This window comes from Sus scrofa, chromosome 6 (assembly GCF_000003025.6).
Source record: "Sus scrofa isolate TJ Tabasco breed Duroc chromosome 6, Sscrofa11.1, whole genome shotgun sequence".
Lineage (NCBI taxonomy): Eukaryota > Metazoa > Chordata > Mammalia > Artiodactyla > Suidae > Sus > Sus scrofa.
Genome location: NC_010448.4, coordinates 37770477 through 37826829, shown reverse-complemented (window position 1 = coordinate 37826829; position 56353 = coordinate 37770477). Strand labels below are relative to the sequence as shown.

The 56353-nt window shown below is 38.5% G+C and overlaps 1 protein-coding gene across 2 annotated transcripts; it reads right to left on the bottom strand.

Annotated features, from left to right (window-relative positions):
- On the bottom strand, window positions 8923–42331 carry LOC100626752 (UPF0547 protein C16orf87 homolog). Of its 2 annotated transcripts, XM_003355829.4 has the most exons (4): window positions 41933–42331; window positions 35215–35311; window positions 16924–17106; window positions 8923–10643 (listed from the first exon to the last, which is right to left on the bottom strand). In XM_003355829.4, exons 1-4 carry the CDS (start codon window positions 41996–41998, stop codon window positions 10525–10527), a joined length of 465 nt encoding a protein of 154 aa, XP_003355877.4. In that variant the 5' UTR covers window positions 41999–42331; the 3' UTR covers window positions 8923–10524. The 2 variants fall into 2 exon arrangements, with proteins under 2 accessions (XP_003355877.4, XP_020949900.1); XM_021094241.1 differs by lacking the exon at window positions 16924–17106 and having other exon boundaries at window positions 41933–42306.

The following is a 56353-nucleotide window of genomic DNA, read 5'->3' as shown; positions in this document are numbered from 1 at the left end:
CCACTTAGCCATTAATGGAAATTTGAGGGTTTTTTTTTTTTATCTTAGCTATTCTGAGTAATGCTGCAATGAAATGGAAATGCAGACACATCTACAAAATTCTGATTTCAATTTCTTTGGATACATATTCAGAATTAGGATTCCTGGATTATATGATAGTTTTGTTTTTAATTTTTTGAGCAATCTCCACAGTTTTCCATAGTAGCTATACCAATTTGCATTCCCAGCAAAAGTGCATCAGGATAGCCTTTTATCCACACCATTGCCACAATTTTTTTGATAACAGCCATTCTTTTTGATGTGAGGTAGTATCTAATTATGGTTTTGATTTACATTTCCCTGATGTTTAGCACATTCTTAGGTATCTGTTGGCGATCTGTATGTCTTCTTTGGCAAACTTTCTATTCAGTTCCTCTGATTATTACTATTATTATTCTTTGGCCAAGCCTGTAGCATGTAGAAGTTCCCAGGTCAGGGACTGAACCTACACCACAGCAGCAACCCAAACAAATGATGGATCCTTAACCCACTGTGCTACAAAGGAACTCTCCTCTGCTCGTTTTTAAATGAATTTATTAGGGTTTTTTTTGCTATTGAGTTGTATGAGTTCTTCACATGTTTTTGATATTAGCACCTTATAAAATAGATGATATGCAAATGTTTGCTCCTGTTCAATAAATTGTCCTTTAATTTTGTTGATGGTTTCCTTTGCTATTCAGAAACTCCTAAATTGTTTGTTGTAGTCATTTTTGCTTTTGTTGCCTTTGATTTTGGTGTCAAATCCAACATCACCAAGACTGATGTCAAGGACCTTACAGCCTATGCTTTGTTCTAGGAGATTTGTGAGTGATATAAAGGGTCCAACTTCATACTTCTGCATGGGGAACACTGGGGCAAACACTATTTTTGATTACTATAGCACTGTAATATAGTTTGAAGTCAGCAAATATGGTGACTTTGTTCTCAGCATTGCTTTGGCAGTTCAAGGTCTTTTGCAACTCCACGCAAATTTTATATTTTTTCTATTTCCATAAAAATGCCATTGGGGAGTTCCCATCGTGCTGCAGGGGAAACCATGAGGTTGCAGGTTCAATCCCTGGCCTTGCTCAGTGGGTTTAGGATCTGGCCTTGCCATGAGCTGTGGTGTAGGTTGCAGACATGGCTTGGACCTGGCACTGCTGTGGCTGTGGCAGAGGCTGGCAGCTGTAGCTCTAATTAGACCCCTAGCTTGAGAATCTCCATATGCTGCAGGTGTGGCCTTAAAAAGCAATAAATAAATCAATTAATTAAAATAATTTTTTAAATGCCATTGGAATTTTGAAATTCCATTGGTTGCATGGAATCAATAGATGGCCTTGGGTATTATATACACTTTAAAAATATGAATTCTTCCAATACATGAACACAGATATCTTTCCATTTTTTTGTGCCTTCCTCAACTTATTTCCTCAAAGTCTCTTAGCTTTCAGTGTACAGATCTTTCACCTCTTTGAATTTATTCCTAAGTGTATTTTTTATTGTTTTTGATGTTACTGTGAATGAGATTTTCTTTTTCAGGTACTCTATTGTTAAGGTATAGAAACACTGTTTTCTGTATATCAATTTCATATCCTGAACCTTTACAGGACTCAATGATTAGTTCTAGTAGGGTTTTTTGTGGCACCCTTCGGATTTTCTATATGTAAGATCATATCATCTGGAAACAAAGACAATTTTACTTCTTCCTTTCTTGTTTGGATGCCTTTTTTCTCCTTCCTTGATTACTTTGACAAGGACTTTCAGCAATATATTCAATAGGAATGGTGAGAGTTGGCAACCTTCCCTTGTTCCTATGTTTAAAAGAAAAGCTTTCACATCTTTCACCAGAGTATAATGTTGGTTGTGGGTTTGCCATGTATGGCCTTTACTATTTTGAGCTCTGTTCCTTCTATACCCAATTTGTTGAACATTTTTATCACAAAAGAATATTGTACTTTGTCAAAAGGACAGATATTGTATTTTTTTACTCATATGAAATACCTAGAATAAAAAATCATAGAGACAAAGTAGATTAAGACTTACCATGGGCTAGGGAAAGGGAGAATGGGAAGTTATTGCCTAATAGTTACATAGTTTCTATTTGGAGTGATAAAAAAATTTCAAAAATAGATAGTGATAAAGATTGTCACTGTGAATATAATTAATGCCACTGAATTATACACTTAAAAATGGTTAAATAGCAAATTTAGTTCTGCATATTTCATCATATTTTCTTAGTATACCAAAAACAACTGAAAGATGTACTCTAATTCATTATGTTGTATGGTCTGTATAGTATGTGTTTAAAAAATTATATCAGTACCTATGTATTGTCCTAGAAAGCCTTTTCATTTCCCAGATTGAAGACCACTGCCATAGGGAACACCCCCACCAAATGGATGCACTAAGCACTCAGGTTAGAAACGAAGCATCACAGAAGTACTATTTTGTAAAGCATATTGGAAAGCAGTAATTTTGTCCATTGCTCAAAGATCACAACTACAATAATGAGTATCTTAACATACAAAACACTCTAGAATGAAAAGGTTTGAGTTACATAATAGAGATTCTAGGCTGAGGCAGAATAAGTATTTCTACAAGAGTGAAAAATTACCATTAATTCCTTGTTGAGGAAGAATTGGAAATTGGTTCATAAATCGGCTGTTATCCTTTGGCTATACTTATCCATGCAGATGAGTCTGGTTAACTTCACAAAACCTTTCATTACCTTCATATAGTTCCAAAATAAAGACCTTTTTTCTTTTTCCCTTAGGTCTGTACTTGCAGCATATGGAAGTTCCCAGGCTAGGGGTCAAATTGGAGCTACAGCTGCTGGCCTACACCACAGCCACAGCAATGCAGGATCTGAGCCACATCTGTGACCTACACCACAGCTCATGGCAACACTGGACTTTTAACCCACTGAGTGAGGCCCTAGCACAGGTTCATTACCACTGAGCCATGACGGTTCTTCCTCAAAGAACTTTTGAGGAAGTTCCCTGTGGTACAGCAGTGTTGTCACCCAGCTGTGGCACTGCATTCCAGGATTAGTCTCTGGCCCAGGATCCACATCTCATAGGTGCAGCCAAAAGAAAAAAAAAAGAGAGAGAGAGCGTTTGAGACATGGGAAGAACTCTAAGACACACTGTGTGACAGAATGCTCTTCCTTAAATTAAAAGGCCGTGGGTTCCAATTCCAAAGAATAAGTACAGAAAGGAGATGGAATAGAAAATACAGTTGCATAGTTGAAAACTTTACACTTGGTGAAAAATATGTACTGACATATTCAAACTCAACAAATCCCAATTTGGATAAATTCAAAGAAGTCCACACTCACATCACAATCGAATTGATAAATAAAAGGACAAAACTCCTGAAAGCAGCCAGAGAAAAGTAACATTTCATATAAATGAAAAATTATGAAATTCTCATCAGAAACCATGGAGGCCAGAAGGAAGTGATGTGGTTTTTAATGTGCTGAAAGAACTACCAACCTAGAATTTTATATCCTGTGAAAATATCTTTCATGAATTAAAACAACATTCTCAGATGAAGGTAAACTATAAGAATTGCCAACAAATTGACTCTTTTATCCTAGTAAATATACTGTTCTCCTCTTTAGTTCTTAAATATATGTACCATAATGAGCAAAATATACAACATTATCTTGCAAGTTTTACAATTTATAAGACATCTACAACAGAAAGAGGTAAGGGTAAAGGGATAAAAATGGACCCAGCACACTTCTGCTGTGCTACTCTCAGGGATATAAATGGTGATACGTTTTCTACATTCCACTTGAACTAGCAAAATGTTGATTTTAAGTAAACTGAAAAAGGTTATTAAGTATATTTTAGGGTAGTCTCTATATCAACTACTAAAAAATGCAATAAATAAACATAATACTAAAAACCTTCAAGAAATCCAAAAAAGAACAGGAAAAGGGATACAGAAGAAAGAACTCATAACAAAAACAATAAAATGGTAGATCTAAATCCAAACATATAAATAAAAAATGGTCTAAATAAACCAATTAAAACAGAGACTGTCAGAATAATTAAAACATAAACCACTATATGCCCTCTATTAGAAATTCATTTCAAATATAACTGCAGAGGTAAATTAAAAGTAAAAGGTGTACCATGGAAACACTAAATAAAAGAAGTCAATTATACCCCAATAAAAGTTACTAAAAAAAAAAAAAGCAAAGCAGATGGGTTATAAGGTATTAATATCAAACCAAGTACTACAGAGTAAAGAAAATTACCAAAAATAAAGACAGGCATTATTTAATGATAAAAGAGTCAATTCACCAAGACAATATAACAACAGAGCTTCAAAATACACGAAGCAAAAACTGACAGAACTAAAAGGAGAAATAGACAGATCCATAATTATAGCGGGAGATTTCAACACTCTCTCAGTAATAGATAACAGTAATAGAAAATCAGCAAGGATACAAAACTGTGGATATTAACAGAATCCACATTATTTTCAAGTGTACATGGAACATTTAGCAAAGACTGATCATATTTAGGTTCTAATAAATTAACAATTTTCAAAGACCTGAAATCATACAAAATATGTTTTCCAATAATGAAATAAACTAAAAATCAGTAACAAAAAAATAACTGGAAAAGCCTCCAAACATTTAAAAATTAAAGAAGAAATACCAAAGAAAATTAGAAATAGCTCTGAACTGAACAAAAGTGAAAATACAACACAATAAAGTTTGGAGGATAAAGCAAATATGAAGATTAAAGGCATATTTATAGCATTATATGTTTCTGCTAGAAAAGTCTTAAATCAACAATAAGAAAACAAAAAAGAGAAGTACATAAACTGAAATCAAGCAGAAATAAATAACAAAAAGCAGGAGTTCCCGTCATGGAGCAGTGGTTAACGAATCCAACTAGGAACCATGAGGTTGTGGGTTCAATCCCTGCCCTTGCTCAGTGGGTTAAGGATCCAGCGTTGCCATGAGCTGTGGTGTAGGTCGCAGATGCAGCTCAGATCCTGCGTTGCTGTGGCTCTGGTGTAGGCCGGCAGCTATAGCTCTGATTAGACCCCTAGCCTAGGAACCTCCATATGCCACGGGAGCAGCCCAAGAAATGGCAAAAAGACCAAAAAAATAAAAAATGAAAACAAAAATAACAAAAAGCAGAAATTAATAAAACTTAAAACAGAAAACAGAAAATACCAATAAACCACAAGCTGATTCTTTACAAAAGCAATACAATTAATAAACTTCTAATAAGATTGACACATGAGAGAAAGAAGACACAAATTACTAACATGAAAACAATGGAGGGAATACCACTGACCACAAAACATTAAAAAAAAAAAGGAGTTTCTATGTGGCGTAGTGGAAACAAATCCTACTAGCATGTATGAGAATACAGGTTCGATCCCCGGCCTTGCTCAGTGGGTTGGGGATCCGGTATTGCTGTGAGCTGTGGTGTAGGTTGCAGACATGGCTTGGACCCCTATGGCTTTGGCATGGGCCAGTAGCTGTAGCTCTGATTCAACCCCTAGCCTGAGACTTCCATATGCTGCCTGTGCGGCCCTAAAAAGCAAAAACAAAACAAAACAAAAACAAAAAAAGAAACGGAATACTATAAACAATTCTATACACATAAATTCAACAACTTAGATAAAATGGACTCACTCCTTAAAAATCACAAACTACCAAAACTCCCCCAAACAGAAATAGATAATTGGAATTGTTCAAGAACTACTAAAGAAACTGAATTGATAGTAAAAATCCTTTTGAAATAGAAATCTCTAGGCCCTGAGGGTTTCAATGGCAAATTCTAACAAGCATTTAAAGAGTAACTTTAATTCTACACAATCTCTTCCATGAAACAGAAAACAATGGAATACTAACTCGTTATGTAAAACCAGTATCCCGATTCCAAAGCCAGATAAAGACAATACAAAAATACTACTGTTCAATATCCTTCATGAAACGAACACAGAAATAAAAATCCTCAAGAAAATATCAGCAAGTGAAACCCATCAATACATAAAAATAATAAAAAAACATAACCAAGTAAGGCTTATGTCAGAAATGCAGGGCTCAACAATCAAAAGATCAATCAATGTGATCCACCATATTAACAGTCTAAAGGGGAAAAAATATCAATTTATGTGGAAAACTCATCTGACAAAATTCAGATGAGTTCAACAAAATTCATTCTGTTCATTAAAAACTCTCAGCAAACAGCAATAGATGAGAATTTACTTAATTTGATAAAGAGTATTCTACAACAAAAACCAACAGTTAACATCATACTTAATGGTATAAGACTGAATATCCCCCACCCCCCCGCCCTGCCCCCACTGCCACCCCACGGGCAGATTGGAATCAAGGCAAGCATCTTCTTCAGCATTCTTCTTCAACATGGTACTAAGTCCTTGCACATGCAATAAGGCAAGGAAAAGAAATAAAGGGCACAGATTGTAAACTAATAAAATATTATAGAGTGGCAGGGGAGGACCCCTCAACAATGAGGATAAAATAGATTCCTTAATAGCACAAAAAGGAGTTCCCGCTGCTGTGCAACAGGAACCATAATAGTGTCTTGGGAGCACACAGGTTCAGTCCCTGGCCCAGCACAGTGGGTTAAGGGCCAAGCATTGCCGCAGCCGCTGCTTAGGTTGCAACTGTGGCTTGGATCTGATCCCTGGCCTGGAAACTCCATATGCCCTGGGGCAGCCAAAAAAGAAAAAAAAAAAAAAAATACAAAAGGAAAATATTTTACCATGGTAAAAAGAATTATTTCAGTTCAGTCCAGAGCTTCTATTATGTGCCTCATACTTTTCATTCAGAGAGTTTGCTTTGAATGTTAGGATAGTCATTATTATAATTGTAATCTTGGAGCAATAAATACTGCTAATTAGCTAAAGTAAGTGGTTTGAATAGCACAAAAGAATAACTTTAAAAAGTAAAATATATAAACATGTACATGCATATATACAAAATATACTATAGATATATATATCCAAAGATGAAAACAAGGCATATTAGTAAAAGAAAAACAAAGCCACCAGCTACACACAAAATTTTTTAAATTGAAATGAGATTCATTATTAAAAAAATGTATTTTAAAATGCTAAAAAGATAGAAAATGCTAGTAAAATTTCAAGGAAGTAAGGCATCACACTAAAACCAAAAGGTAATATGGAAATAATTTTAAAAGTATTTCAAAGAATGATAGACATAATTTTTAGGGAAGAATACATTAAATTTGGCAGTGTGAGTGAGTATTCTTAAGCATATTTTCACATATAGAATCAAATCTGATTAATACTTTTGTATGAAGTATGTAAAGAACTTAATTTCTCCCAATCTAAAGGACAAACATGCAGGTTGAGAGGAAAGTAAAAATTAAATACATTGCTAAGACATTTCTACAGTCAGAATTGGAAAATCAAAACCAGAGTTTAGAAAGTCAAGTATTTTTCCAGTGGAATTCTTATCTCAGAAAAAAGACTTCTTCTTTTTTTTTTCCCTATGGAGAAAGTTGTAAGCTTTACTGAAAGATAAGTAAACAGAAACATTCATTGTATTCACTTTGGAAGGGTCACTATCAGAAAAAGTGCTGATTCTCCTCCTATTTGGTTTGTAGATTCAGTGCAGTTTCTTCTTCTTTTTTTTTTTTTTTTTTTTTCAAAAAAAGACTTCTAATAGTACTTTCAGGAAGAAAACACAGATGTCATGCCATAACAACCAATCCTACATCAAGCAAGGGTATCAGTGCTTTTTTTTTTTGGTCTTTTGCCTATTTAGGGCCACACCCACGACATATGGAGGTTCCCACGCTAGGGGTCGAATCTGAGCCACAGCCAAAGCAAATGGGGACCCAAGCCACGTCTGCGACCTACACCACAGTTTACAGCAACACCAGATCCTTAACCCACTGAGCGAGGCCAGGGACTGAACCTTCGTCCTTATGGATGCTAGTCAGTTTTGTTAACCACTGAGCCATGAACAGGAACGCCTATCAGTGCCATTTTTATTACAGCATTTGCTCACTTTGTACCTCTGTGTCATTTTGGTAATTCTCACAGTATCTTGTACTTATTATATTTGTTATGGTGATCTGCAATTAGTGATCTCATGGTTCCGCTGCGCCACAACAAGAACACCATTCAAGGAGTTCCTGTAGTGGCTCAGTGGTTAACAAATCTGACTAGGAACCATGAGGTTGCAGGTTTGATCCCTGGCCTCTCTCAGTGGGTTAAGGATCCATCGTTGCCATGAGCTGTAGCATAGGTCGCAGACGCGGCTTGGATCTGGCATTTCTGTGGCATAGGCTGGTGGCTACAGCTCCAATTAGACCCTTAGCTTGGGAACCTCCGTATGCTGCAGGTGCAGCCTCAAAAGGACAAAAAAAAAAAAAAACAAAACTCCATTCAAAGAAGTTCTGAGTAAATGGTATCAAATAGCATTGCACGCTGAGAAATCACTCATGAAAGGAAGCATCAAGACTTCATTGTTGTTTTATCTTAAGAATTTGCCAGTCAGAGTTGGCATAACAGGCTGGAGATCCAGTATTGTCACTGCAGCGGCTTGGTTCATTGCTACAGCACAGGTCTGATCTCTGGCCCAGGAACTTCCATATGTCACAGACACAGACGAAAGAAAAAAAAAAAAAAATTGCCACAGTCAACCCAAATTCAGCAACCACCACCCTGCTCAGTCAGCATCCATCAACATTAAGGTAAGACCCTTCACCAGCAAAGATTATGACTTGCTGAAGGCTCAGATAATGGTTAGCACTTTTTAGCAATTAAGCATTTTTAAATTAAGGTATGTACATTTTTTAGACATAATGCTATTATCCATTTAATAAATTATAATATAAACATAACATTTATATACACTGGGAAACCAAAAAATTCTTGTGACTTGCTTTATTTTGACACTTGCCTTATTGCAGGGATCTAGATCTGAACCCACAATATCTCCAGGTATGCCTGTGTAAGCTCATGAGCATTTTTAGGTAATACTTTTCCCTCAAAATGAAAAGTTTTCTTATATTTCATAGATATGATCACATTGACATTCCTGGGAATAAACTTTTATTACTAGGGCTTTAAAATACATACAAGGTAATTTTAGTAGTACCTGGAGGTAAGTATGATTGAGGGAAAAGGGAATTTTTAGGAAAACCCTACATCCTACCTAGATGGAGTACCTCTTAAGCTCCCTCTGCTGGCTACCATTTAAATAAAGTAGAAAAAATGTAAATGTCTTCTGGGAGAGGTTATGCAAGAGAAGCAGACTGAAGCTGATAATGAAGTTGTTGAAATTGAAAGGAAAACTTTCTTAAGAAAGGGCTAAGTCTAACTGATGCCTACCTTCACTAATAAGGCTTTAGAACTTCCAACAGATTGGGGTGAGGTGGGAGGGAGGCACAGAGCAGGGGCACAAATGCCACTGTTGACTCAAAATAATAAAAGTCCTTATCAAACTTGGATATGGTAAGCATTAAATTGACATGCAAAAATGAAAAGGCATTTAGTATAAAACAAATTAACACTAGAAAATTAATAATTTAAAATATATTTCACAAATTTCAGTAGAACAAAAAGCTTATGCCACACTACTGAATCTATTAGTTTCAATATTAAGGTTTATTTTTTTTTCCTCCAGAGTGAGGTTAAGTAACAATTTAAATAATTTTCAAGACGTATAAATGAACATCCATTCAGAAAGAACATTACTGCTTAAAAGTGGCTATCTAAGAAATATTTTGTATGTAATAAATATATTTTATGTTAAGGTTAACAGGCACCATCTTGAGAGCAAAAAAGTTTTTAACCAATAAATAAATTACATTCAAGAAAACAAGGTGTTTACATCTGAAGGATGATATATCCTTAAATGTTTTTCTTCATATAGCACCCAAACTTCCAAACTATCTAGAAAGTTTCTAAAAAATAACTCATACCTTAAGTCATAAAAATAAAGACCAAGAAAAAAATCAATTTAAGACAAAATTTACAGTTTACATTCCTAATTCCTCATTCAATAAAATATCAATTGCCAATTTATTAAATGAACTGTAAATATGCAATCAGTTAGTGCTGAAAACCTGAAATATATATATTTAAAAATCACTCTTTCTCAAAGTATTTAAAATATTGCATCTCTGGTGGCAAACCTGCGAACTATCACTTTATTTCTCTAGTTTTCATACTTCCACTCCCAACCCCACCCCTTTATCCTTTATCCAGCACTTTTTTGGGGCGTGGGGTGGTAAATGCACAACATCCCAAACACAAAACACTGACAATACTCCTTGGTAAACAAGGAAGTCCCAGAACAGTCCAAGCCTACAGCTTTGCTCAAAAAAGTGTGGCACAGGCTACGATAAGGAAAGAAACAATCAATGGCCCTTATTGATGCAGTCAGAATGCTCCTGAGAGTCCATTACTGTTTGAGAATTTGCTGATGTAATCCTGAAGAAAGTTTCAACACACACCTTGTGACAAATATCAGAGAATAAGTCTTTGATTAATAATTTTTCTATTTATTTCTGCCAAGGCGACTGAAAACACGAAAGCCTTTTCATCAGAGAGGTTAGCATAGATGTCAATTTCCTTTTCCTGTTTCTCTGTTAAAAGAAAAAGGGAAAGCTTTTAATATAAAGGCAGTAGATGCAGTAAAAATATTTTTAAAGTTTTCAAGTATTTCTTTAAATGACAATACTAATATGTACTACAATGTATGCTAAATGTTATAAAGTGTCATGCTACTGAACTGAATTTTTTTTTTTTGGCCACTGTGAATATTTGAGGGGAAGGGATCAAACCCATACCACAGGAGTGCCCTGGGCTGCTGCACTAACACTGCTGGATCCTTAACCCCACTGCACCACAAGAGAACTCCATGAACAGAAATTTTTAAATTACACAAAGGAGTTACTGAAATGCCATGAACTAAATTCTAAGACTAAATGGAGACTATATATACTTCTATACACAAAGTCTAATATCTACATCACTTCTTAAGAATCTCACCAGCAGAAACTCACTGTCTCAGTCAAAATGATTTCCTCACCCTAAAGATGAATATCAATGGTGAATATATTTACAAATCAATTAAGTTCTTCACCCTGCTATACAGAAAATAAGAATAACCAATATTTATTTCTACTTTTCCCCTCCTGATTACAAATGTAAGAGAAGTTCGAGGTAGAAATTTTGAAAAACAAAGAAAAAAGGAAAATCACCTAGTATCTCATAAGCCAGTTAAAATCATAATTAAAATCTTTGTATATTCTCACAAATTATCTTTTCAGGCTCTACTATTGATTCTATTTTTATCTGTTTTTGTTTTGTTTTGACTTTTTACTCAAAGTTAAACATGAGGATTTCCCATCATGGCTCACTGGTAACAAACCCAACTAATATCCATGAGGGTGTAGGTTCCATCCTTGGCCGCGCTCAGTGCTCAGTGGGTAAAGGATCCGCCGTTGCCGTGAGCTGTGGTGCAGGTCCTTGGCTCAGGCCTGTGTTGCTGTGGCTCTGACAGAGGCCTGCAGGTGCAGCTCCAGCTCCAACTCCACCCCTAGCCTGGGAACTTCCATATGCCTAAGGTTGGCCTTAAAAAGACCAGAAAAAAAAAAAAAAGTTAAACATGATAGAGTCTAACTCTTTTTACAAAAGTTGTTACAAAAAACCACAAGTCCTCTTGCTCTAATGCACATTTTCCACTCTCCAAATGCTACTACTTTTTCAGGTGTTCCTTTTGGTTTCTACCTAAGTGACTTATTTCTCTAATGCACCATCATGGATTTTTAGTTTTAGGCATTATTAACTGATTTTCCACCATGAAAAAACAGGATTTCCTTTTCTGTCTCTTGCCCCCACCAACTCTTTTTATTCCATCTTTCCAATATAGGTTTTATATTACCCCAATTCTGATTTTTTAATCCCAATTCTAATGAGATCAACACTGTGTTTACATTATTCATTTTTCCTGTACGTTGTTTTTTTCTGAAGAGATTTTTTTTCATTTGCTTAATTTCATTACTAATTGAATCCAAACTCTCTCATAGTTGGATAAATCTTTCGGAATGTTTACACACATAAATTTTATCTTCTTAAAGAAATTCTTGAGGAAAGCCTTCTGCTCCAATCTGAAATGGTTGCTCTCTAGGCCTACTGCACAATTATCATCTTGAGATCTCTCTTCAACATCATGTTGGAGATTCTCATCTCTCTCAAATTGGACCCTGTGTCCTAGGTCCAGGATACTTTCTTGGTTTATTTCTTCACTTTGATGGCATATAATACTTGCAGTAGCTTCCTGAGAAAGGGAGTGCAGGAAGCAAATTTTTGAGACCCTGAATATCAGAAAGTGTCTTTAGTCTTTCTTCACACTACTTCACAGTATGACTGAGTAAAGACTCGAAGAGGGAGTTCCCATTGTGGCGCAGTGGAAACGAACCTGACTAGAATCCATGAGGATGCAGGTTCGATCCTTGGCCTCGCTCAGTGGGTCAGAGATCTGTCCCTGCCATGAGCTGTCCATCCACAGACATAGCTTGGATCTTATATTGCTGTGGTTGTGGCGTAAGCTGGCAGCTATAGCTCCAATTTAACCCCTAGCCTGGGAACTTCCATATGCCATGGGTGCAGCCCTAAAAGAAAAAAAAACACAAAAGAAAAAAAGAGATTTTGGGGAGTTCCCGCTGTGGCGCAGCAGTTAACAAATCCGACTAGGAACCATGAGGTTGCGGGTTCGATCCCTGGCCTTGCTCAGTGGGTTAAGGATCCAGCATTGCCCTGAGCTGTGGTGTAGGTTGCAGACGAGGCTCGGATCCCGCATTTCTATGGCTCTGGCGTAGGCCGGCGGCTATTAAAAACACTTTCAAATAATCTTGTTTTCAGCCTCAACTTCACCTCTACCCTTTCAGACATAACTGATACATAAATCCCTGACCTTAAGGCAGTTGTGTAACAAAAATCAGTTTCTTTTTTAGGTTTTCTCAAAGGACATTACAATTTAGGTTTCTTGGGTCTGCTAAAGAAGTTATCACTTTCCAGAATTTTGCTGCTTCTCACACCTGTGTGACTTGGCACTTTAAAAAAAAAATCCCTTTCGGAGTTCCCATCGTGGCTCAGTGGTTAACGAATCCGACTAGGAACCATGAGGTTGCTGGTTTGATCCCTGGCCTCGCTCAGTGGGTTAAGGATCTGGCATTGCTGTGAGCTGTGGTGTAGGTTGCAGATGTGGCTCGGATCCCGCGTTGCTGTGGCTCTGGCGTAGACTGGCGGCTATAGCTCCGATTCAACCCGTAGCCTAGGAACCTCCATATACCACGGGAGCAGCCCAAGAAAAGGCAAAAAATAAATAAATAAATAATAAAAAAATTTAAAAATAAAAAAAAATCCCTTTCCAGAAGTTCCCATTGTGGTTCAGTGATAACAAACCCAAATAGTATCCATGAGGATACGGGTTTGATCCCTGGCCTTGCTCAGTGGGTTAAGAATCTGGCATTGCAGTGAGCTGTGATGTAGGTCGCAGATGCAGCTTGGATCCTGCATTGCTATGGCTGTGGTGTAGGCTGGCAGCTGTAGCTCCGATTTGACCCCTAGCCTGGGAACTTTCATATGCTGTATTTGGGTGAGGCCGTAAAAAGATTAAAAAAAAAAAAAAAAAAGACCCCTTTCCTGTCATTTTACTAGGATTATGGGAGGGCACAGAGCTAGTTCATTCCTACATTACTAATATTCAGAATAATCATACCTCCTACATATGAAAACTTAAACTAACCAAAAAATGTTAAGTTTAATGGTTCACTTTTATGATAATGTTGTTACCTAGATACCTAAAAGATTTCCTTTTCTGATTGCTCTTCTTCCCATCTTTCTCAAAATATAAAAAAAAATAGTCACTTAAAAATGTGCTTTTAGACACATTGCCAGGTTTTTCCTTATTAAAATAAAGGTAAAGCTTGCTTCAAATTCTTCATGTGCCATATGAGCAGGGAATCAATACATACTGAATTCAAGTAGCTACTTAACACTAAGAAGAATATCAAAGAAGTCTGTTCTAAAATATGTCTCAGCCATACAATGAGACATCAACATCAAATGCTCTCACTGACATGTAGAATCTGAAAAAAGAACAGAATGAACTTTGCGGAACACATAGTGACTCACTGACTGAAAAACTTATGGTCTCCAAAAGAGGCAGTATGGGAGTGGGAGTATGCGCTGGGGTTGTGGGATGGAAATTGTATAAAATTGGATTGTGATGATCATTGTACAATTATAAATGTAATAAATTCACTGAGTAAATAAAAATAAAAAAATAAATAAAAACCCAAAACTTCTTTAGCTAAAAAGAAACAAAAATATAAATAAATAAATAAATAAATATATAGACATTTCAGAGTTGCCATTGTGACTCAGCAGTAATGAACCCAACCAGTATCCATGAGGACACAGGTTCAATCCCTGGCTTCGATCAGAGGGTTATGGATCCGGTGCTGCCATGAGCTATAGTGTAGGTAGCAGACACGGCTCAGATCCAGCGTTCCTGTGGCTGTGGTGCAGGCCTGGGAACTTCCATATACCGCTAGTGCGGCCCTAAAACGACAAAATAAATAAATAAAATAAAATATATAGACATTTCAAAAGTTTCTATTTCCTACCAGCATTATATTTAGAAAACATGGTCCGCCCTAAAGCTGGGTAAAATACAGCCCAGGGGCAAAATCTGGCCTGCCATTTGTTTTTATAAAGTCTTACTACAACACAGCCATGCCCAGCCATTTACATATTCTTTATGGCTGCTTTCCAGGCACAATGACAGAGCAGAGTAGCTGTGATAGACTGTATGGCCCACAAAGCCTAAAATATAATTTATAATTGGTTCTTTACATAAAAAGTTTGCTGACTGCTCCCATCCCTGGCCTACATTAAAAGATTCTAGTTTATTATACAAAAACTGCTTTGAGCACTTTCTTGTTTGTATTAAAAACATACTCTAGAAATAGCCTTCTTAAAAACTTTTCTATAATAAACTAAAAATACTTAAATTTATAGCTAAACTAATTCTTCTTTGCCAAGTTAATATTGCATAAAAGATTCAAACCTACATATACAGAGACTTCATTTCCCCAAATAAAAAACTGTCACATTATCTGTTTTCTCATTTCCTCTCATCCACCACCAGAAGCATTCCTTTTCCATTCTTTGAGTTATATTCCCTTTACTTCAACTGAAAAGAATGTTCTGTTTTCTGGGACAAGCAGTATTTCCCTGTCTTATCTTTGATAACTTTTCTTTACCTAGTTTTCCTTCTGAAACAGTCTTTAGTATACATTTTCTGGTCATCGTATTGTTAAAGAAGCACATTTTTTGAGAAAATAACTCAAACTCTCCAGAATATCAGCATAATAGAAGGAAAGAGGAAAAAGCAGTAAAATCGACTCAGGGAGTATCAAAGCACAGTCTTCAAAGAAATAGTCAAATACATTATAAACCTTAATCCTTTAGTCATACAAATTAAGGAATTTTTAACTTTGCTAAAAGCTATACCAGTGAAGTTATTTTCCCTAACAGCAGTTAATTTTAAGCACACAAAGCAGGGAGAAATAGTGAACAGGTAAAAAAATAATATTCAAGGTCTAAAATACATTCATGCTTGAATACTTGAACACCTAAGGCCAGACCTGAAAAGCAAGGTATAACTCACAAATAACACGAGAAATTATAAATGCATTTCACTGAGGATGAAATTATTATTATTATTTTTAAGGATTAGATCAAGGTGATTCTCCTGCATCAACTCTTTCTTTTTTTTCTTTATTTTTACTTTTGTAGGGCCGCACCCGAGGCACATGGACGTTCCCAGGCTAGGGGTCTAATTGGAGCTACAGCTGCCAGTCTTCGCCAGAACTATAGCAACGCCAGATCTGAGCCATGTCTGAAACCCACACCACAGCTTACGGCAATGCCAAAGCAAGGGATTGAACCCACAACCTCATGGTCCCTAGTCGGATTCGTTTCCACTGCAACACAAAGGGAACTCTGAGGATGAAATTATTTTAACAAAGGTTTCTGTAGTGTCTAACTACACTGTTATTTATTTTTAATTGAAATATGATTGATTTCCTTGATAGAGGTTTTTAAAGAATTATAAAAAGCAACTATCTCTTTTTTTCATTAATTACTGGCTTCAAAGTTTCACTTTTAAAAAGATATTCATGGGTATATGGGGGTTCATTATGGACTATTCTTTTTACTTTGGTGTCATCTCTTAAATTTTCCATGATAAAGGGTTTTTTTAAAAAATGTATAAATCAGGAGTTCCCGTTGTGGCTCAGCAAAAACGAGCTCCACTAGTATCTATGAGGATGCAAGTTAGTTGGATCCCTGGCCCCAGGTCAAGGCTCTGGCAGTGCCATGAGCTGTGGTGTAGGTCAGACACGGCTCAGATCCCATGTTGCTGTAGCTGTGGTTGTGGCTGCCACCTGGAGCTCCAATTTGACCCCTAGCTTGGAACTTCCATATGCTGAAGGTTCACCCCTGCCACCAAAAGTATAAATCGAGAAAAAAATATATATATATACCTATTTTAAAACAGGCCTTACCAGGAGAAACACAAATTATTATCTCTGAACTTTATGATCATCAATTTACAGCAAGGTGAATTTTACCTAATTTAAGCCTTCAGTTTTTCAATAAATATTAAATTTATGTGATTTTAAAAATCAAATATCTACCTTGGAGGAAATGCTTCTCAAACTGAAATATGAGTTGGGATTTTAAGTCCCTGAGTTCAATGCCTACCAAATACTCTCTTCACTACTATCTAATTAAGATCTTAGAAAATTTTAATACTTAAAAAAAAAAAAAACTACTTGGATTTACTCATACCTCTTTCTTCCTCATGTTTTTTGGCAGATGCACTTTTAGGTCTTCCTCTTCCTCGTCTGATATGATCTGAATGGCTGTTACTTCGAGACCTCTTTCTGTTTTCTAAATCCTTATTTACTGTAGAATTTATCTTCTCTCGCCTAACTCTCTCTGTTCGCCTCCTCTTGGCCTCATGCTTGTTTTCTGTATGGATGAATAAAAGTGATATATTTTAGGGCTTAGCAAGAACTGTTTGCCCATGTTTTCATTGCTTTGTTCTTTTTCTTTCTAAATAGCACTAGAGTTTGCTGCCTGGCATAATTTATAAAACTACAACCATAATATCTATGTTCCTCACACTCTTGTAGGAAAAAAAGAAATTCAACAGAATTCAGATCGACATTAACACATGAAGTAGGAAGAATATTGTAACAGAAGACAAGTTTCTTTATTTGGTACCTTTAATTTCAACCCCTACAAGTTCATACAATTCCACAGTGACCTTTCTGCCTTCTTCCTTCTCTCTGATCTCAAGCCAAAAATTGTAAAGTATTACAAAAGGAAAAAAAAAATTTTCCATTCTTTTTTCTCCCTACCCAAATTAAAGACTGAACTATATCAAATACACAGAAGCAAAACTGACCTTAGCCATAATATATTAAGATTACCAATAAAAAGCAAACAAAGTATCTAGGGAAAACATAAAACACTAGGGAAGTAAGTAGTTTTTACTGAGTCACAGATGAGGTCATTTCTGACATTCTAAGAGCATTTTTATCCCAAAGAGAATAGCAATAGGAGAACTTTACTCAATATGTTGATTTAATTAATGCAAGAAGCCACCCCTCTTACTCCAAACAGATCAAAAGTCTGGATAAAGTCAGACAACATATTTGTTTAAATTGCTTTAATACATACCTGAACTCAAAAGCAAGAAAAAGAATTCCCCAAATGCTTAAAATCATGGTGGTAAGGGGCAAAACAATTAAGAAAATTCATATCCCAAGAACCAAAGGAAACAATTTAAAAGGCTGTATAAATTAAGTATGCTTAATGGAGTACTATAAAAATTTTTTTAATTTCAGTAAAGACAAATAAGTTATTTCCAAATACCATATCCTTGGAGAATTAGTTAATTCCAGGTCTCAGATTAGACATATATTAGATGACACAAGAACATTTAATTATTCCGGATTGTAAGCAAGTCATCCAAGACAACCGGCATCTTGCTAAGGACCCAAGGGCTAGCTTGAAGAAGCTCCCGCTGACCATTATAAGACTATTTGAGCATCAATAATAACTATGATACATTGAAACATCTAAAAAAGAATTACAGGGAAAGAATAAAGCATTTATCCTGCCCTTTCTATTCAAACTGTACCACTCACTGGATAATTAAGTGGCAGATGAAGAACAATTTCTCATTTTAGAATCACTGTAACTAAAAAATGAAGAAGGAATGATAAAATCAAAGTATCACCAAAGTTCAAAGTCTTTTCAACTTGAAATGATCTGAATGACCTGAATGCTAAACACAATGATGGCTAACATCACAAAAACAGATAAGTAGACTATGTTGTGCCTCCTGATAGAATATCTACCTACTAAGTAGTCTTCCCAGGAAGAAAAAAAAAACTCCTCAGGCCCTTGGATCCCAATTACAATTTATAAGGAAAACAGAAATCATTCAAGGAATGTGTTAACATACACGATGGAGACAAAAACAGTAAATTCAAACGGACAGGTGATGCAGTTTAACATATAATTTGCAAGGAATAAAAGAGAAAATAACAGAGAGCAAAAAAATTATCACCCATATGCAGTGTGTGAACCACTTATGAGAAACCTGAAAATTTCAACACCAGTTGGGATATTAGATAATAAGGAATTATTCTTAATTTTTTATTGTGGTTATGCCTTTAAAGGTCTTTTAGAACTGTATAATGAAATATTTGTAACTGAAATATGAGATTTGCTTAAAAATAATGTACAAGAGAAATAGATGTGGGTTTGGATGGGGCAGGATATGCTCAGAACTTCTAAAAAAAGTTTCAAGAAATAGTAATAGGTAAAGCTTTTTATAGTATGCCTTTTACAGTTTAACACTGAATTTAGGTTTGTTCTTCAAGCTACCCACTCATCTCTGCAAACTTCTTCGGAGTCAAACTTCTCAAAAAAGAAGTGTCTATACTTTCTGCCTAAAGAAGTGTCTATACTTTCTGCCTTCAGTTTCCCATTCACTCATCAATTCATTCCAGTTACCAACCCAGTGAAACTGATCAAGAAGGACAAGAGCCTGTTAGCAAATCCAACAGACATTTCTCTTTAATCATTTTAATACCAACTCTCAAAAATTCAACAAAGAGAACTACTTTTTTCCTTGAAAAAAAAATTTTTTTACTCGATTTTCAGTTTCTCCAGGTTTCCCTTCTCATCAGCCATTCCTCTTTATCTCCTCCACTGTCTTCTCCTCCTTCTCCAGATTCTTTTTCATCTCTAATAGTAACATTCGAGGACTGTCCTCAGCCCTCTTCCTGGATAATCCATGGACCCAAAACATTAAACATTATTGTTATAATGGTTCTAAAATTTATACTTTCAAGCTCTAACTTCTCCCCAAAGTTTGATGACTCACAAGCATTTCAAATGTAAAAAAAACAAAAAAAACAAAAAAAACTCTTGATCTTCCCTCCTCCAACTTTCAGTATACTGGTAAGGAGCACAAGCCAGTGGTGAAAGCCAAGTAACTTGTAATTTGTGACTCAGCTTGTTTCTTTTATCATCACAAAAGTCCATAGGTACTCCTTGCAAAATATAGCCACAACTTCACTTCTCACATTTCCATGGTCAACATCCAAACCAAATACAATCACTACATAGCTGCCAAAATTATCTTTTTATAAAAAAAGAAAAAATCAGACTGAATAGCTCCCTTTCTAAAAGCTTTCATTAGCTTTTCACTTTACTTAAAGTCCAATTTCCTGAACAAAGACTACAAGTTCCTGTAAGATCTGACATTCCCCTCTCACCCATTTCATCTCATACCATTAGCCACTTTGTTCACTAATCTCCAGACACACTTTCCTTTTGATAAAGCAAGTTCCTTCCTCCCCCTTAAGTCTCTGCATTTTTTTCTTTTTCTCTTTTTTTTTTTTCTGTCTTTTGTCTTTTTAGGTCCGCACCCCAAGGCATATGGAGGTTCCCAGGGAAGGGGTCAAATCAGAGCTCTTGCTGTCAGCCTACACCACAGCCACAGCAACACAAGATCAAGCCGCGTCTGTGACCTACACCACTCCAACACCAGATCCTTAACCCACTGAGTGAGGCCAAGGATCAAACCCACAACCTCATGGTTCCTAGTCGGATTTGTTTTCACTGCACCACAAGAGGAACTCCAAGTCTCTGCATTTTCTAATCCTTCTGCCTAGAGGTCTCTTCCCAAGGCCCTTCATGAGACAGGCTTCATTTCCTTCAGATGTCAATTTATAGGTCACCCCCTCTGAGTCTCCCAGGCCAACTTACTTTCCATAATCTACTACTACTTCTACTGTAGTCTGCTATTTATTTGCTCATATGGTCAATATGTCTCCCCCATAAAAATATAAGCTCTGTAAAAGTTGGGACACTTCTCTCTGTCTCATTCACAGAAGTCAGAACATTACCTACACATACTAAGTAGTGTTGAATAAATAAAATCAGACTGAGCACATGCATTTATTTCACCATTTTCTCTAAAATCCCAGTGAAATGAGAATAAACACAGGAGAAAGGTAAAGGGAAAAAGGAAAATAAATCTGCAGTGTTGGAAACAAGAAAAGGGTGCTATTAGTGATCAGAAATTATAGAATCTCAGCAATTGGCAAGCTGACAGATTCTGATACAGTAACCAGAACAGAAAAAAATTAAAATCCAAAATAAGAATAAGAGATGGATCCTACAGAAGGGATAGCTGTCCTTCACAAAGATATTCCCAGGACAGAACAAAAAGTAAAATAAGGCGGGGGGGGGGGGGTGCAGGCCACATGGTGATCATCTAAGTAACTACAGAAATACTGCAAAACATTTGGGCCTGCATATACAAAGCAACTGACATAAAGGAGTAAAGCTCTCCGGAATCAAGCAATGTTCAAGGGGACTCTGAACCTCCACAACACAGGAAGAAGAAGCAAACAAGGCAGCTCCTCATAAAAATGAAATACTATAAAGGATTTTACATTCTGCTCCAGAATAAAGTTTTCCTTATTCTGGCAATCACGGATGTCAACAGCATCCCCTAACTCACCTAATTTACATCTAAAAGCCTGCCAATAAGTTTCTTCCAATTACACGCTAAAGAGATCTGTTGTCAAAATAGATCTTCAAAACAGTGTAAGATATTCAGTATAAGTTATCTACACTGTTAAATCAAGAAATTCATTTATAAATATCAATAGGCAATTAAAGATTACCAGCTATTTGAAGAAAATAAAAGTGTGAGAGAGAAGTAACAAGATTAAAACTTGAAGAACAAAGTTAGTTCAAGAAACAAAAATTTTTTAAAACATTTCTATCATTAAGATTTTTAGAGTTCCCGCCTGGGCACAGTGGGTTAAGAATCCAACTGCAGTGACTCAGGTAGCTGTGGAGGTGTGGGTTCAATCCCTGGCCTGGCATAGTAGGTTAAAGGATCTGGGAGTTGCCACAGCTGAGGTGTAGGTCACAGCTGTGGCTCAGATTCAATCCCTGGCCAAGGAACTTTCATATGCCATGGGTGCAGCCATAAAATTTTTTAAAAAGAAAAAAAATGATTCATTTTACAGAAATAGAAAAGTCCATCCTAAAATTCATATGGAATCTCAAGGGACCTCAAATAGCCAATATAATCTTGGAAAAGAACAAAGAATCACACTTCCTGATTTCAAAACTTTGTGTAACAAAACTATAGTATTCAAAAAAGTATGGTAGTGCCTTACCAGAGACATAAAGACCAACAGAATAAAACAGCCCAGAACTAAATCCCTGAATATATAGTCTAATGATTTTCAGGAATAGTAGCCATGATGATTCAAGGAAGAAGAGGAAAAAAAAAAAAAAATATATATATATATATATATATAAACTGTTTTGTTCTTTTTGGCCACCCCAAGGCATATGGAGCCCCTTGGCCAGGGATCGGATCTGAGCCACAGCTGCAGCTGAGAAAACTTTTTTTTTTGCTTTTTAGGGCCGCACCTACAGCATATGGAGGTTCCCAGACTGGGGGTTGAATCAGAGTTACAGCTGCAGGCCTACACCACAGCATCTCGGGATCCAAGCCACAGCAACAGTTTCATGGAAACTCCTGAGAAAACAGAACTTTTAAGAAGTGATTTTGGGAGTTCTTGTGGCTCAGTGGAAATGAATCTGACTAGTATCCACGAGGATACAGGTTTGAACCCTGGCCTCGATCAGTGGGTTAAGGATCCAGTGTTGCTGTGAGCTGTGGTGTAAGCCAGTGGCTCGGACCCAGCTTTGTTATGGCTGTGGAGCAGGCAGGCAGCTACAGCTCTGATTCGACCCCTAGCCTGGGAACCTCCATATGCTGTGTGCGGCCCTAAAAAGACAAAAGAAAAAAAAGTGATCTGGGGGAAACTGGATATCCAGTCAAAAATGAACCCTTATCTTTTACCATAGACAAAAATTAACTCAAAATGGACTGAAGATCCAAGCAGCAAACCAAATATAACCATGAAACACTTAGGAAAAAAACAAATCCTTTATGACAGAGGATTTGCAATGATTTCTTGAATGTGACACTGAAAGTATAGGGAACAAAAGAAAAAAAAGACATTTTGGACTTAACCAAAATTAAAAACTTCTGTTTTGTCAAAGAACTAGAAAGGCAACTCATGAAATGGAAGAAAATATTTGCAAAAATATATCAGATAAGGGATTACATCCAGAATAAAAAGAAATTCTACAGTTCAAGAACAAAAAAAATTCAAAAATGGACAAAGAATCTGAAGACTTTCTCCAAAGAGAGACAAATGGTCACTAAACACATAAAAAGATGTTCAACATCACTAATCATTAGGGAAATGCAAATTAATATCACAATATCACTTCATACCCATTAGGATGGCTATTATGAAATTCACATAAAATAACAAGTGTTGGTGAGGATGTGGAGAAATCAGAACCTTTGTGCATTGCTGGTGGTAATGAAAAATGGTACAAACAATAATGGCAAGTCCTCAAAAAATTAAACTGCATTACTATATAATTCAGCATTTCCTCTTCTGGGCATATACCCAAAAGGAATAAAAATAGGGAAATGAATGGGCATTTGTACACACATGTTCACAAGCAGCATTTTTCACAATAGCTAAAAGGTGGAAGCAACTCAAGTGTCCATCAATGTATGAATAAACAAAATGGGGTATATACACACAATGGAGTATTATTCAGGAAGGAAATTCTAACATGTTAGAAAATGGATGAACTCTGAAGACATCATGCTAAGTGAAACCATACACAAATAGACAAATACTGTATGATTCCACTTATAGGACGTAACTACAGTAGTCACATTCACAAGCACTGAAAGAATAGTGGTGGTCTGGGGTGGAATGGGGACAGAAGATGGGAGAATGGGGAGTTAATTGTTTAATGTGTATGGGATTTCAGTTTGGGAAGATTAAAAGAGTTCTGGAAATGGACAGTGATGATTAAGCATGCAGTGTGAATGTACTTAATGCCACTAAACTGTACAATTTAAAATGATTAAAATACGAAATTTTATGTTACGTGTATTTTACCACAATAAAAGACATGACAAAGGAGTTCTCCTGTTGTGGCTCAGCGACTTAAGGACACTGTCTCTGTGAGGATATGGGTTTGATTCCTAGCCCTGCTCAGTGAGTTAAGGGTGTGGCACTGCCTCAAGCTGCAAGTTGCAGCATAGGCCTCAGCTGCAGCTCTGATTCGACTCCTAGCCTAGGAACTGCCATATGACACATGTGTGGCCCTAAAAAGAAAAATTTTTAACAAGATGAACAACAAAAAAAGGATCCATGAAAAAGAAATTAGAAAACAAAATGAACTGTGCAAAATAAAGTTCAAAAGACAAATTAAGTAATGGAAATGGCTGAAGACAGGATTATAGATCTAGAAAAAGAAAACATTTAAATTTTCTGGAACAAAGAAAAGAATATGATAATAAGAGAACAGAAATAAAGGAAAGACCCAAGAAATCTAATGCTCATCTATGACATAATTGCTAATTACCTACCTAATGTTCATTTTCCAGCTCTTCCTTAAGAACAGAAAACTGCTGGAGTTCCCGTTGTGACTCAGTGGTTAATGAATCCAACTAGGAACCATGGGGTTGCAGGTTTGATCCCTAGCCTTGCTCAGTGGGTTGAGGATCTGGCGTTGCCGTGGGCTGTGGTGTAGCTACAGATCCTATTAGACCCCTAGCCTGGGAACCTCCATATGCCTCAGGAGCAGTTCCTAGAAAAAGGCAAAAAGACCAAAAAAAAAAAAAAAAAAAAAAAAACAAACAAAAAAAAGAATAGAATCCTGTTAAGGTCAAGAGGGCAATGTGCCCAACTAAAATATACACATTCTCCTGCAGGTGAAGTCGAAATGAAATTTAGTTCTGGCCAATGACATGTAAATGGAACTGGATAAGGTTTCCAGTAAGTTTCTTTTCTCTTTTTTTCTTTGCCACACCCACAACAAACAGAAGTTTTCAGGCCAGGGATCAAACCCACGCCACAGCAGTGACCCAAGCCACAGCAGTGGCAATGCTGGAGCCTTAACCCTCTAAACCACCAAGGAAATCCCAGAAAGTTTCCTTTTAAGGAGGTAAGCATGACTGGCATACCACTTTGTCCCTCTGCCCATCCCTCTTCTTCCTATTTGGAATGCTTACAGGATGCCTTGATGTACAAAGATTATCCTGTAACAGTGAGGATGAAAGCCACACATTCTCAAGAAACAGAAGACCCTAAGTCCTTGATGATATCACTAAACCAATAGTCCTGTACAGTAGTCCCTTGATATCCATGGGGAAGTGGTTCTAGGACTCCCACAGTGGTTCTAGGATCTCCCAAATTCTGCAGATGTTCAAGTCCCTTACATAAAATGGTATACTATTTGCACAAAACCTACACACATCCACCTGAGTAGTTTAAGCCATTTCTAGATATAATACTTAATACAATGTAAATGCTATGTAAACAGTTACTGGTGCACAGCAAGTGCAAGTTTTGCTTTACAGAACTTTCTGGAATTTTTTTTTTCCTAAATATTTTCAACCCACTGTTGCTGGAACCTACAGATGTGGAAACCCATGGATGCAGAGGTTCAACTACAGTGCCCACTTCATCTTTCTTTATTAAATAGGAAAAGTAGGAGTTCCCTGGTGGCTCAGTGGGTTAAGGATCTGGTGTTGTCACTGCTGTGGCTTGGGTCACTGCTGTGGCACTGGTTCAATCCCTGGCCTGGGAACCTCTGCATGCCATGGAAGTGGCCCCCAAAAAACAGGAAAAGAAAACTATCTGTCCAATCCACTGTTGGTCAGGTTTTCTGTGGATAGTGATTCCAATATATCATCCAGTAAGGATACCAGAAGGAAAAGAAGAGAGCATATGGGAAAAAGAAATAGGTAAAAACTGTGCTAAACTGAAGACTTGAGTCTTCAGATAGAAAGCACTGAGTATCAGGAAAGAGACGGGGAGTGCAAAGTAAAGACACTCTCCACAATGATAGATAGGAAATGTACCACCATGTGTCTTTTATGAAAATTTTTTCCAGGTCTGAAACAATTTTTTGAAAATTAGTTCCAGAAATAAAAACATATGGATTTTTAAAAAAAAAGGTATATAAGAAAAAGTGAGATTATCCCTGTAGTACAATGGAAAGAAATTTTAGTATGACAGCTGTGCAGCAGACCTAAAATCAGGCAGTCTTGATTAGAAGAAATCAGAGGATTCTATGCAAAATGTCTTACAGATGAATATAGATACCATTTATGTAAAGTATATGATTAAGAACCTAAAAATACAAGCACAGAGATGAAGGTATGCATTTTTTCACCAAAAAGCAAAATAGGGGAGTTCCTTCTGTGGTGCAACAGGATTGACAGCATTTTTGGAGTGCTGGGACGAGGTTCGATCCCCAGCCCAGCAAAGTGAGTTAAGGATCCAGCTGCAGCAGCTTAGGTCATAACTATGGCTCTGATCTGATCCCTGGCCTGGAACTCCATATGCTGCAAGGCGGCCAAAAAAAAAAAAAAAAAAAAAAAGGCAAAATAGGACCTCCTGTTGTGGCTCATCAGAAACAAGCCCAACTGGTATCCTTGAAAATGAGGATTCAATCCCTGGCCCCACTCAGTGGGTTAAGGATCTGGAATTGCTGCCAAGTTGTGGTGTAGGTCACAGACACATAGCTTGGATCTGGCGTTGCTATGGCTTGGGCACAGGCCAGCAGCTGTAGCTCCAATTTGACCCCCAGCCTGGGAACTTTCATATGCCACAAGTGTGGCCCCAAAAAAAAGGCAAAATAAAAACTACCTTCCTGGGAGTCCCGTCATGGCTCAGTGGTTAACGAATCCGATTAGGAACCATGAGGTTGTGGGTTTGATCCCTGGCCTTACTCAGCAGGTTAAGGATCTGGCATTGCCATGAGCTGTGGTGTAGGTCAAAGACACAGCTCGGATCTGGCATTGATGTGGCTCTGGAGCAGGCTAGCAGCTACAGCTCCAATTAGACCCTAGCCTGTGAACTTCCATATGGTGCAGGTTCAGCCCTAGAAAAGACAAAAAAAAGACAAAAAAAACCCCAAAAAACTACGTTCCACATATGAATATACAGCAATTTTAAGTGATTAGCATGTAAGAAACAGTGTTCTCTAAAGTAACAAAAGCAAACCTTCACTATGAAGTAGTTCAGAATTGAGGATCATTTACTACTGAACTGTTGTTCAGTCACTCTGGGTTTCTAAAACGCATTGGCAATAATCCTTTTCTATTTTTTTTCCTCAACTCCAAAAGCAAGTATGTCATTTACAGATACATTTGCACATTTGTTACAGCTGATGAACTGCACTAACACAACCAAAGTGTTATCACTCAAAGTCCATAGTCTACATTGGGGTTTACTCTTGGTGTCCTATATTCTTTGGGTTTGGACAAACGTACAATGACAAATAGACTTTGCTTTTTTTTTTTTTTTGGCCAAACCTGCAGTATACAGATGTTTCCTGACCAGGGATCAAACTTGCAACATAGCAGTGGCAACATCAGATCCTTAACCCACTCAGTCACCAGAGAACTCCTAGATTTTGCTTATTTATCAGGCTCTCAAATGTAATTTGAAAATTAATCTAGGTTTAATATTCTTATCCCTTTTTTCCTTCCCCCACTAAAAAATGGAGAGGTTGTTATTATTTGACTAAGTTTAAGCTTAAACCACTGAGAAATACATAATTAAATACTAATAAGCCAGTCCAATTTCCTACTTTTTTTTTGTCTTTTTAGGGCCACACCCTCCACATATGGAAATTCCCAGGCCAGGGATCCAACTAGAGCTGTAGCCACTGGCCTACAGCCATAGCGATGCCAGATCCCAACTAAGTCTGCGACCTCCACCACAGTGCTAGATCCTTTAACCCACAGCTGCCAAGGATTGAACCTGAGTCCTCATGGATACTAGTCAGGTGTGCTACCACTGAACCATTATGGGAACTCCCCAATTTCCTACTATTTTAAATCTTTTTCTTATCTTTAGAGGAAGTCTTTTATAAACTAGTATCTCATTTAGATTTTTAGTTAACTTTTTCTTTACAGTTTTCATAATTTAAAAATTTTAAAGGAAAAAGGTATATCCATGGTTATTAAATGCAAAATAGCACTCGTGATGTAATTAAACCACCCAGAACACTCACCTAGAAAACCAAATTTAAAGATGTGAGAGAGTGGAGTTCCCGTCGTGGCGCAGTGGTTAACGAATCCAACTAGGAACCATGAGGTTGTGGGTTTGGTCCCTGCCCTTGCTCAGTGGGTTAACGATCCGGCGTTGCCGTGAGCTGTGGTGTAGGTTGTTGCAGACGCGGCTCGGATCCAACGCTGCTGTGGCTCTGGCATGGGCCGGTGGCTGCAGCTCCGATTCAACCCCTAGCCTGGGAACCTCCATATGCCACGGGAGCGGCCCAAGAAATAGCAAAAAAAAAAAAAAAAAGAGAGATGTGAGAGAGTTCCCATTGTGGCTCAGCAGTAACGAACCCAACTAGTATCCATGAGGATGTAGGTTCGATCCCTGGCCTTGCTCAATGGGTTAATGATCCGATGTTGCCATGAGCTGTGGCGCAGGCTGGCAGCTGCACCTCTGATTAGACCCCTAAGCTTGGAAACTTCCATATACCACAGGTGCGGCCCTAAAAAGCAAAAAACAAACAAACAAAAAGATTGGAGTGAACTGAGTTTGTTCTCACCAAAAACTGCTTTTGTCAGTATTTGGTGACTAACCAAATATCTGAATAGACAACCACCACAGCAGTTACGGACTGATCAAATATTTGAATAGATTACTACTAGAGTTTAGTAGGTTTAGTCCACAGTACAGATACTTTCAATTTTAGGAAATGCAATATTTCCTTTAATTTCTTTTTTAAGGAAATTTCCCTTGTGGCACAATGGGTTAAAGCTCAGGCGTTGTCACTGCAGTAGCTCAGGTTGTACTGCAGGATCCATCTGTGGCTCAGGAATTTTCACACGCCCTGTAGGCTTGGCAAATAAAAAGAAAGAAAAGAAATCTCCTCAAATTAACAGACTAAGTAAAGCTTAATCTGATGGCTACTTTTAAACTCTGTTACCTATTCAATTTAGAAATGAAACCTGGGAGTTCTGCTGTGGCACAGCGGGTTAAGAACCTGGTGCTGTATCTGCTAAGCCATGGGTCTGATCCCTGGCCCAACCACAGTGGGTTAAGGATCCAACCCACAGCTGCAGCTCCAATCCAACTCCCTTGCCCAGGGAACATCCATAAGCCATGGGTATGGCCAAAAGAAAAAAGAAAAAAAAAAGAAATGAAATCCTACTGAACAAGACAGTCAATTTTTTAAAATTTACCTCCATTTAATGTTGCCCTCTTCAAAAAAGGATAAAACAATACATTCCTAACTCATTTGGAAAGGTATCAAAGAATAGTTTATTAGCGTTTCCGTTGTAGTACAGCAGAAACGAATCTGACTGGGAACCATGAGGTTGCAGGTTCGATCCCTGGCTTCCTTCAGTGTGTTAAGGATCTGGCATTGCCATGAGCTGTGGTGTAGGTGGCAGACGTGGCCCAGATCTGGTGTTGCTGTGGCTGTGGCGTAGGCTGGCAGCAAGAGCTCTGATTAGACCCCTAGCCTGGGAACTTCCATACGTTGCAGGTGTAGCCCTACAAAGCAAAATAATAATATTAATAACAATAATTTGTTGCCTTGAGGTTCTATGTACTCATACAAAAACACTGAGTATTAATTTGTAACACTCATCTTTTCCTCGTCAAAATTAAGTTTAAACTTGTAAAAATATCTTAATTTCTATAATTGATTCTGAATTTTCATCTATATTTTCAGCTAGACAAAGTTTCATATGCTGGTCTAATGTCCTACTTCCATATTTCCACACATGTTATGAAGATATAAAGATGATCACTATATTTGAAAAATATAAGTTGAACAGTTCAAACCAGGATAAAAAAAATAGCGTAAGAGATTATTTTCTCCCTGCATGTCACAAAATTATAATAAATAAGAGATTTCAACCCACTGAAATTTAAAATTATCTTTTATAGCTTTTTTTTTTTTTTTTTCTGCTTTTTAGGGCCACACCCGAGGCTTATGGAAGCTTCTGGACTAGGGGTTGAATCAGAGCTATGGCTGCCAGCCTACACCAAAGGCACAGAAACATGAGATCTAAGCCGAATCTGCAATCTACACCACAGCTCATGACAACGTCGGATCCTTAACCCACTAAGTAAGGCCAGGGATCGAACCTGCATCCTCATGGATACTAGTCATATTCGGTTCTACTGTAGCACAACAGGAACTCCTGATTTTACTTTTAAGATAAATGCTATTTGAGGTTTTTTTTTTTAATGTAGGTTTTCTTTAATTTGTTTATTTTGCTTTTTAGGGCCACACCCGTGGCATATGGAGGTTCCCAGGCTAGGGGTCAAATCAGAGCTGTAGCTGCTGGCCTACACCACAGCTCACAGCAACGCCAGATCCTTAACTTACTGAGCAAGGCCAGGGATCAAACTCGCAACCTCACGGTTCCTGGTCAGATTCGTTTCAGCTGAGCCACGACGGGAACTCCTAAATGCTATTTGAGTTTTAAAGATATTTCTCTCTTTTGTTTTCAATGTTTATGCAAATAAAGTCTTCCTTGATTCCTCTTTGTTAACTAGTTACCTATCCATTTAGGCATTTAGTGATTAATACCACATGTAAAAATCATTTTGTGGGGATCTTAAAAACAAATGAAAAATAGAACTACGATATGATCCAGCAACTCCACTTCTGGATATTTATCCAAAGAAAATGAAAAACACTAACTTGAAAGATAGATGCATCCCCATGTTGACTACAGTATTATTCACAATAGCCAAGGTATGGCAACAACCTAAATGTCCATCAATGGATGAATAGATAAACATAACGTGGAATATTATTCAGCCCTAAAAAAAAAAAATGAAATCTTGCCGTTTGTGACAACATGGATGGACCTTGAGGGCAGTATGCTATGTGAAATAAAACACAGAAAGACAAATATCATACAATCTCACTTACGTTTGGAATCTTTAAAAAAAAAAAAAAAAAAAAACCCAGGAGCTCATAATTAGCACATATGCCTTCCCTAAAAGATGTACCCTACTTAATTACCCATTCCCTAGTGATGATAACAGGCTTAACTTTTTGCTATTACAATGCTGGCTGAAAATCCTAGTAAATATTTTATTGTGTATTATATACAATTATATCTCTAGGCTACATATCAATTGATAAAGAAGTCTAGATTCTAGGTTATACAAATTTAAAAGTTTTAACTACTGTCAGAGTGCTCTCCGAAAAGGCAAGCCAATTTACACTCTCACCACTAGAAGGAAAGTACTCATTTTGCCATAATTATAAAAGTACTTAGGGAGTTCCTACTGTGGCTCAGTGGGTTAAGGATCCAACTTAGTCTCCGTAAAGACACGGGTTCAATCTCTGGCCTATCTTAGTGGGTGAAGGATCCAGAGTTGCCATAAGTTGCAGCATGGGTCAAAGATGCGGCTTGGATCTGGTGCTGCCATGCTGTCTCAGCTGCAGCTCCCATTCGACCCCTAGCCTGGGAACTTCCATATGCCACAGATGCAGCCATAAAAGGAAAAAAACAAAGCATTTAGAAATCTTTTAAATTTTTGTCAGAATGTGGACAAAAAGAATGGTCTTTTATTTCAACAGCATTTCTTTCTAGATTATTAGTGAATTTATCTTTCCAGATATATAATATATATCAATTTCATTTCTTCTACAAATTCTCTAATTAAAACTGAAATATTCTAGAACCCACTGACAACATTCATCAAGTACTTGATAAAATGTGGACATTTTAAAAATCATACTCTTCTCAATTTCCTACAAACTACAGGCTACCCAAGGTAAATCTTACTTTTAAGAAGCTTAACTGTAAAAATGAGTATTTACTGAGAACCTGTAACATGCCAAGCTTTCTTTAATGTTAGACATTTTCATATGAACTTCATCTCAACTTCAATCCTCAAGGTGGGTACTATAAATATATGTATACGCAAGTAAACAGTAGCTGCTCGTGGAGGTTAAAAAAATGACCAAACTGGAATCTGAATCTGAAGCAAGATCTTCCAACCCTGATGTCCGTACTATAGCAAACTGCTTTACAGGCTCTCTTAAAACTCTTTCTTCCTTTGGTTCTACAGCACAGTCTACCCTGATTTTTCTCTATCCTTTTTATTCTTTCTGTTTCTTTTGCTGGTTCTTCTTCCTCCTCCCTAGGATTTCTAGGCTTCAATGTTTCATCTTCACTTCAAGGTCATAAGGCTACTCTTATTAAACAACAGAACCTTAGGAAACTCCAAATGTAAAATAATAATGAACTGCTTTTTACTCATCACTCCGACCTATGTATGCTGACAATCACCCTCTGTTGCTCTCCACAGCTGACAGGACCTCCTACCCAGACTTTAAGACCAAAGTCTGTCAGGAGTTCCTGTTGCGGCACAGTGGAAACAAATCCAACTAGTATCCATGAGGATGTGGGTTCAATCCCTGGCCTTGCTTAGTGAGTCGGGTAGCGTTGCCGTGAGCTGTGGTATAGGTCACAGACACGGCTCAGACCCCATGTTGCTGTGGCTGTGGCACAGGCTGGCAGCTGTAGCTCTAATTTGACCCCTAGCCTGGGAATTTCCATATGCCACAAGCGCAGCTCTAAAAAGCAGAAAGAAAGAAAAGAAAGGAAAGAAAGGAAAGGAAAGGAAAGGAAAGGAAAGGAAAGGAAAGGAAAGGAAAGGAAAGGAATGGAAAGGAAAGGAAAGGAAAGGAAAGGAAAGGAAAGGAAAGGAAAGGAAAGGAAAGGAAAGAAGAAAAGAAAAGAGAAGAAAAGAAAAGAAAAGAAAAGAGAAAAGATTGGAGTATGCCAGAGTTCAGTCCCTCAACTGCTTTCTCTTCCAATCCTAAAGACCCCGTAGCACCAGCTCATCCATTTCCATGACATCAACAACCATCTATTCATTGCTGGTTCAAAACCTTTATCTCTAGCTGAAGCTATTCCCTCAGCTTCAGACTATATGTCCAACGGGGAAAAAAAACAAAAATCCACATGAATGGTATTTCACAACTATATCCAAACCTAACTTAATCTTTCCCTCAAAACTTGTCTTCATCTTTATATTCCCCTTCTAATCAGTAACCCAAGTCAGAAATCTGGGAGTCATTCTAAAGTCTTCCTTCTCCTTCAAATGATTCTAGCTCCTTAACACTTGTAGCATCTGTCCCTTTTCTCTATCTCCTCACTGGGTTTCTTCCTTACCTCATTCCTCACCTTAATCATAGGTATATAGGAGGGGCTCAAGAATATTTCTCAAATTAAAAAAAAAAACATAACTTGTCTTACTAACAGCATGGACCATGTCTTAGTCATTTTGGAGACGCAGAACCGAGTTGACATTCCACCTCAGCAAATCTGAATGAATCATTCCAGGATTCCCATGCCCGAATCAGACTCTTAAGGAATAAGAAATAGGAATCCATGTTTAACAAGCTCTCTACTGACCAATCCAGGAACAGCTTTTAAGAACTAATAAATTAACAGTAAGTCCATTCTTATGTTGAAAGAGAGCAAACTCAAACAGAGACAGAAACAGAATTAAACAGCTTTCCTCTCACTTCTCTGTAGACCTAGGATAAACAGACCTCTCAAAGACATAAATATAAATAACTCTTGAATCATCTCCTACTATAACCACTCTAACTCGGCATCCTCATTCAGTTAACATACTGCAATAGCTCACTTCCACCTTGTAACCCCACAAACTGTTTTCCAGAGAGCAGTCAGAATGATCTTTCTAAAAGGCAAATCAAAGCATGCCACCTCTCCCTCACCTCATCCCACATCCTAGAGATAGTTTCTCTTCACATTATAAGAACAAAATCCAAAACCTTATTCTGGCTTACAAAGCCCTAAATAATCTGGCCCTGTGTATCCTTCTGGCCTCATCTCACTCTGTTGGTCCTACTGTCTACACTGCAACCACACTGGCCTTTTTGTTCCTAAAATATACCAAACTTTTAACAATCCTAGAATTTTTCCATTTGCTATTTCAGCTGTCAAGAATGGTCTCCTTCCTGGTCTTTTCATGGTTACCCTATTCAGCCTCAGCTTAAATGTCACCTCTCAGAGAAGCCTCCAACCATTCAATCAAAAGTAGCTTTCTAGTTACACACTGCAGCACATTTATCACAGCTTTATATTCTCCCTGCTTATTTGTTCACTATTTATTTCCTGCCCACAAGAATGAAGCCAGCTCTGGAGTGAACCTGCCTTGATAACAGATTCATTCATTTCTTTAGGCCTAAAGCTTAGAACAGTGTCTAGCATCTCATATATAATTTTGTAATCAATCTACTCTTATTTGGGGATCAGGAATGTACAAAGCTCTGATTTTATAGAAAGAACAAATAAAATTTCACCTTTTAAAAAATATATCCACTGAATAAATCCAATCTGTCTACATTAATAGGAAAATAAAATTTGAACTAGACATTTTTTAGATATTCTATATCAGAGAATTACAAAAAATAATCAACGTTTAAAAATTATATTCACACCAAAATCAGGTCATATTTTTTCAGTCACTAATTTAAAAAAAAAAACACAAAAAACTTTAAAGTTGTTACAAATTTTACCAGCACTATGAGGGGGAAAAAACCCAAGTGTCCGTCAACCAGTGAACAAATAAACCAACTGTGGCGGATCCACACAAAGAAATACTAAGGAATAAAAAGGAATGAATTCTTACTGACATACACAATAATATGGCCGAATCTTAAATTATGCTCACTCAGTGAAAGAAGCTAGGCAAAAAAAGTACATACTGTATGACTCCTTTCATATAAAGTAAAGTTCTAAAACAGTACCAGAAAGCAAATCAGTGATTATGTGGGGGGAGGGAACAAGAAGAGGAAAGATTACAAAAGGGAGCTAGGAAACTTATGGGAATGATGGACATGTTCATTTTCCTGATTAACTGATATAAACATATGACAACACTTAAAACATATACTTTAAATATGCACAATTTATTGAATGTCAATTATACCTTTACTATACATTTTTTTTTTAATTTTTAAAAATTAGAATAGGTCACTCCCTTTAATGGCTCTCCATCCTCCAAAAATAAAAAAACATATATTCTGGAGTTCCCATCATGGCTCAGCGGTTAACAAATTTGACTAGCATCCATGAGGATGCAGGTTCGATCCCTGGTCCTCACTCAGTGGGTTAAGGATCCAGTATTGCCATGAGCTGTGGTGTAGGTGGCAGACCTGGCTCGGATCCTGTGTTGCTGTGGTTGTGGCTTAGGCTACCAGCTACAGCTCTGATTAGACTGCTAGCCTGGGAACCTCCATATGCCATGGGTGTGGCCCTAAAAAGCAAAAAAAAACACCACATACTTCGATAGATTTTAATCTTTAACTTCAACAAAAACTGAAAAGTAAATTCACAAGAATTTTATTTCTCCATCAAAAAGCTAAAAAAAAATGTAGCAAACTCAGAATTACCTGTAGTAGATGATGATTTTTCTGGGTGTTTTGCATTTAAAAGTTTTCTGCTAATAAATATGTAACCACAGGGACATGATTTACATGCAACAGGAACCTGCAGAGAAAGAAAGGAAACAATAAATTATTATTGTTTTTCTGTTGTTAAACTTCTCAATGTTTATGTAGTCTCCTGAACTGAATGATAAATTACTTGAAGTAGGAATCATGGATTTAAACCCTACCTCCTTAAAACAAATTATATGAGGAGTTCCCATTGTGGCACAGCAGTAATGAAGCCAACTAGTAGCCATGAGGATGTGGTTTGATCCCTGGCCTTGATCAGTGGGTTAAGGATCCGGCGTTGCTGTGAGCTGTGGCCAGCAGCTACAGCTCCAACTCAACCCCTAGCCTGGTAACTTACATATGCCTCTGGTGCAGCCCTAAAAAAAAAAAAATTATATGAGATGGGTATTGTGTCCTCTACTTCTCCACATTCTACTAATGCATTACAATACCATAATTATAGTAAATGCTTGATGAACATGTCAATGTGAATGAACAATAGAAAACCATAACAGAGTCAAAGCCAAGGAAAATACATGGGAAAAATCATAGCATTTCCTAAACTATTAGTTTGATAGAAGTTTATATAGAATAAATTGGAAAAGGGGGCATGGTTGGAAGTCATGAAAGTAATCCCAACATAACATTATGAGGCCCCCACTGGAATATTTCAAAAAAGAACTGAAAACAACCCAAGTTCCAACACGAAGGGGTAAGATGCCAATTACCACCAACAAAAAAAATAGTTTACAAGTTTGAGGGACAAAAGTATGGTACAAACAAAAGAGAGTGTTGGGCAAGGTAGGAGTTGATACCTAGGATCTTATAGTCTCAGCTCCAGGAAGGACGTTGGCTAACACTTATGCTCTTCAGGCTTCTGTTTCTAAATACATAAACTACGGAGTTCCTGTCGTGGCGCATTGGTTAACGAATCCGGCTAGGAACCATGAGGTTGCGGGTTCGGTCCCTGCCCTTGCTCAGTGGGTTAATGACCCGGCGTTGCCATGAGCTGTGGTGTAGGTTGCAGATGCAGCTCGGATCCCGCGTTGCTGTGCCTCTGGCGTAGGCCGGTAGCTGCAGCTTCGATTCAACCCCTAGCCTGGGAACCTCCATATGCCGCGGGAGCGGCCCAAAGAAATAGCAAAAAGACAATAAATAAATAAATACATACATACATACATAAACTATTTCAACAAAGTGGCTTCTTTCTCCATTTCAAGTCTATAAATATTTTTAAAGCCAAATGTTACTGAAAAGCACTGAAAAAAGTTTTAGATTTCTCTCCATAGCTGTTTCACTACTTTTCTTTTTTTTTTTTTTTTTTTGCTTTTGCTTTTTGTGGCCACACCTGCAGCACATGGAGTTTCCCAGGCCAGGGGTCGAAGAATAAGAGCTGCAGCTGCTGGCCACAGCAAGGCCAGATCTGAGCCGCATCTGCCAGATCCGAGACGCATCTGCAACCTACACCACAGACCTATACCACAGTTCACGGCACTGGATCCTTAACCCACTGAGCAAAGCCAGGGATTGAACCCGCATCCTCATGGATGCTAGTTGGGTTCACTATTGCTGAGCCACGATGGTAACTCCCTGTTTCAATAATATTAACCTTAATGATCTTGGACTAAAGAAAGACACTTTCACCAAAAACCAAAAATTAATCTCAACAAAAAGTACTCACAGAATAATTATAGTCAAAAAACTAATTCCCTTTGTAAAATAAATTCCATTTGCCTACAGTTCTGCTTATGTAAAAGTTTAGTTACAATTGTAAAGCTTTCATCCATACATACACATGTACAGAATGATTTATAATCTAGAATATTTGATCTAAATAATCATAAACTAGATTAGAATTTTGGCTGAATTCCTTCTCTTTGTATAAAAATGCTGAAGAATTCTAGTTTGTATTTATGAAAAATAACAATGAATCCTACAAAAATAATCAAACTCCAGATATGTCTAACAGCTTGCTTTATCAAGAATGTAGTAAGATTCTTTTAAACCATGACAGAAAATGTAATGTTGCATTTCTTAGTAGTGTAAAATCTGCCCAAAATAGGTATGTTTTATCATTTTAAAAATTTCACATCTTACAGAAACCAAGCTCAAAGTTACTGACTCATTTCCTTTACACTTAAACACATCATTAAAGGCATCCACATTAATATAAATTGTTTTAAGTTAATGCTATCCAAAAAACACAAGCATGTTCTTATTCAACAGCTCCTTTGCTACTCAACGACTATTTTCTCTCAGCTACTGAAACTCAGTAAGTTGAAATTTAAGTCAAAAAAAATTTATCAACCCATATCCAGAATTAAATAGAGTGTTAGAGTTAGATGAGAAATGTACATTTGGCTTTGGGATGACTAATGCAACTGATAGACTATTTTACATCCCTTAATGAAAGTCTTATGCTCAAGAACCATTCATGCTCCTGAGCTAACATCACCCGAAAGTGTTTCTTAAACTGGAGTCCTTCCCTCTACACCATCCACAAAAAAAAAAAAAAAAAAAACACCTCCACAGACTCTGTAAAAAGAATTATTAAAGGGTGGACAATTTCAGTAATATTAATCCCTTTATATTATTGTATAATTTAAATTTTAAGAAAACACTTAAACTTCCCTTATTTTTTTAAAATAAATATTTTAATTTGAAAAATTTTTCCAGGATACATGTGGTCATATAGTAATTAACATATAACGCTGTTCCTCATAACAAAGATTTCTTTTCAATAAATGTTATGTTACTAAAAGAATACAAATTAGAACCTAATTTTATATGGGGATTTAAAAAATAAATTTCAAGAGTATTAAATGTAAATATCAGTACAAAAGAGTAAAATATACTAACTTTAATTATAAACTTCCTTTAAATTTCAGTTGTAATGCCAAAAATAGTAATGAAAGTTCTAATGTTATAACTTTCAAGAATTTTAATTGTTTTAAGATTCTTTTGTTTGGTGTTGTTTTTTTGATTTTTTTGGCCTCACCCATGGCATGTGGAAATTCCCAGGCCAGGGATCGAACCAAGCCACAGCAGTGACAAAAAGGAATGCTACCAGGGAACTCTAACTTTCAGGATTTTAAAATGTCAGAAAAAAACTTCTAAGTTTTGTTTACTGACGGTTTCTTGTACAGCAATTTATTCCTTGAAAATCAAGTATTTAGATTGTTTGCATGTTTTACAAGTAAAACAGGTTTAAAAAAAAAAAAAGCTGCAGAAAACAAAATCCTGGTCCTATACTGTTTCACTGACTTTAAAAAGCTCAAAAATAAACACATTACAGAAAATCCATTTATACTCTTTGCTGCAAGAACGTAATCTATAGCAGACACACTTGCTAAATGTCACATAAACAAAAATTTCCTATAAATGGAGGGAAAGAAGCTGATCTGGTTTTTTTAAAGGCAAAAACAGAATCATACACAAAAGATACCAGAAAAATAGTAAGGGAGTTCCCGTCGTGGCGCAGTGGTTAACGAATCCGACTAGGAACCATGAGGTTGCGGGTTTGGTCCCTGCCCTTGCTCAGTGGGTTAACGATCCGGCGTTGCTGTGAGCTGTGGTGTAGGTTGCAGACTCGGCTTGGATCCCGCGTTGCTGTGGCTCTGGCGTAGGCCGGAGGCTACAGCTCCGATTCGACCCCTAGCCCGGGAACCTCCATATGCCGCGGGAGCGGCCCTAGAAATGGCAAAAAGACAAAAAAAAAAAAAAAAAAAAAAAAAAAAAAAAAAAAAAAAAAAAACAGAAAAATAGTAAGAATCTTGACTACTACTACACTCAAAATGGCTCAGTAATTTGAGTTAGTGGATGTGAAACCTTTGAAAATGAAAAGTATTGTGGTTTAGATGTTTCAGAACTGTATTTTCAGTAGAGACATAAAAAAGGGGATGTTATAAAGCAATTGAAAATCTAGGTCTCTTACTTGCTGATCTCTGTACCTGTTTTTAAACTTATACACACAAACATTTGAATATCTAGTCAATTGGTGCAATCTTCTCAAACTTTAAAGATTTTACATTTCTGCTTATAAACTATATCTAAATTATAATTTAATATTTTTTAAATTAAAAAAATTTATTATAGTTGATTCACAATGTTCTGTAAATTTCTGCTGTACAGCAATAATTTAATACTCATCAAGCAATTCAGAATAACAGCAGCATTCTACTGTTTTTTAAAAACTGGATTTCTGGATTATAATTCTTTTTCATTTATAAGAAACTTCTATTTTCAAATAATTAGAAAGCTAAAATTAATCTATCATTTTCTTTCATTTAGTTACTTTTAGTAAAAGATAAATTCCTTTTAAGAATCACTCAAGGAGTTCCCATAGTGGCACAGTGGAAACGAATCCAACTAGGAACCATGAGGTTGCAGTTGGATCTCTGGCCTCGTTCAGTGGGTTAAGGATCCAGCATTGCAGACGGTGGAGGTTGCAGATTCGGCTCAGATCTGGCATTGCTGTGGCTCTGGAATAGGCCAGCAGCTACAGCTCCAATTAGACCCCTAGCCTAGGAACCTCCATATGCCGCGGGTGCAGCACTCGAAAAGACAAAAAAAAAAATCTCTCACTAAAATTCTGAATTAGTCCGCATACATGTTATATTCTCTTAAGTATTTAAAATAAAGAACACCACAAACCAACACTTTAAATTATGTTGTAGCTTGCTATGGGCTGAACTGTGCCTCTGCTCTCCCACCATCCCCCACACCCCAGCAACGAATTCAGATGGGAACCCCAAACTCCCAATGTGATGGTATCTGGAGAGGAGATAATTAGGTTTAGATGAGATCATGAGGGTGGGGCCCTCATGACAGGATTAGTGTCCTTAGAAAAAAAAGATACCAGAAAGCTCTCCCTTCTCCCAGGATCTTGGGATGTCTAGCCTCCAGAACTGTGAGAAAATAAATTACTGCTGTTTGAGCCATCCAATCTATGATATTCTGTTATGGCAGCTGGAGAGATGGTTGTGTAACAACAAAACTAATGTGATTTTTTTCCCAAAGAAAACGCTGTTCACATTTTGTTTAAAAACAGGTTATTTTTTTCCCAAAAGGTTACTTGCCAAGTACAACAAGGTCAGGATTTGTAAAAACTGGTGCCCCACAGAAACTGGAATGCATAATGCATACCATGTAAAATTTATACTTCTGCACAATTAATTGGAACAAATGGAAATAATTTAAATACTGAAATAATCTGCAAGGAGACTTAAAAAGTCCAATTTTTTTCAGAATTTAGTAAATTTAGTTTATTGGTAAGAATCGAAATTTAACTCTACTTTGAAAAACATACTAAACTGTTTTTATACTGCATATTCAATAAACTCATAAGATCAATAAATTGTAATTCTCCTTGCACAGCCTTCCTCTGATCAGCATATCTACCACTGCCTATAAGAGATACTGAACAAAACATGCAACATTTTCTGTTAAAATGTTTGATCAACCTTTAAGCTAGTTTCTTAAAGAATGCACTGAAATCAGCTTATTTTAAGTCTTCAGCCATTTCAAATTGCTCTTGATTTAAAAAAAAAAAAAAAAGCAGCAAGAAAGAAAGAAAAAGGAAGGGGGAGGAGAGAGGTAGTCATTTTGAAAAAATTCTTTCAGTGGAAAAGAAAAAAACACACCCAGATCAGCATGTTGGCATGAAATAAAGGCACTAATGCTCTTAACCGAGTTTTAACTCATTAGTTTGTAACGTTTAGAAGAAGGTGTATTATTCCGCTAAAAAAAAAATGAGGCACGCTTAAACTAAAACACTAAAACGAGATTTTTAATAATTACAACTATGACACCATTAAAAAATGGTGTAGAAAGCAGTCATTTAAAATTCATAAAACCACCTACATGTTTTTTAGGAGATCTGGAAGCAGAAATGCCAATTTTTTTAACAGTGACTACCGCGGCAGATGGGGGGAAGTGAGGAGCTCCCCAAAAGGAAGGGCTTCAAAGGGGCGTTATTCAATAACGTTCCATTTAAAACAACGTATAGAAAAGAACCACAATTATTCGCGTCAAAAATATAATAAATATAGCTAAGCCAAAACTTAAAAACTATTACATTGCAACCCCTTTGTCACATTCAAGCATGAGCCCTGGTCGCGGTGGGGAGTTTTGCGGGGTCCAGGGTATATAAATGAAAGGGGAACAAAGCAACACTGCGTGGCAGGAGGGGGATTTCGGAGCCAGGAGCCCGGACTCCGAGTCGGGGGGCACATCGGGTATTCTCGTCGGGGCAGCAGGGGGCTGAAGGGGCTGTGCTCCGCCCACTTGGGCCACTGACCCCTCACTCCTGCCGCTGTCACCGGAGCCGGCCTGGCGACTCAGGGAGAGTCCGGACAGGGCGCCCCGTCAGCTCACGACAAACCCACGCCCCCCTCGCGTGGCCCGACTACAGAGCAAGACCCTCGCCCCGTCTGACCGCCGCCAGGTGGGCACCGGCCGGGATGCGGCCGCGGACGTTTCCCCAGCAACCCCTCTGCTCGGCCCGGCCGGTTCCGGACTCCCACCGTGGCCACCGAGCCCAAGGACCGACCCACTCGCTCTGCCGCCGGGACCCCGGCCAAGCGGCCTCTCCACAGCCAACGGCCGCCGACAACCGCAGCCCGCCCGCACGCACTCGCCCCGCTGGCCCTCATGGCCGGCCCCCGGAGCCCACCTGTTGGTCGCATTCCGGGCATGATTTGGTGGCCATCTTCACTTTCTTGGCTCGAGTTGCAGACATGCTCCTTCTGGCGGCAGCGGCGGTGGCGACGGCGGCGGCGGTGGCGGTGGCTGCAGCGGCGGCGGCTCGGGCTCCGCCCCTCGTACCTCAGTGGCCCGGCCTCCGCGCGCCGGGTCCCCGCAGGCCAGACCGAGGCTATAGCGGGTGCGCGCGCGGGCGCGTGCGTGCACTCGCACGGAGCCTGCGTGTAGAGGGGGCGGGGCGCGGCGTGCGCCGGCTCCGGGTGACCACGGAACAAGCGCCCACCCACACCGCTCGGGTCCCTGAGTGCGTCCGGATCCTCAGATTCTCACGAGAGGAGACTGTCTGGATCGTCCGGCGGGACAATGGACACGCCCTCTCTCGGCCCGACGGCCGGCGTGGGGGCGTGGTTTGGGCGGGGCTCGGTCGTAACGGGCGTTGGGCTCGACCAACGACTGTCCAAGTAGGAGTTGTCGTGGTGCTGAGCACGCCCCCTCCCCCGAGAAAGGAGCACGTGAGAGTGAAGAGCAGGTAGAAGGTTAAGCTCTTAGCACAGATGGGCATTTGATAAGCTTCAGTAGGTCTAATCATTGAGGGATCGTAATAGACATCTGATGAGTCTACTGTATGCCAGCCTTGGGCTCGCGCTGCGAGGTATCAAAGTTAAGTCAAATAGCTATTGAAGGCCAGTTCTGCCAAACAAATGTGAATAGGAGATGCCTGCCCTCAAACACAAACACGCAATCTAGGAGTTCCCGTCATGGCTCAGCAGAAACGACTAATATCCATGAGGACACAGGTTCGATCCCTGGCCTTGCTCAGTGGATTAAGGATTGGGCGTTGCCGTGAGCTGTGGTGTAGGTTGCAGATGCAGCTCAGATCTGGCATTGCTGTGGCTGTGGTGTAGACCAGTGGCTACAGCTCCGATTGGACCCCTAGCCTGGAAACGTCCATGTGCCTCAAGAGAGGCCCTGAAAAAGCCAAGGGGGAAAAAAAAAAACAAAAAAACAAAAAAAAAACCACGCAACTTGGAGGTGTAGACGGCCTAACATTAGAATACAGGGGCATTGGGTTGTTGCTGGAAAGAGTATATCGGTAGACTATTTAGAGTGTTGTATCAAAATTTAAAATCCACCTCACCTTTGATCTTGCAATCCCACTCCTAAGAATTTTAAAAAAAGATATTCTCCACCTGTGTCCAGATGCATTTGTGCAAAGATATTTCACTTTGCAGCATTGCTTGTCAGAGAAAAATCAGAAGCAGCCCGGGTGTCAGTCAGCGAATTACTTGGGCAAATTAAGGTATGAATACAAGAGAGTATCATGGCAGCTCTTCAAAAGAATAAGATAGTTCTACATGAAGTGATATAATGATCTCCAAAATAGTGTTAATTGAAAAAGCAAAGTATAGAACATCTTGTTTAAAATTGTGCAAAAATAATATGGTAATATTGCATATAAAGGAACTGGAGGGCAGGGAGAGGAGGAAGACATATTCCGTATCCTATTGCATTATTTGAATTTTCCACTAGGTCAACCTAGTATGACCTTTTCCCTCACAAAAGGGAGAAGGATTTGTACACAGCTCACTTCGGAAGTGCCCTGACCCACTGTTGGGGGAGTTGGTGGTCCCAGAAGGCTTTCTAGAAGTTATCTCCAAAACCAAATCCCTAAGTATGTCAGGTGGAGTTGCCCAACCAAAGGTGAGAACCTATCAGGCAGATGGGACAGTGTAAGCAAAGGGAGAGAGTTCAGCATTTTGGTGTTGTGTGTACACTGAGCACAGGGCAAAAAGCTAAGGCCGGAAAGGTGGGCCATGTCTAGCTATGCAGCAAGGTCTTTGCTGCCATGGGAAGGAGTTTGCTATCATAACTCAGGATGAAGCCAATGGGGCAGTAAGGGTTTTAAGATGGGAAATAATGGATTATATTAGATGTTAATAAAGATTAGGCCAGCAAAATGCCTCAGGTATTAGACCTAGTATTGGACCTAAGGCACAGGGGAGAGGATGGACAATAAAGAAAAAAATGAGTGGGATTTTAAAAATATGAAGGCCAGGAGTTCTTACAGTGGGTTAAAAATCCAACTTGGCTTGGGTTGCTGCAGAGGCTGGGACTCAATACCCGTTGGCACGGTAAGTTAAAGGATCTGGTGTCACTGCAGCTCTGGTGTAGGTTGTAGCTGCAGCTTGGATTCAATCCCTGGCCCAGGAACTTCCCTATGCAGCCATAAAAATAAATAAATAATAATAATAAATAAAAAATTTAAAAATCCATTAAGCCCATAATATTAAGCAAAATTTGAGAAGCTGTTTTTCTGGGGGAGAGGTGTGGCCATGGACGTTCCCAGGATGACTCTCAAAGGCATGGAGGGATAGAAGTAGCAGAGGAAGGTAGTACTTCACTTTTCCTTAGAAATGGTGTGGGTATGAATGGGGAACCAGGGCCTACAAACCTGGCCCTGAAGAATTTTCTGAAAATCTCAGTGGACCAGGTCCTTTTTATGGAAGTCTCCCCAGAAGGCCATTTGGCTGGTGTGGGTGTTAAAAGAAGTCTTTATATGGAGGTTTTGAAATGGTTAATATGCCAGATTCCATCCAGGTCACCCCTTCCCTCTAGCCATCTTCTTTTGTGTGTATGTGTGTCTTTTTGTCTTTTAGGGCCATATCCATGGCATATGGAGGTTCCCTGGCTAGGGATCCAATCAGAACTGTAGCCACCGGCCTACGCCACAGCCACAGCAATGCAGATCCGAGCCACGTCTGCAACCTACACCACCAGCTCACAGCAACGCCAGATCCTTAACCTCCTGAGTGAGGCCAGGGATGGAACCCAAGTCCTCATGGATATTAGTCAGGTTTGCTAACCGCTGAGCCACGAGGGGAACTCCTCTAGCCATTTTCTAACCAAGAGTGGTCATATGGTATTATCTCTGGCCAATAAAATATAAACCAAAGTCTGCTGAGTGGAATTTTTGGAAAAGCTCTGAATTCTGATAAAAACAAAGCGATTCATGTCAAAAACAAAGCAAAATACAACCTCTTCGTCCTTTGCCTTTCACACTTTTCTTTTTGGAGCATGAACAGGAGGCCCTCAAGGTAGAGCAGCCATCTTATGACAATGAGACAATAAGGTGTCCTATTAGCTATCATTACATAACAAATTACCCCTGAAATTAGTAGCTTAAAACAATATATCTCGGTTTCGATGCATAGGGAATGCAGGTGTGGTTCTGCAATCTCATCTGAGTGTCCAAGGGGGGCGATCCAATTCTAAGCTCACTCATCTGATTGTTGGCAGGCCCCTGTCCCTATCACATGGGCTCTTCACAGACCTGCCTTGAAACACGGCAACTGGGAGTTCCCGTTGTGGCTCAGCAGAAACAAACCCGACTAGTATCCATGAGGACGTGGGTTCAATCCTTGGCTTTGCTCAGTGGATTAAGGATCTGGCGTTGCCATGAGCTGTGCTATAAGTCACAGACATGGCTCAGCTCTCAAGTTGCTCTGGCTGAGGCTCAGGCTGGCAGCTGCAGCTCCTATTTGAGTCCTATCCTGGGAACTTCCATATGCTGCGGGTGTAGCCCTAAAAAGACAAAAAAAAAAAAAAAAAAAGGCGGGATAAATATACAAATGTCTATCAAATACATTAAATAAATTGTACCATAATCACTTGATAGAATATGAATCAGCTTTTAAAAGGAACAAATTAGTGATACATACAACAAAATGGATGAATCTCAAAAATATTGTGTTTAGTAAAAAAGCCTTACACAAAAGAACACATAACTGTAATTCCTTTTCTATGCAGTTCTAGAACAGCAAAACTATTCCATGATAGAAAAAAATCAGAGCAGTGTTTACCTCTTGGGGATAAGGGTGGGGATTAAATGAACAAGGGTATGAGGGAACTTTCTGGACTGACAGTGATTGTTTGTATCTTAATAGGGGTTGTGTTACACAAATGTTTGCATTTGTCAAAATGTATTGAAAAGTACACTTAAGATTTGGGCATTTTATTGAATCTAAATTTTACCTCAACAAGAACCTTAAGCAAATATTGAACTTTAGGAGTTCCCATCATGGCTCAGCAGAAACAAATCCAACTAGTAACCATGAGGTTGCAGGTTCGATCCCTGGCTTCGCTCAGTATGTTAAGGATCCAACGGTGCCATGAGCTGTAGTGTAGGTCGCAGATGCAGCTCCAATCTGACGTTGCTGTGGCTGTGGCGTTCGCTGGCGGCTACAGCTCCGATTAGACCCTTAGCCTGGGAACCTCCATATGCCACAGATGCGGCCCTAAAAAACAAACGAATTAAAAAAAAATGAACTCTAGGTAGTGATATATATGCTGAAGTATTTACGGTGAAGTGTGCTTATGCTCACAACTTACACTGAAATAAATTTTTTTAAAAAATGGCTACAAGGGTAGATAAGTTATAAAGCAAATATAGGCTAGTGAAATGTCAATGGTACAATCTAGCTGGTCATACAGTTACCCACTACAAAATTCAAACATTTTGTATGTTTGAAAATTTTCATAAATTATGGGAAACAAAACCTACTTTTTAAACCATTGTCCATTAAGTTTTCAATTATCTGCTGTCAAACATACTCCATACTTACACTGATTCCAAAACAAAGGTTTTTTATAGAGTGGATGATACTGGCCCTGACACTTATTCATTCATTGAATACTTATACGAGGTATGATCTTGTGAGCACAACTAAGTTCCTGCTCTTATGACTCTCATACAAACACATACTGTTTTACAAATAAACACATAACTACTGTGGTCACAATTATGTGTTAGTTTTGCTGAGGGAGGAATGCGAAAGGCCTAGTTGCTAAAGCAAAAGAGATTTATGGAGGCATCAGAGGGCATGGGCTGAGCTCAAGATGGTGCCAGCCCTGACTGTGAGGAGGTGCTGGGTTTTTAAAGGATCTGTGGTGGGAATCTGTGGCTAGAATTCATGGTGGGAACTTGTATCAGGAACAGTGAAGAAGGAGGAGGAGGGGAAGGTCAAGGGAGGGGTAGATGGTCGAGTCCTGTGACAGAGGGCAGTGACTCCTTATGGGTGGTTAATCTATGCTCCACATTCTGGGAAAGGGTGTAGATCTTGTGCTGGGCTGTACCCATGTCCACAGCAGGTCTCCAAGGTCAACAGTCACATTCGGGGAGTGGGGGTCTGTCTCCATCCTCCTGGGAACCTATCGTCATGAAGGTACTTTACTGGGGTTCTAAGGCCACTGACAAGGGGATCTGACCTGTGGTAGGTTAGGGCAATCAGGGAAGACTTCCTGGATGATGGGCAGATTTAATGAGGAAAAGGGGAATAGCAAATATTCAGCCATAAAGAAAGCATGGGCAAATTAGCTGAGGTTAAAAGGAAGTGAAAAGAGGCTGTTGTGGTTGAAGCACCAACAGAAAGAGGAAGAGAGAATCCAGCACACTGAGGATGGGTGCTGGAAGGTCCACCTTCCACTATCTTTCAATGCTACTTCTGACTTCGCTCAAAATCTTTTGTGTGCTGTTCAAGTGGCTAGAGGTGCTCCAGTCTCACAATAAGCAATTAGACCAAGCAGGAATTTCTTTAATAATAGGTGTTATGTACTTGAGAAACCAAAATGACCATTCAAAGCCATTTTGCATCCCTTTTGTAGTTACAACCCAAGTTCCTGACACAGGGGGTAGGGGATAGTGATGAGAGGTAGCAGCCTCCATCGCCACTCCTCTGACACTCAAACTAACCAAAGTTTCTACCAAGGGGCCTTTTAAACCTTTTATTTCTTCTTTGGGAAAGGAAAACAAGAGCGTTGTGATGCTTGGGAGGTCTTAGTGTATATAAAATTTATCATTTTCCTTGAAAACCCAGTATAGCTCCTAAAGAGTTCTAAGTTTCTATAGTTCCTCCTTTTTCAAAGCAATGGAGAGAATGGAATATGTATGCAAGAAAGGACTGGCTCTGTGTGACAGAATCACTATTATTATCCAAAAGCACCGCTGAGCTGCATGTGTGTGGCTTTTAGTGTTAGAACATGCTCTCCTTTCTTTAGACAAAAAATATTTTCTGAGATCCTTAGAGCCTCTGGTGAAGCCTTTTTTTTTTTTTTTTTTTTTTCGTCTTTTTACCATTTCTTGGGCTGCTCCCGCTGCATATGGAAGTTCCCAGGCTAGGAGTCAAATCGGAGCTGTAGCCACTGGCCTATGCCAGAGCCACAGCAACGCGGGATCCGAGCCACCTCAGCAACCTACACCACAGCTCACGGCAATGTCGGATCCTTACCCACTGAGCAAGGACAGGGATTGAACCTGCAACCTCATGGCTCCTAGTCGGATTCGTTAACCACTGAGCCACAACGGGAACTCCAATGAAGCAGCTTTATTTCCCTGAAATTCACTTTGCCCAGACCTTTGCATGGTTGACTCCTAAGTACCCATTATATACATAGATACTCTGGGTTTTTCCACCTTCCTCCAGTGAAGAAACCCAAAACTCAGGAGCAGCTTGAAGTTGACCAGTGTCTTAGGTACCTTTCAGCCTTCATGTTCTTTCAGCATCTGGGAAGGTATCAAGTTGACCCACATGAAACTGCCTTTTTATAGTCAAATGAAAATATATTTTTGAGAAAAAGAAAAAAAAATTTTTAAAGAAAAGCTTTATTCAACCAAAATATGCAATGTCGTCATTGCTTTCCCCAAGTGGTAAACTTCCCGAAATATTAAATGATATACGCCATATTTATAAAATTTGGCATTTGTAACATTTATTCAAATCCTCTAATTACTGCATCTCAATTGGAGAAAGGTTTGTTTCATAGAAAGAGTTCCAAATAACAGAAAAGGTGGAAATCAGTTGAAAAAACGTCAAGTAAGGCAAAATTTTTTAGGTCAATTCAGTTAACTTCCCTATGGTGGTTTGCGATTTCTGTGGTCACATGTTGTGGTGGAAAAGTAGAGGGCCATGTCTGCTAACCAGAGGTCTTTTAGATCAATTTTTTTTTTTTGTCTTTTTGCTATTTCTTGGGCCACTCCCGCGGCATATGGAGGTTCCCAGGCTAGGAGTCCAATCGGAGCTATACCCACCGGCCTATGCCAGAGCCACAGCAACGCGGGATCCGAGCCGCGTCTGCAATCTACATCACAGCTCACGGCAACGCCAGATCGTCAACCCACTGAGCAAGGGCAGGGACCGAACCCGCAACCTCATGGTTCCTAGTCGGATTCATTAACCACTGCACCACCACGGGAACTCCTAGATCAACTTTTGATACATAATTTCAAGCATCTGACAATAAGATACTACTGTTAGTTTTACCTGGCTTAAGAAGCAATAATGAAACACTCTCTGCAGAACACCAGAAGTTACCAGAACCTTTTTTGATTGCAGTGATTTTTTTTTTCTTCTTTTCAGGGCTGCACCTGTGGTATATGGAAGTTCCCAGGATAGGGGTCGAATTGGCACTGCAGCTGCAGGCCTGTGTCACGGCCACAGGAATGCCAGATCTGAGCTGTGTCTTCGAACTACACCACAGCTCACAGCAACAGTGGATCCTTAACCCAATGAGAGAGGCCAGGGATCGAACCAGCATCCTCAGAGGTACTAGTTAGGTTCGTAACCCACTGTGCCACAACAGGAGGACCTTGCAATGCTAATTTTAACACATGTTCAGGAACTTCATCAACATCCAGCCATTGGCCAGATCACTTTTGATTTCATTACGATCCTCTCCAAAACAGGTCTCCCTGTTCTTTCAAATCTTAAGAGATGAGCGAATCTTTAACCATCTGAGTTTATGACCATCCATCAACTGGTGTGGTACCTACCCACTTGTCCAGTTTTTTCACCTTTCCTATTGCAGCCAAGTATCGAGGAACTGTTATAGCAGAAACTCCTAAGTCTGCGGCCAGACCTCAAATTGCTGTTTTGGGGTTAGCTTCCGCTATGGCTCTCAACTGATCTTCTTTTAAAACAGATTTGGGTCTTCCTCGAGGCTCATATTTCAGACTCAGATCCCCAGATCGAAATTTTTCAAACCACCATCAGATGGTCCTTTCACTGACAGAGCCTTCTCCAAAGACAGAATTGATGTTTCTGCTTGCCATGGCTGCACTATGTCCTAGTTTAAATTCATATAAAAAAAAAGTATTCATAAATCTTTCAAAGACATGGTATTGTTCATTTCTGTGGAGAAAAGAATAAAAACTCAATAATTAAAGGAAACTGAATAGCATAATATCATTACAAATATTAAACACAACTGAAAATAGACTTGATATCAACTTTACCAATCATGATCAAGTTTCAACTGGTCAAATATCACCAACTTTATTTGGAGAATACATGCTTTTATCACTGTACTCTGCTGCTATCTGTTTATATCAGGTGAATGATACTTTTAAATTTTTTGGCTTTCCAAGAGGAACACAATTTTCAATAATTTTATCAGCATCTACTATGGAAGAAATGCTTCTGAACTAAAATACAAGTATTGCTTTTAAATCCAGGAACTCAATACCTACTAAACAATTTCTCGGTACTATCAAAGTAAGATCTCAGATCAATTAAATGCTTGGAGAAAGAGTCTCCCATAGTGGGTTGACAAATGCCTGTTTCTTATATCTTCTGACATAAGTATTTTTAGGTCTTCCTCTTCCCTGTCTAATATGATCTGAAAAATTGCTACTTCATGACCTCTTCATGTTTTCTAAATCCTTGTTTACTATAGAATTGATCTTCTTTCACCTCTATTTCACTCCTCTTGGCCTCATACTTAATTGTGTGTACATGAATAAAATAATGTATTTTAGGGATGTGAGAGAACAGTTTTTCTAAGTTTGCATCCCTCACCGTCCCCCCTCCACCTGCAGTCATGTATTCTAACTAGCACTAGAGTTCACTACCTACTGCATTTTTTAAAACTACAGCCATCACATACATGTTCCCTAAACCATCTAAAGGGTTCTTTTTTATTTATTTATTTATTGGGTTTTGTTTTTTTGTTTGTTTGTTTTTTGTCATTTTAGGGCTGCACTCACAGCATATGGAGGTTCCCAGGCTAGGGGTCCAGTTGGAGTTGTAGCTGCCTGCCTATGTCAGAGCCACAGCAACGCGGGATCCGGATCCAAGTCGCGTCTGCGACCTACACCACAGCTCACGGCAATGCCAGATCCCCAACCCACTGAGCGAGGCCAGGGATCAAACCCACAACCTCATGTTTCCTAGTCGGATTCATTTCTGCTGCGCCATGACGGGAACTCCAAAAGGGTTCTTTTTTAATTTACAGAAGCCAGATGTGCACAGTGTTTGGGGGGAAACAGGGAGGTTTCTTTTTCAGCAGCTTTAATTTCAGTACATATTCCTCCATAGCAACTTTTCCGCCCTCCCTCCCTCCCCACCCCTGCTTCCAAAATGGTGATGTAGAAAGTGTATTGGCTAATGATTGCTGTCACCTAAATTCTAACTTAAGCTACTTCAAATAAGTTGATAATTAATCTTCTATTACAAAAGAAAAAAATCTGACCTCAATCCTAAAATATTGTTTTCAAAAAAAAAAAAAATATATATATATATATATATACGTAGTAACTCTAAGAAAAATACTAGGAAAGTGAGTAGCTTTATTTTAGTCCCTAATATACTGAAAGGAGCTAACCCGTTGTTCCTTAATGGAATAGAACTAGGGGAGAGTTTTCCTATCAATACAGTAGGTTTAATTGATGTAAGAAGTCCATCTTCCACTTCAAACAAATTGTAACTTAAGATTAAAAAAAAAAAAAAAAAAAAAAACTTGGGAGTTACTGTTGTGGCTCAGTGGGTTAAGAACCCAACTAATATCTGTGCGGATGCAAATTAGATCTGTAGCCTCACTCAGTGGGTTAAGGATCCCACGTTGCTGAAAGCTGTGGCAAAGGTCACAGATGCGGGTCAGATTTGACTCCTAGCCGGGAAACTTCCATGTGCCACAGGTGTGGCCCTAAAAAGAAAATAAATAAATAAATACAGTTACAAACCTAATAATACATTGTCACGCACTCAAAAAACAAACAAACAACAACAACAAAAAAAAAACACCTTATTTTAATACAAAGTTAAATCCGAAGAGAGACTCTCTCAAATGCACAAGGAAGGGAGGGTAGACCTCAAAGCCACAGGGGTGAAGGGACACAGGAATAGAATTCATATCTCAGAACTACATACAAATAATGGAACAAACTGAAACAGACATTTTAAGACAAGTTAAAGTAAGATATTTTAAAACATGCCTTAAATGTTCAAACAGAAAACATAGAATAGAATCCAAGAATAGGCCATTTGAGAAAGAAAAATCTCACATTATATTTAGTTGTCATGCCTCCTTAGCCTCTTCCAGTCTCTGCCAGAGCCTCAGTCTTCCCTTAACCTTTCATGACCTTGACTCTTTTGAAGAATACTGATACATCATTTTGCAAATGTAGCTCATTTGTGTCTGGCTGATGTTTTCTTATAGACTGACTAAGGTTATGTATTTTTGACAAGGATACACAGAAGGGATGTATCCTTTTTAGTGCATATTGTCATGGGTTCCATGATGTCAATAATATGTTTTATTATTGTGATGTTCACTTTCATCACTGAATAAGGTAAATTCTGGCAGGATTCATCCCTATTAAGTTACTATCTTTCCCTTTGTAGTTAATGAAGATCTTGGGGGAGATACTTAGCATCAATACAAAATTTTTATTTCCCCTCAAATTTTCACTCATTTATTTTATTACCCATCAGTGCATCTTGTCTGCAACAATTACTGTTTAGCTAATGCTTATTTTCTACTCCTTGCAATTCTTCCACAGTTATTAATTGAAATTGTATTATAAGGAAGAACCATCCTTTTTTTTTTTTTTTTTTTTTTTTGTCTTTTTGCTATTTCTTTGGGCCGCTCCCTCGGCATATGGAAGTTCCCAGGATAGGGGTCGAATCGGAGCTGTAGCCGCTGGCCTACGCCAGAGCCACAGCAACGCGGGATCCGAGCCGCGTCTGCAACCTACCTACACCACAGCTCACGGCAATGCCGGATCGTTAACCCACTGAGCAAGGGCAGGGACCGAACCCGCAACCTCATGGTTCCTAGTCAGATTCGTTAACCACTGCGCCACGACGGGAACTCCTTTTTTTTTTTTTTTTTTTTTTTTTTTTTTTTTTTTTTTTTTTAATAATGCTTTTTAGGTCCGTACTTGCAGCATATGGAGGTTCGCAGGCTAGGGGTTGAATCAGAGCTACAGTTGCTGGCCTGCACCACAGCCACAACAATGCGGATCCGAACCGCATGTAGCAACCTACACCACAGCTTACAGCAATGCTGAATCCTTAACCCACTGAGCAAGGCCAGGGATGGAACCTACATCCTCATGGATACTAGTCAGGTTCACTACTACTGAGCCACCGCAGGAACTCCTCCCCTCATTTTAAAATTTATATCAGTATGGGCTCATGGATATTTACTTTATTACTCTACAGATGGTAATCAAATGAAATCATTATTTCTTTTGCTCAAATTGTTCCAGTTTTGGCTATTAGGAACTCCATTAAGGTGGCTCCCATATAAATATTCCCCCTGTTCTTTTTTAAAAAAAAAGCATTTTGAAAAAGAATTTGTGTGTGTGTGTGTATATATATATATATATATATATACATATGTAGTATGACTGGTTCGCTATGCGGTACAGCAGAAATTGGCACAACACTGTCAATCAACTATACTTAAAATTTTTTTTAAATAAGCATTTTGTTATTATCTATCACACCTCAAGATGTTCCAGGCACCTTTCCCCCATCTCAGTCCTAGAATCGACCACCTCTCCCAAGAGCCCTGGTTCCTTTTACTGGAGAATCATACTTAGAAGTAAAAAATTGGATGCTAGATTCATTTATTACTGCTGAGGTGTCATCACTTCTAGTCGCTCTCAGTGGAGAGAGTTAGGAAATACATGTGTACATTCTAATCCACACATATAGTGATATCTCATTCCATTCCAACCCTACAGGGTTTATTTTAGCCTCCTCTTTTCCTTATTTATGAGAAACCCAGTTCTTATTATCTAAAAATTCTTACCTATTTGTTCGGTTAGGTTATACACACAAAGCAGTTTCAGAATTGCTAATCTATACTCCTGTGAGAAATACATTTACTGACTAGATTGCACCAAAAGGCACAGTTCTCATGTTTTTACCATTTAAATCACAGTATCCAGTCAAGATATTTTCCAAGATTACGTGCGTTAGTTCTTTTCTTCCTCATCCTCTTCAATGTCACTCCTTCCTCATTCCTGCTACCCAGTTCCCATTTCTCCATTTCCTTTCACCCCTTTCCCACCTACCCCCCTATAGGTTACCAATCGCTTCATTTTCTGGTTTAACCTCCAGAAACTAATTTTGCACAAATGAACAAATACATGTAGATTGTCTTGTATCTCCTTTTTTACATAAAAGGTAGTGTACTATACTCCTGTATTTTACTTTTCTCACTTAACTGTATATTCTGGAAAACACTCTCTCGGTTGATAGGTATCATCCTTAATTCTTTTTTTTTAATAGTTCCATTCCATTGTATCAATACACCACAGGTGAATTACTTTGTTATATTTCAGCACTTAGATTGTCTGTGTCCAATATTTTGCAGTTACATACAATGCTGCAGTGAATATCTGCCTACAAGTATTTTCATACTGTTGGAGGTGTATCTTCATGGTAGAGTCCCAGAAATGGTCTTGCTAGGTCAAAAGGTAAATAAATATCTATGTAGTATTTTTAGGTATTGCCAATAACAATTTGTATTTTCACCAGCAATGTATGAGAACACCTGTTTGCCCACAGCTTCCCTAACAAAGAATACTGTCATATTTTTAAATTTTTGCCACTGACAGGTACTGTTCTAATTTGCATTTCTCTAACTATGAGTGAATTTGAACATGTGTTTCATATACCTGAGAGTCACACTTATGGCTTATTTTTTGTCAGTTTTCTGTTCATGCCTAGAACTTTGTCCCTCAATTAAAAAAAAATCAATGAATTTTATTATATTTATAGTTGTACAACCATCATCACAACCTGATTTTACAACATTCCCATCCCAAACCCCCAGCCCAATCCTCCCCCCACAACCTGTCTCCTTTGGTAAGTCTTTCAAAGTCTGTGAGTCACTTTCTGTTCTGCAAATAAGTTCATTGTATCCTTTAGACTACAAATGTAAGTGATTGATGTGACATTTGTGTCTTACTGTCTGAGTAACTTCACTTAGCATGATAATTTCTAGATCCATCCATGTTGCTGCAAATGCCATTATTTCATTCCTTTTTATGGCTGAGTAATATGCCATTGTATATATGTACCACATCTTCTTTAGCCACTCCTCTGTAGATGGACATTTAGGTTGTTTCCATGTCTTGGCTATTGTATACAGTGCTGCAGTAAACACTGGGGTCCATGTATCTTTTCAAGTCATGGTTTTCTCTGGATAGACGCCCAGGAGTGGGATTGTCGGATCAAACGGTAATTCTACTTTTAGTTTTCTGAGGATCTCCATACTGTTTTCCACAGTAGTGGTACCAATTTATATTCCCACCAACAGGGTAAGAGGGTTCCCTTTTCTCCACACCCTCTCCAGCATTTATTGTTGGTAGAATTTTTGATGATAGCCATTCTGGCTGGTGCAAGGTAGTACCTCATATTAGTTTTGATTTGCATTTCTCTAATAAGTAGTTATGCTGAACATCTTTTCATGTGTTTTTTGGCCATCTGTATGCCTTCTCTGGAGAATTGTCTGTAGCTCTTCTGCCCATTTTTTGATGGGGTTGTTTGGGTTTTTTGATATTGACGTGTAGGAGGTGTTTGTACATTTTGAAGACTAACCCCTTGTCAGTCGATTCATTTGAAAATATTTTCTCCCATTCTGTAGGCTGTCTTTTTGTTTTGTTTAGGTTTTCCTTTTCTGTGAAAAGACTTTTAAGTTTAATTATGTCCCATCTGTTTACTTTTGTTTTTATTGTCCTTACTCTAGGAGGTGGATCTGAGAAGATATTGCTGTGGTTGCTGTCAGAGAGTGTTTAGCCTATGTTTTCCTCTGAGTTTTATAGCATCTGGTCTTATATTAGGTCTTTAATCTATTTTGAGTTTATTTTTGTGTGTGATGTTAGCAAGTGTTCTGAATTCATTCTTTTACATGTAGCTGTCCAGTTTTCTCAACACCACTTATTGAAGGGACTGTCTTTTCTCCACTGTATTTTCTTGCCTCCTTTGTCATAGATTAGTTGACCATAGGTGTGTGGGTTTGATTCTGGGCTTTCTACTCTTTTCCAATGATCTATATTTCTGTTTTTCTTCAGTGACCCATTGGTTGTTTAGTAACATGTTTAGTC

Coding starts and splice junctions, on each gene's coding strand:
- LOC100626752 (XM_003355829.4), bottom strand. CDS start 41,998: ATGTCTGCAACTCGAGCCAAGAAAGTGAAGATGGCCACCAAATCATGC. Junction 17,107..35,214: donor AAAATCATCATCTACTACAG/GTAATTCTGAGT, acceptor TCATCCATACAG/AAAACAAGCATGAGGCCAAG. Junction 10,644..16,923: donor AAAACATGAGGAAGAAAGAG/GTATGAGTAAAT, acceptor TTCTTTTAACAG/AGAAACAGGAAAAGGAAATT.